Source organism: Salvia hispanica, chromosome 3 (genome assembly GCF_029641045.1).
Source record: "Salvia hispanica isolate PSC_SH4W2 chromosome 3, Shi_PSC_v1, whole genome shotgun sequence".
NCBI lineage: Eukaryota > Viridiplantae > Streptophyta > Magnoliopsida > Lamiales > Lamiaceae > Salvia > Salvia hispanica.
In genome coordinates, this window is record NC_142694.1 from 15,900,776 (window position 1) to 15,971,025 (window position 70,250).

At 35.2% G+C, this 70,250-nt stretch overlaps 9 protein-coding genes, 1 long non-coding RNA gene and 1 other non-coding gene across 12 annotated transcripts in view; 8 read left to right on the plus strand and 3 right to left on the minus strand.

Moving 5' to 3' along the window:
* The first annotated feature begins 1,162 nt into the window (after positions 1-1,162).
* Positions 1,163-2,429, plus strand: LOC125209330 (uncharacterized). The gene is made up of 3 exons (XM_048108932.1): positions 1,163-1,268; positions 1,372-1,811; positions 2,340-2,429. The coding sequence occupies exons 1-3, from the start codon at positions 1,163-1,165 to the stop codon at positions 2,427-2,429; spliced, it is 636 nt and encodes a 211-aa protein (XP_047964889.1).
* Positions 2,430-4,812: 2,383 nt separating this feature from the next.
* On the plus strand, positions 4,813-6,043 carry LOC125209937 (uncharacterized). Its single transcript, XR_016136218.1, has 2 exons — positions 4,813-5,175; positions 5,251-6,043. It is a non-coding gene; the product is annotated as an uncharacterized LOC125209937 (long non-coding RNA).
* Positions 6,044-11,599: 5,556 nt separating this feature from the next.
* LOC125213487 (SAP domain-containing protein) lies at positions 11,600-15,745 on the plus strand. Its single transcript, XM_048114059.2, has 5 exons — positions 11,600-11,808; positions 12,368-13,637; positions 14,321-14,506; positions 14,597-14,748; positions 14,989-15,745. The coding sequence occupies exons 2-5, from the start codon at positions 12,401-12,403 to the stop codon at positions 15,493-15,495; spliced, it is 2,082 nt and encodes a 693-aa protein (XP_047970016.1). The 5' UTR covers positions 11,600-11,808; positions 12,368-12,400; the 3' UTR covers positions 15,496-15,745.
* A 1,167-nt stretch (positions 15,746-16,912) lies between these two features.
* Positions 16,913-20,396, plus strand: LOC125211309 (large ribosomal subunit protein eL30-like). Its single transcript, XM_048111042.2, has 6 exons — positions 16,913-17,051; positions 18,778-18,973; positions 19,099-19,204; positions 19,328-19,429; positions 19,996-20,064; positions 20,158-20,396. Exons 2-6 carry the CDS (start codon positions 18,953-18,955, stop codon positions 20,196-20,198), a joined length of 339 nt encoding a protein of 112 aa, XP_047966999.1. The 5' UTR covers positions 16,913-17,051; positions 18,778-18,952; the 3' UTR covers positions 20,199-20,396.
* A 1,156-nt stretch (positions 20,397-21,552) lies between these two features.
* On the plus strand, positions 21,553-25,204 carry LOC125213426 (uncharacterized). Its single transcript, XM_048113975.2, has 7 exons — positions 21,553-22,129; positions 23,025-23,272; positions 23,471-23,626; positions 23,743-23,899; positions 23,991-24,133; positions 24,226-24,261; positions 24,352-25,204. Exons 1-7 carry the CDS (start codon positions 22,054-22,056, stop codon positions 25,072-25,074), a joined length of 1,539 nt encoding a protein of 512 aa, XP_047969932.1. The 5' UTR covers positions 21,553-22,053; the 3' UTR covers positions 25,075-25,204.
* A 124-nt stretch (positions 25,205-25,328) lies between these two features.
* Positions 25,329-27,179, minus strand: LOC125213428 (NAD(P)-binding Rossmann-fold superfamily protein). Its single transcript, XM_048113976.2, has 3 exons — positions 26,812-27,179; positions 25,817-25,976; positions 25,329-25,744 (listed from the first exon to the last, which is right to left on the minus strand). Exons 1-3 carry the CDS (start codon positions 27,146-27,148, stop codon positions 25,405-25,407), a joined length of 837 nt encoding a protein of 278 aa, XP_047969933.2. The 5' UTR covers positions 27,149-27,179; the 3' UTR covers positions 25,329-25,404.
* Positions 27,180-32,834: 5,655 nt separating this feature from the next.
* LOC125209003 (protein FAR1-RELATED SEQUENCE 6-like) lies at positions 32,835-36,633 on the plus strand. Its single transcript, XM_048108571.2, has 2 exons — positions 32,835-33,071; positions 34,462-36,633. The coding sequence occupies exon 2, from the start codon at positions 34,512-34,514 to the stop codon at positions 36,519-36,521; it is 2,010 nt and encodes a 669-aa protein (XP_047964528.1). The 5' UTR covers positions 32,835-33,071; positions 34,462-34,511; the 3' UTR covers positions 36,522-36,633.
* A 14,096-nt stretch (positions 36,634-50,729) lies between these two features.
* Positions 50,730-53,939, minus strand: LOC125213529 (glucan endo-1,3-beta-glucosidase 6-like). Its single transcript, XM_048114127.2, has 6 exons — positions 53,840-53,939; positions 53,678-53,744; positions 52,869-52,944; positions 52,393-52,452; positions 52,036-52,306; positions 50,730-51,945 (listed from the first exon to the last, which is right to left on the minus strand). Exons 2-6 carry the CDS (start codon positions 53,711-53,713, stop codon positions 50,838-50,840), a joined length of 1,551 nt encoding a protein of 516 aa, XP_047970084.1. The 5' UTR covers positions 53,714-53,744; positions 53,840-53,939; the 3' UTR covers positions 50,730-50,837.
* A 7,451-nt stretch (positions 53,940-61,390) lies between these two features.
* On the minus strand, positions 61,391-61,464 carry TRNAV-CAC (transfer RNA valine (anticodon CAC)). The gene has a single exon. It is a non-coding gene; the product is annotated as a tRNA-Val (tRNA).
* Positions 61,465-61,553: 89 nt separating this feature from the next.
* Positions 61,554-63,841, plus strand: LOC125209331 (uncharacterized). Its single transcript, XM_048108933.2, has 2 exons — positions 61,554-63,019; positions 63,592-63,841. Coding segments are annotated over exons 1-2 (1,446 nt in total). The 5' UTR covers positions 61,554-61,574; the 3' UTR covers positions 63,593-63,841.
* A 142-nt stretch (positions 63,842-63,983) lies between these two features.
* Positions 63,984-70,250, plus strand: part of LOC125209481 (uncharacterized) — a 6,295-nt gene continuing 28 nt past the window's right edge. Inside the window, exons 1-6 of one of the 2 annotated variants that reach the window (XM_089068455.1) lie at positions 63,984-66,125; positions 66,203-66,561; positions 66,713-67,205; positions 67,285-67,506; positions 67,647-69,653; positions 69,746-70,250. The exon at positions 69,746-70,250 is cut by the window's right edge and continues 28 nt beyond it. In XM_089068455.1, coding sequence (XP_088924581.1) covers positions 66,053-66,125; positions 66,203-66,561; positions 66,713-67,205; positions 67,285-67,506; positions 67,647-69,653; positions 69,746-70,086 — 3,495 coding nt within the window. In that variant the 5' untranslated portion in view covers positions 63,984-66,052 and the 3' untranslated portion in view covers positions 70,087-70,250. The remainder of the gene's footprint in view (positions 66,126-66,202; positions 66,562-66,712; positions 67,206-67,284; positions 67,507-67,646; positions 69,654-69,745) is intronic. The other variant, XM_089068456.1, reaches the window with a different exon arrangement.

Consider the following 70,250-nt stretch of genomic DNA (forward strand, 5'->3'; position numbering starts at 1 on the left):
ATACCTCTACTTGATCCATGCTTGAACTAGCAATTGATGGAAATCCCATGCTTGAACTAGCAATTGATGGATTCAAGCAACCAAAATCTAGGAATTGGATAGAAACCCTCTCCAAGAGGAAACAAAACTCTCAAGCATCTAATTTCATCAAAGTCTAAGGAAAAGAAATGACATCAAGAGGTATTTATACTATGGGTCCAAAAATAGAAAGTTGGCCCACAAAATCTTAAAAATCGGCATAATCGTCCGGTCGAACGTTTTTCACATGTCAAAATGCCCGGCCCGGGCGTTTTCCCTGTCCCCGGGCGATTTTCACAAGCAAAACGCCCGGTCGGGCGTTTTTCCCGAAGCTCTCGGCCTTCTCTGCGCGACTTCCGTAAAACTGCTATAACTCCCTCATTCGGACTCCGATTGGGATGTGCAAGATACCCACGCGAAGATGTTTCCAAGACGAAGACAATGATGGTAGTTTCATAGCTTTTGGATGTCATCTCAATAGGACGATTTCCAGTTGAATCCAACTCTAGTTGAAATCCTTGACGCACGGCTTCCATGATTGTATCATAAGATACCGGCATAGGTGAAACATATAAGCAGACTCACTGAAGTCAGTGACATCGACTGATTTGTGAACCTTAGAATGGACAGGAACGCCTTTAGGCATCTATGTATTTTTCTGAGAGACGTAGGGGGATTGCGCTGTGGTAGGTAAGTGTTGTTGGAGGAGCAAGTTGCTATGTTCCTAGGCATTTTAGCCCATCACAATAAAAATCGTATAGTTGGGTTCAACTTTAGGAGGTCCGACAAAACCATATCGCATTATGTTCATTCTGTTTTGAGAGCAACCCTGAAACTGCACACCGTTTTGCTACGATAACCAAAACCCATAACTAATGACTACACAGACTCTCGTTGGAAATATTTTAAGGTAATCCACTTTTCTATATGAGCTAGTTTCAAGCTAGTAGCTTCTTGTGTATCTATTTTGTAATAACAAGTACCCATTTTTTGGTTCATTTCATTTTTGTCTTAAACCTAAGGATGTCTTGGGGCATTGGGCGGGACTTATATCAACGTGCTTGTGCGTCACGTTGACAAGCCCCGCTATCGAACTCGGAAGAGGCAAATCTCAACGAACACTCTCGCAGCGTGTGATTGGAATATGAGGTTTTTATATTTTCTACCGGGATGGGAGGGCTCTGCTGGTGATGCTCATGTTCTTCGTGATGTCGTCACTCGAGAAGAAGGGGCTTTGATGGTCCCAAAAGGTTTACAGCAGCACTTCCTAGAAAACTAACCGCATCTTTGTTTAACTAATTCTAATTCATTTGGTTAATAACATCAAAGTTTGTCAATCTGTCTTTATGATAGGAAATTACTACTTATGTGACAATGGGTATGCTAATTCCGAAGGTTTCTTAACGCCTTACAAAGGCGTTCGATACCATTTGAAAGAATGGAGAATTGACACACAAAGGCCTCAAAATGCACAGGAGTTGTTTAACTCAAGGCACACTAAAGCAAGGAACGTAATCGAGCGGGCATTTGCTGTTTTAAAAATGCGATGGGGTATTTTACGAAGTGCGAGTTTCTATTCGATGATCAGGCTGCTGATAATGGCTTGCTTTCTCCTCCACAATTTCATTCGTGGTGAAATGATGAACGATCCAATTGAAAAACAACTTGATGGTGGTCATAACAATTTCATCGTTGATGAAGACCATGATGAGGTTGAGTACGTGGATCAGATCGACCCAACCACAGAATGGATTGCAATGCGAGATGACTTGGAGAATTCCATGTGGATTCATGTGGGATACATTACCAGCTTCATATTATATTGTTTCTTCTTGCTTTATTCTTTAATACTTGCTTCCCTGTTACTTTCATTTGGATATCTAATTTTTGCTTCTCATTTTTTGTTATCTCTTGCAACAAGGTCATGTCAACAACAACTAAAATATGCGACATGACACCCGAGTGTCTCTGTGGGGCTGGCCGGATGAGGTTGTTATGTGCAGGTAAGGTTGCGGCACATAGTAGTCGATATTTTTTACAAATGTCCAGCAGACGCAAAACACACGAGTGATTTCTTGTGGTGTGATGAGTACCATAGTAGTCGAGGTGGAGAGATACCAGATTACGTTTTGAACCAACCATATCGGGCTGAGAAAGTTGTATCCCAGGTAAAAGGTGCTAACAAAAACACTGTCGGAGACAGTGGCGGACATAGTAAGGGGCGGACACAGTAAGGGCCATGGAAGGGCTTAAGCCTTTCCCAAAACTTGTTTTATCCTTTTATCCTACTACTATAATTTTCTGAAATTTTCAAATAACAGTCTTCAGCCCTTCCTAAATCAATGGCGTTGAACACTAAATCGCGTGATATTAATTATTACAAGGTGCTGAAGCTACTAAACTGGATCTGAGATTTAAAATCTGCAGATGCTAATTGACATACAAATGGTTGTTTTGGGGAAGAAGATGGCCCAAATCCCCAAAAATAAGTAGTGATAATTTTAATTCTTAATGCGGCTCTGACTGAATAAAATAGTTCGACTCTATAAAATAGCGATTACATCTTAAAATTGAATTTATTATTTAATTTAATAAGTGGATAGAAGGTTTCTATGCGTTTAATATTATAAATTCAAATTTTCAATATTTTTAATTCCTTTTCTTTTCTATTTTTTCTTTACAATTCAGTTATGCAAATATTTGTTTTTTATAACTTTTAATATTTACTTTATTCTGAATATTAAGAATGAAATATGAAAAACATGTCTGGACGTGTAGTTTAAATTATACAGTATAAATGATTGGTTTTTATTTGTTTTAAGTGTAAGGTGTTGGTTTAGAGTTTTTATCTTAGAATTAGAATTTGAGGTACTTATAATTGAAATTAGTCTCTTTTTAACTACTTAGGACAATATTTTGAGTTATTTAATTGGATTAGTATTTTGTTTAATAGTAATATTTTTTCATATATATTACTAATATATTCTTCATCCGTAATTAATCGTCTTACCTTGACTCAATCCGGATTTTAAGAATGTATGATGAAAAGTGAATGAAAAAAGTTAGTGGAATATAAATTATACTTTTATAGTAGTAATAAATTGTGATTGAGACGAGTTAGTGGAATGTAAAGTCCATCTATTAAAATAAAAGAGTAAAATGAGATCATTATTTCCGCACGAAGGGAAAAAGGATATGAGATGTAAGGACGAAGGAAGTATGTAATAGTGCAGCCCCTCCCACAATTTTTTTCTGCGTCCGCCACTGGTCGGAGAAGCTACTTCGTGCCGCGTTGTGATCGCTGCCATGCTAAATTAAGGATGAACCTAGTCTTGGCCGTCATGGCGTCATGGGGATGATTTTGTTATTACTCGGGATGTTGATTGGGAGGCTCTACTAGTACGGTGTTTAGCATTTCGGTTCAAATTCTGAACTTATCTACTAAGCTATTTATCATTGTAATTTTGTACTACGGAATTTAAACTTTGGTGGCATATTTTGAACTAATCAGCTAGACAATACAGTTTAGCTTCATTTAAAGATGTGTAATTTGTATTTCACGCCTTTTCTTATGTTATTGTTTTTGGCATACTCCTACAAAAAAGTGTGATTGCTTAAAACACCAATTCTTCGACAACCAACAGATGGAGCAACCTGCAACCGCCCCCGTTGAAATGTGAATATGATCTTAATTCCATTACAGAGGGACAGGAGGAGCATTTAATTCAACTCCACCAAAGAAGACTTGAATTGAATAAAGGGGTAATAGCCATTTAATTTTATATGAACTTGTTGACAATTTTGAAAAAACTACATTATTTTTAATTTTATATGCACTTGTTGAGAATTTTATAACTACTGTGTTTATATTTTTAAAATGATGTCATCACAATTTTTTCTTTTGGATTTGAATAATTATAATATTTAAAATAGTAAAAATTAGATATTTAGATTATTTACCTTAGTATTTATAGAGAAATGATATGCTACATACCATTTGTGAGCACCACTTAACGCATATTTAATGTTGTTCGTTTCGATTTATATACAAATGTTTGATTCTAATGCATTAAAAAAATGTTATTGGAATTTTTAATTTCACAAAATTCATAAAAATCAAAGCTTGATTTGTTAGTTTATTAATTTATTTGAATTTATAGAGAAATCGAGCAAATATAGCTTTGATTTTATATGAAAATATTACTTTTATTATTCGTCAAAATATATGAGTTTGTTTTCTAATTTTATTTAATTTTAATGTAAACTATACAAATTTCTAGGCAACACTTGCTATACGCATTAGTTATTGATTCTATGTTAGAAAATTATTTTGTTCCTTATGGTAATGTCGAGTTGTGATGAATGGAACAAGTTGCATTTACTTTGTCCGTCACTTCTCAACAACAATACACCAAAGATAACTTCAACTTCTGAAAATATCTACCATTTTGCATTTACTTTGCATGTCACTTCTCACCAACATTACTTAATTCCTCTTCTTCATCAATGGCTAATGGCACATCGGATGTGAGTGTGTAGTTAAGTGACAATACTCACCAACATTACTTAATTCCTCTTCTTCATAAATCTTGAGCAAAGATGTAGGATTTGACAAGAAACCACCCTTCATCGCCGACCTATACCTGTGGCTTCTTCATCAATGGCTAATGGCACATCGGATGTGAGTGTGTAGTTGAGTGACAACACTCACTTTGCATTTAAGAAGCCATTATCTTTTTCATATTATAAATAGAGGGCAACATGACTTTACACTACAGCCACAATTTCCTTTCTGTTACTTTTAAAATGATACTCCTAAAAAATGTCTACCGTTCTGCCCAGCCAAAGCTCTTTCCTTTATGAAGCAAACTGGTCACCGGAGATCGACAATTTATTATTAGGGACATTGGTAAGCTTGAAGCGAGCTAAAGACTTCCAAGGAACTGCCTTCCCAAGTAATTTCATTCTTGACGCGGCAGTCGCGATCGAGAATAAGCTGGGAATTTCTTTCGAATGGTTCGAACTGGTTGATCGCATCCACTTCCTTGAAAAACGCTACAAACTTTTATGGAGCTCACTCATGTTGAGGGGACATATTTGGATGCTCGAACCAACCTTGTCATAGTGGTAGCAGACTCATGGGCATCAATGTTCGAGGTTTGTTGTTGTTTAATCTTGTATTAAGTTCAAATTAAGTCACTATATTTATGTGTGCATATACATATTTTGTAGAGAAACCCCCTTGTCGGTGCTTACTACCACCGAGGGGACCATGTTTACCGCCTACTCGATCAACTATTCGGAACTGGTGACGTCAAAGTCGAGAATGAAAAAACTGTCATCTTGCTGTCTGATACAATAGATAATAAGGGCAAGGGGCATGTTTTTAGTGATGAGTCGGTTAACGGACTTCCGGAGGATGAAACTGTCGGCATCGAGTATGTAACTCATGCCCAACGCAAGCTTGTATTTGATGACCAGCTACCATCAGACCACGAGTCTACAAACAATAAGAGTAAGTATTACTATGCTGCAGGTGACGACCGCAAGCTCGAACGTAAACTCGTCGTACCATCACGTAACCCGTTGTGACAACAGCGTCCACCTAAAGTTCCCACCTACTATAGCTCGGAAGTTTCCTCAAGTCCAATTATGTGTTGGAGGATGCCGGGAATGCCCCGGTTTTGATGGACACATGGAATGGTATGTCTTCTGCTTGTATTTTGGAATGTCATGTTATGTAACATCTAGGGAAGTCCTTTTTGTAAAACATGCACACAAAATGGTTAATTAGTGCATGTAGTAGTGGGTATTATGTTAGTGCATTACTACTTTGCTTAGGAGCTAGGGAAGTCCTTTTTGTAAAACATGCACACAAAATGGTTAATTAGGCGCATGTAGTAGCGGGTATTATGTTAGTGCATTACTGCTTTGCTTGGGAATTGGTAATATCTATCACAACTTTGTGATGAACAATGTGGACCTTTTTTGTTATCTATCAATATGAACTTTTGTTATATATCAATATGAATCGTATCGTCACTTCTCATCATATTTTCTGATCTGTAAAATTCGGCAAAGTGCATAAGAATTTTTTTTTAAAAAAAACATACAACATTAGACAAGGATTTTTAAGGACTCTTTACAGGTTGAATGACTATTACCAAAATAATATTATCAAAGTCTTACAAGCCAACAAGGTAGTAGGTCCTAATATAGAAACTTGTTCATCAAACAGTCTAGTCAGAAAAAGGAAGCAGCAAAACATACCAACTTCATTACATCAGGGAATAATCCGGCATTTAGTAGTTTTTAGCCAAAAAACCCTGAGTCAAAAAGGATAATAACCTTGTTTCCCAAAGCACCAGTATTACCAAAAAGCACACCTGCACCAATATTCTGATAAGGCGTTCTTTCTTGAGGATACGCATCACGTACCCTGGCTTCGATGGTTCTGGTAAACCCATGAAGATCTCAAGCCTCGAATTGTCCTTACCCAATATTTCACAGTATCGTAGTTCTTCAGATAGGGAGGGCATGCTACCAAGTTGGTTGAACACATTTTGTCGAGCCTTCCCTAAGTCCATCTCGTAGCCAATGCGCATTGACAGAGTCTCAAGGCGAGAGTTTGTTTCAGCATGAAGCTTCCCAAGTAGCTCGAGCAAGCCATCGTCATCGTCATGTCCCTTGCGTTTACGTTTGCATCTCTTGGAAGGTTCGCCTTTTTTTTTTGCTCTGAGCATTGTCTCCACCATGTTCAGTTCCACATGTTGCTTATACTAGATCCTCAACAAGAATATCATCAAAGCTTGTATTCATATTACTCAGCCCGTCCGTGTCGGCAACATGCTCCTCAGGGATAGAGTTGTTCACTGTCTGCCCAACATATTCTGAAGTACGGCTTGTGTCCCTATCCTTGCCAAAAATCAATTTCCAATCCTCCAGATATGGCCAAGACTTGTTACGCATACAACAGACGTTTTTATCTTGCTGCAGACAATAGCATGAATAAGAATAATCAAGAAAATTTGTTACAGTGCACGAGAGTTTGAATACTTAAAAATGATACAAGAAATAATGGCCAAACCTTGACAATTTGGTCTCATTGGTCATTCGAACAGTCTATTTTAAAATCTCCATGATCGTTGAACCCAACGCCACTTCGTTGAAGGATGTTTGAAGTAATAGATTTTTTTCCACGTTGACAGCTTGGAATAGATGTGAGGCTGCTCTTGCAAGTCAGTTGTTGGAAACTCCTTGCACAGCCAATCCTCAATTTTTAACGAAGGATGTTTGACAAAGAGTAGTAGAATTTTTTCCACGTTGACAGCTTGGAATAGATGTGAGGCTGCTCTTGCAAGTCAGTTGTTGGAAACTCCTTGCGCAGCCAGTCCTCAATTTTCTTAAGAAACCCAGAACGAAATCCGTTGTCACATTTCCACCCCGTAGCGACTAGGTCCTTCAATACAACAATAAGCGCTTCTTCTTCTCTGTCGGACCAAGATCGACGTGACCTATCACACTTATGGTAGTTGTTCCTCCGATATTGACTGCCAACTGTAACACGGACATGATATGGAGGGAGAAACCTCAAAAAATATGCATTATACAATTCGAATGTTAAACTAATTGGTATGAGGTGCACAAACTTGAAGGTCTTACCCGGAGTTCGCTGAGTGGAAGCAACAGGGGGTACGAATCCCTTTGAGAGCGACATAACTTCTGTGGATATCGTGTGAATGGAATTTAGCAAACACAAAATAAAATCAGTGAACTAGTTTTAACAAAGAATTTCAGAAAAACTCGACGAACCCTAACTAGACGACGACCTTACCACATTAATGCACATATTTACAAAAAAATATTAAGCTCAATGACATATGAAAGGGACAAATCATACACAGCATATTGCAAAGATTTCAAATTAATACTGAACCTATGCATAAATGAAGAAAGGTAAATCACATACTTGGAATGGAATTCAACAAACACAAAATAAAATCAGTGAACTAGTTTTAGCAAAGAGTTTCTAAAAACCTGATGAAACCCTAACTAGCAAATGAGGAAACGACAACCTCATCATACTAATTCACATATTTCCGAAAATGTTAAACCATATGCCACATGAAAGAGATAAAGCAAATCATACACATCATATTGCAAAGATTTCAAATTAATATTGAATTTAGGCATAAATGAAGAAAGGTAAATCACATACTTGGAAAAGGAAGAACAATGGTTGGATTTGTGTGACTCGATTCGACTCAGAATTCTGCGCTGTTACATCTCCCGACTGGAATGAAGCCCGCGAAGCTTGAAATGAAATGGCGGTGGAGATGGGAGAAAATAAGGAGTCATTTATATATAAAGCATTATTGGTAATACATCCAAAACCCTAGGGGTAAAGATGTCATTCATTATATATTATCCACAAAAATATTGCTAACCAAACATAAGATATGATAGAAGTATATTGGAAATCCGACAACCAAACATATGCTATGATGAGATAGGCATACGCATACCCATCTAGGAATTTGGGATTTAAACCCATCTGTGCATAACCATCTTCTGAACCAAACGGTGGCATGGAGAACGAAATGGGTAAACTGGTGAGAAGATTGAGGAAGATGTCGGTGGAGCTGAACTAGTATGACCATGCCGCTGATTTCATCCTTCACGGTGGAGAGGGTAATTTAGTCCCATAATATTTTGTTTCCTACACACAATGAATAAACCAAACAATACACACAAGCCCAATCAGCATAAATGGGCTAAACCAAACCTTGGATAACTCTATCAGCCTACTTATGAAAGCCCATTATCAATGAGTTTGTGTTAATTTTTGTTCGGCCAACCAGATGAGCCCTTATAGAATAAAAGTAAAATAAAGGGAGGGTGAAATAGGTGAAACATGGTGGCATTTATGAGTTAAAAATGTTAAAATTAAATGTAAACTAAATAAACATAAAAAAAATAATCAGCCGCAAACCCTGCAATAGCGCCGCTAAATCGGCGGCCACTGCAATAGGGCCGCAAATCCTGGCTGCTCCGACCGTCACAAAATTGGACCCGATTGATAGTGCTCTTATAACAATAAAAAGATACTCCATCTGTCTCATCTCAAATGATTGACTGTTTTTCGGCACGTGTTTGAGGAAAATTATGATAAATAGTTAAAGTGGAGAGAAAGTAAAATAATTAATAGCATAATGTATATACGACTATCTTCTATATTATTCTATCCCTTACTTTATTTTCTTTCCACTTTAACTATTTATTATTATCTTTGCAAAATAACTGTAAAAAAGAAATCAATCACTTGAGTTGAGACGGAGGAAGTACATTTTAGTTCGGTAGAGACTTAAGAGCATCCGCAACGCTGCGCGATGCGGTCTCGGTCTCGTCTCGACGAGACGAGACGGCATCGAGACAGCGTTGCGGCTCCCGTCTCGTCTCGACGAGACGAGATGTCTCGACGCCCGACGCGTCCCGGCGAGGCCGGCCTCGAGCCGGCGAGACACGCGCCCAGCGCCACGTGGTGCGCACGGGCGGCTGGCGTGACGCCCACTCGCCAACCCGCGAGTGGGCGTCGGATTTATGACGTCATAACTCAATTTTTTTTTTTAAATCAGATTTTTCGAAAAAATTTAAAAAAAATTAATAAAAAAACGGTAATATGACCATTCAACAGTCATATTTTTAAATTTTTTTTTTATATTCTATATATACTCTTCTTCATTCTCCATTTTACACACAAACACACATCTATTTTCTCATCTCTCTTTTTTCCTCTCCAATCACTTCTATAAAATCATTCCTTTATTTTTTTCTTCTCCCAAATTTAATCAATTATGGATCCATTTGAGCAAATGCGTCGAATAATGGAAGAATCGGTAGAAGAAGATCGACGTAGGGAGGAGGAAGCCGCCGCAAGGTTGGAACGTGATTACTTCAGTCCGAACCCAGTGTGGGGAGATATCTACTTCCATCGCCGTTTCCGTATGTCACGGGCGCTATTTTTGCATATCGCGAGTACATTGGCGGCACGGGAAGAGTTCTTCAGAGAAGGGTTCGAAGTTGTTGGTCGTACTAGCCACACGACGCTCCAGAAATGTACTGTGACGATCCGTCAGCTTGCTACTGGACAAACGGCGGATGCGTTTGACGAATACCTGCACGTCGGAGAATCCACTGGGAGACTTTGTTTGTTGAACTTCTGCAAAGGCATCCGGGCAGCCTTCACCGCCGAATTTCTGAAGAAGCCAACCACCGCAGATTGTCAGTTTCTGCTCCGTCTTCACGAACAAGTGCACGGATTCCCCGGGATGCTCGGGAGTGTCGATTGCAGGCATTGGCAATGGAATAATTGCCCTGTGGCGTTGAGGGGGTCATACACGAGCGGCCACAAAGGCACCCACCCCACCGTTATACTCGAGGTCGTCGCCGACTACCGGCTATGGATTTGGCATGCGTATTTCGGGGTCCCCAGCTCGAACAACGATGTCAACGTGCTCAACAACTCCGACCTCTTCGCTGAAGTTCTGAATGGTAAAGCGTTGGCCATCAACTTCATCGCTAACAATCGCCAGTATAAAATGTGGTACTATCTTGCCGACGACATCTATCCGAAGTGGCCAACCTTTGTGGAGACGTTCAACAGGCCTGCGGACGAAAAGCAGTCTCTTTTTGCGCAGAAGCAAGAGTCTGCTCGCAAGGATGTGGAGAGAGCGTTCAGGGTTCTCCAAGCTCGATGGAACATTATCAAAGCCCCGGGCTCGACAGTGGTTTATGGAGAATATGGTCGACATCATGTATACGTGCATAATCTTGCACAACATGATTGTCGCTGACGAAGGACCTGAGGCGGGAAATTGGTTCGACCCTGAAACCCCGGGAAGCTCAACCGCAAGTAGTCCGCCTCGAACGGGAGTGCATCCGTCTTTGCAAGAGCGGTTGTCTATTCGGGCAAGGACACGTGATTCTACCGCCCACGCCCAACTCCAGGAGGATCTAATGGAGCACATTTGGGCAAAATTTGGCAACCATTAGATGATCGTCACTAGAGAACTCCTTCTTCTGCTTCTTTACCTCCATTTTTTTTATTTGAGTTTAAGTGTGCAATTTGTAATTTCTAGTTTTTTAATTATGTTTTTTTTATTTTTTTAGGTATTTAAATTGTAATTTTATTTTATTTATAATGAAGTGTGTTTTTTATTAATTGAATTTGTTGAAATTAAAAATAAAAAATGAAATTGAATGAATAGTTAAGAGATGGTTAAGAGATGGAGGGATGCAGGTGTTGTCTCTTAGTTAAGAGATGAGCTGAAAAATACAGTGGGGCCCATAAATAGTGAAGAGATAAGACGATTAAGAGACGGATAAGATACAGCGTTGCGGATGGCTAAGCATCTACTTGGCCTCGTAATAGGAGTTGTAATGATCTAAAGTTGGATAAGTTTTCACAAATCTAATGCAGCAACTCCTGCTTTAATCAAAAAGCCCAAATTATTAAAAAGGCCCGTTATTACAAAAGCCCAATAACTCAATCGGTTCATCTTCTTAATCTCTCTCTCTCCATTTCTCGCTCCTATGTTCTCTCTAGGAGAAAACGGGAAGTCTCTCTCTTTCCTCTATCTCTGGCTATAACCTTGCTCTCTCGCCTCCTCCCCTCATTTCCTAAAATCGGGCGTCTATTCGCTCGCACCACCACCGTCGCTCCCCGCCGCTGCCGTCGTGGACCTCTTGTCGCAACAAAATCAAGAAACCCTAATTCTATTTGATCATCAGGTTATTTTCTTCTGCAGCCTTTTCTCCCACATTTCCGCTTCTTCTTCACATCTATATCTCCTTTTTTGCTGCTGGGTTGTCGTTTTTTTGGTCAAGAGATCTGCAAGCTTATTTTTCTGAATTGGAATTCGTGGATCTAAAAATTGGAGTTTAAAGCTTTTCCGGATGTTTAATTTTGATGTCAGGATGTTTAATTTTCTGGTTATGTAATGGATGTTGCGTGTTACTGAACTTGACTGGGTATTTTACATTATCTTTAGACGTATTTATATAAGATAAAGATGGCCAAATGCATACTTTATTGACTACTCGTCTCTCTAAATTAGCTGTTATAGATGAATGTGGAATTATATCCTTACATCTTTTAAACTTTTTTCTAAAAAAAAAAACAATTTTTTGCCTAAAAAATAGGAGTACAATTTTTAATGACAACTTTGAGCACATTTGTACATCCTCTTCAAGAAGCTGGAAGTGAATATTTTCCTTTTGAATGTACATATGTGTATTTATGTTATCTCCAAAAACAGTGTCCTATTAATGATTATATTTGTTGTTGCAGGTCTTGTAGAAGTGAAAGTTGGTGTAAGGAAAGATGTCTTCGCCATATGTTAAAATTGGCAATCGAACGGTTGATCAGTTGAAGGTCACTGAGCTTAAGGAAGAGCTCAAGAGGCGTAGATTGACTAGTAGTGGGTTGAAACAAGATCTGGTGAAACGTCTGGATGAAGCACTACGTATTGAAATGCAAAGTTTGGAGGAAGCACAGGACGACCATTCACAGCCTGAGGTTCATATTCAAAAAGAAAATGCAGTGACTGATGTTAATGATAGTGCTAAGGCTTTTACCGGGACAGATATTGACATTGTCGGAAAGATAGATGACTCCAGAGGGTCATCAGGTGAAGGCAAAGTCATTGAAACAGGCTTGGTGCAGGGAACCGAGTTTGCTGGGCTGGAAGGTGGACAGGCTCCTGAACCCTCTTTTGTGGAAACTACAGAAGTTGAAAACATAACTGAACCTGTGAAGATTTTGGAAGAATCAAACTCACAAGATCATGGAACAAATGAGGACGGAGATGCTACTCTATTGCTTAATGTTGATGGATCCCTGCAGGAGGATGCGAAGGTTGAACTCTCAGCTCCTAATACGAATGAAGGTATTCACTCAACGGAGCAGAGGGAAAACGATGATTCCAGTACACTCGAACCAGGTTCCAGTGTCCAGACACTGAAGTATCAGGTATCTGCGGTTGACCCTAATTTAGGGTTTCAAGTAACATCTGATTCTGTTTCTACTGAATCTGTCTCCATTATTGAGAAAAATGAACTAAAGATTGATGTAATTAATGATAATGTCAAATTAGAACTAGATGTTAAGCCTGGGATGGTGCAGCAGTCTCCCAACGTCGCTGTCCCTGATGGTGGTGAATCACATCCAATGGATGTTGAAGAGCCACTTGACAAAAATAATGTGAAAGATGATCTTGACATAAAAGATGTTAAAGAGCCACTTGACAAAAATGATGACAAAGTTGACCTTGACATAAAAGATGTTGAAGAACTTCATGATGTCAAGAGCATTGATAGTGGGGATGTAGATCCCCCTGAAAAATTAAGTTTAGATCGGAGTTCTGGCGATGATTCCATGGAAGAGGATATAATGGAGAGTAAACAGATGGATGGCAAGTCTGATTCATTTACTGAAAATGTGGAGAACTCTGGAACACCTAGTGTGAAAGAGGAGGATCATGTGGACGTGGTTGGTCATGATAATCCCGTTGAAATGGAGACAGCTTCTGGCCCGACCTCTGTGAAAAGAAAATTTCAAGGTAAGTACATTATGATGGTTTGCATGAAAAGACACACTATAATGTCAATATTGTACTATGAATTAACTATATCAAAGCTCCCTGCCTTCTTTGGGTAATAAAGCTCTAGAGATGCAGGAACCCTTGGTTTTATATTGTTTGCACCTTATTTGTTATATTTTTCAGATGGCTTTCTTGCTTATATCCGCAGGGCCTTTTTTGAATGATTAATGCATGCTATAAATTGATGCCAACATGATGTTGCATATATAGTAAAGACTCTGGATTCTTAAAATAAATACTTTTGCAATTTAATATCTGGATTATGATATATATGGTGGGAAATGATCCAGTTTGTTATTATGAACATTTTTTGTATGACAACTCTCTTTGCACACAATTAACAAGCCTTTGGACCATACTAGCTAAGTACGCTTGTGAATACTAACATATGTGGCTTATAATTGTGAAGTTTGTGGTTAATCTGGGCATGCTTCCTTTTTTGTTGAAGGTTATGAGTGATTCCAGATCTAAAGTTGTCCCCCTTTTGTGCCTGTAATAGTTCAATCTCAACCAAATTCTGAATCCAGGCTAAAACAGATATATGTATAATAGCCCCTGGCTGAAATTTATGCTAAATTTATGTCTAGCTACTTATTTTCTATTAAGGCCTTAACAACAAACTCATACTTTGAACATTCCAGACAAAGAAGCCGTTGGCAATAATGATGCTGGGAAGAAGGTGCGCAGGTGGAACACTGAAAGCTTAAAGAGTTCTGAGCCACAGAGTGGTTCTATAACACCAAAAGGTTCATCTGAACCTAGTTTTAAGCCCATAACAGGTGCCAACTCCTTAGCTAATGTAGAGGAGGCTCCCAAGGAGCGTGTGGGTATGTTCCAGAGTTTGTCACTGCTCTAGTGATTTGTTTCTAATATCATTTGTTATCTCAAAACTGAATTGTTTTATATGTTGTGTGCAGTTCCACCATCATCAAAGCCACCTACTAATTCTCTCAGAATTGATCGTTTTCTGCGCCCTTTTACTTTGAAAGCTGTCCAAGAACTTCTAGGAAAGACTGGAACTGTTACCAGTTTCTGGATGGATCACATCAAAACCCACTGTTTTGTCTCAGTACGTTTTGTCTTCACTCCCATAACTACATCCCTCGTTTTATCTATTTTGTGCAAAACAAATAGTATAACATGTGTTGGTAACTATGACAAATACTTGTGCATTGTGTAGCTCATATATCTACTTGTGTGTGTGCGCGTGTTCACATTAATTCATGAATGTGCTCATTATTTTTTATATGGGGAAGCTGGCCCACCTTGATATATATGGGTAGTTATTAGAATAACTTTGTCTATGCAGTACTCATCTGTTGAAGAGGCTTTAGAAACCCGTAATGCTGTATACAATCTCCAGTGGCCTACAAACGGGGGGCGCCTCTTGGTTGCAGAGTTTGTTGATCCTCAAGAAGTCAAATCACGCGTGGAGGCTCCACTTGCATCTCCTGCAGCTCCCTCACCAACTACAGCAACTCAATCCCCATCTGTCGCACAACCTTCCCCACGACAGCAATTAATGAAGCAGCAGATACCACCTCCTCTTCCTCCACCACCACTTTCCAATCCACCACCCCAAGTCAGGGACCGGCTGCATCCACCAAGGGAACAGCCTCTCCTGGCAAGGGACAGGCTGAACCTCCCACCTCCACCTCCGCTTCCAGCTGCGGAGAAGGTTGTTGATCCACCAATTGTCACTCTGGATGACCTATTTCGGAAAACCAAGGCCCCACCACGCATCTACTACCTGCCGTTGTCTGATGAAGAAGTTGCATCAAAGCTGAAGACACAGGGGAAGAATGTTACTCAGTAGATTTCTGATAAGATTGGTTAGAGTGAAAGGTATGTTATAACTATATCTTTGCAGGTCTGCAGGTAGGATGTTCCGGTGCTGGTTCAGTCATGGATCTCATCTGAGGCTGAGTTAGGAATTTGTTTTCTTTTAGTTGATGAGAGTTTTGGACATCCATCTGTTTCTAAAGGAGGATTGTATGTTACTAACATTGCTACAACATTTGGATCCTTTTTATTCTCAGCATGCATTTTTACTCTGCTTTTTTCAACCTTAGCATATTATACTCACTCTGTCGGATAAGTGATGTGTTTCATTTTTAAGAAAGTGAAGCATTGAAGGCTCCTGCCAAAAATTTTTCGATTCAAATATACTAGTGATTCTGTATGGAAAAGAGAGGTATAGTATGAATTTATTTATTGGTAAATATCGATTGGAATGTCAAATTGGAAATATCTCAAATTTATTGGTAAATATCGATTTGAATTTCAATGTTCTAACAAATATGCATCGGAATCATATTTCAGCGGTTTCAAGCCCGATATAAAATAATAATGAATTGAAAACTCTATATGATCATTGATACTTGTACTTTGTACTTTTTCCGAAAATTTGTCACTTATTTTTTTTTTCGTCCGTCCCTAAAAATTTATTACCTTTCATTTTTACCATTTTTGGTAATGGACTCTACATTCCATTAACTCATTCACACTCACATTTTATTATAAAACTAATATATAAAAATAGGACTCACATGTCACCAACTTTTTCAACCAACTTTCTATTACATTTCTTAAAACACGTGTCGGGTCAAATGGTGACGAATTATTAGGGACGGAGAGAGTATTAATATGGTGTCGAATTTAACTAATGAATAATGTGATATACTGTGGCGGTGTGGCCCGTCTCTTATTAAAACCGAGACCTAATACCCAAGCACGTTCCCAATTGAGAGGATTAGCTGCTCCAACCCGAGACTTGCCCCGATGGGGCTCCACGGCTTTCTTACTCAAATTGGGAGACAAATCGACCTTAGACTATTTCATCGGTAACATTGGAAGTAAGGTCACATATAAAAAGACAAAATAGCAATAAATAAAAATAATTCCTCCCCCCCCCCTCTCCCCCTGTTTGGTGTTATCCTGTCGACCCATAGAAAAAGTTGGGGTCAAGTCCACATGTCTTATTTTTTTAGTGGTTGAACATTAAAATGTTTTATTACTTTTAAATTGTTTTATTCAATGATTATTATTCTTCCAAAAAATTCATGTGAATTATTCTTCCAAAAAAAATTCCTTTCGTTATTGTTTTGATAAATTTGATTTTGTGGATCCAAATCATCCAAATTATCGCACTTGTTTCCCACCTATCAAAATTCCCAAAATTATCAACAATCATCTAAATATCCAAGTTCACAAAAAAATTTTCAAATCCAGAGTATTCACATAACCATGAATTATCTCCAAATCTAAGCCAAATTTCTACCTCTACTGAAATTCCCACATCCGAAAATATCACTTGCAACTTGTTCAGAGATGCCCAACAAGCTAACAAAAAGAAGAGGAACTCAAAAAAATGTAAGTTGGGTTGTTAAAGAAGATTTAGCACTTATGTCTTCATGGGTCTATGCAAGCACAGACCGTAGTTTGTAGTTTGGTTTATTTATTCTCTATTATTGTACCGATATCGTATTTTTTTATTTGTGTATTTTTATTATGTTGCACTTCAATTATATATGAATGTGTAATAATTTTTATTAAAAAATTGAATTGCAAAATTTATATAATTTTTATATGAGTTGTTTTTAATATATTTGAATAAAATTGTTTTTTTTAATATATTTGAATAAAATTATAAAATTTATATTGATTAAAAGTATATGAAAAAGAAAATATGTATTGGGGTTGAGCTGGGGTCATTGATGGCCGTAAAAGTTTTAAATACGTTGGAGGTTGTATATGTGGATGAAAGAGAAATGAGTATTTTATTAAAAAGTTGATTGAGGTTGGATTGGTTGAGGGTCATTGACGAGGATAGTCTTATAAGGTCAAATTCGTTCATTGTGCTCATTCCATGAATTGGATACCCTTTATCTCTTTTTGGGCTGGAATTTTCTTTTCCATTATTTCTCTCTATATCTCGTCTAAGCTCTTTCTTTGTGACGAGAGATTTTCACTGTCTTTGTGACTGGTGTGGGTGACTCTTAGCAATGGTAACCTCTAGTTTCCTTTCACCATGCATACAGTTGTTGTCTGAACTCTTTGGAGTTATGACATTGATAAGTTGATGAGTATGTATTGTTCTTTGAGAGAATCGAGTGTTTCCCACTGATTAATCAGTGTTCCTTCGTGGTGTGAGTGAGATTATTATAGTGGCTTTTGGTTTGTGGCCACATCTAGGGTTTCAAGTATTGTGTTGGCCTTTTGGTAATTCTATTACTAGTCTCCCCTTGATTCATACTCCCCCTTCCCTTAAATATTATCATAGTTTGACCGGGCACAATTTCACAGTTTGAAATATAATTGAAAGTGGGTTGAAAAAGTTGGTAGGATGTAGGTCATACTTTTAAAGTATTAGTTTTATATTAAAATGTGAGTGGGAATAATTTAGTGGAATGTGAGGACCATTACCAAAAATAGTAAAAAGTGAAATGTGACAAATTTTGTGGAACGGGCGAAAATGAAAAAATGTGACAAAATTTCAGGGACGGAGGGAGTATGGTAAAAATGTACTATTGCCAAGGACAATGTATGTGCTGGACGGAGCCTACTGATGTTCATCGTTTACTCATAATTATTTCTTAATTTCACAGATCTTGTGTTATGAGACTTATATCCATATATATCGATGTTGATGTGACAATCTCACGATGTCGATAAATACACGTGAATCTTGCGGTACATCTGATCCTTATGGAGTAATAAAATAAAATTAATGCCAATTTTATTTTATTTTTTCATCTTAAGGTTTATCGTGATTTTGATCTCAGTTTACTCTAAACAAATAATGAATCATCAAAAATCCAAAATGAAATTGAAACACCTTAGTAAGAAATTGATAATGGCAAATGGCATGTTAAATCGTCAAACGTTTTTCTTTTAGTCAATAGATGGGAGCCTCGGTCCTCTTGTAAGCATGAAGTCACATGCATGTTTGAATGCTATTTGAAATTGGTAAAATTAAATCGAACAGCCAAATTTAACTAATACTACTAGTAATTTAGAATGCTACTAAAATATTTATACAGTTTATCTAACTTTGGACAATTTTCAAACTAACCCTTCATTATTTCGAATATTGCAGTTCCGACCAAGAAATTGGGTGGCTTTGGTAATTTCCAAAACATTCAGGGACCAATTTGAAGATACCCTAACATTTATACCCTATTAAAAACCCGTCGCTCAGTGCTGCATCTGTTAGCCGAATTAGGGTTTCACATTCTTCTCCGCCGCTCGCTCTCCAGCAGACTCCAGCAACAATGGTGGCCGCCAAGAAGACCGTACGATTCTCCTCTATTTTCTGATCATCGTTCCCTAATTTAACACTTCTGTTCATGTTAATTCCTGAAATTCATCTGAAATCAATAGCTAATTCGCTTTTGCGCTGATTCATTTCCGGTTTCAGAAGAAGACTCATGAGAGCATCAACAACAGGCTCGCGCTCGTGATGAAGAGCGGGAAGTACACGCTCGGATACAAGACGGTGCTCAAAACCCTACGCAACTCCAAAGGTAAATTTTCCCCCTTTTCGTTTTTCGCAATGTTCGTTAGATTTATCTCAGTGCGAATGCGCTTTAGCTAAATCTGTATTGTGTAGAGGGGTTTGAGGTTGTTGATTGGCTGAATTTTTGTAGGTAAGTTGATCTTGATCTCGAACAATTGCCCGCCGTTAAGGAAATCCGAGATTGAGTACTATGCTATGCTCGCGAAGATTGGTGTTCACCATTACAACGGAAGTAAGTGCTGATTTTGAGAATTATTTGGGATGAATCGTGTTTATGCTTATTTCTGAGGCCTCTTGTTGTATTTGCTTGTTTATTTGAAGGATTTATACATTAGGTATGCTTACAAATTCCAAATTTTTAATTTTGGTTATGCAAATGGAAGACATAAGACATGGTTTGGAGCTGTGTTAATGTTTGTCATTTGATTAAACTTTTACTGTGAACATATAGTATCATATTTGGAAGATACAACAAATGATAAGCACCAATGAATGAATCAATAGGAAATTCCACCAATGAGATGCAGCATAAAGCTTGTGAATTAGTTTACAATTCGTAATGTATTGGGTGTTTATTAGCATTATATACTGATTCATTTGAAATAGAGCGAATGTATTTTTCTAATTATGTGCCGCCAAAGGCTATGGATTTAATCAAGTTTGAATCAGTATACTTTCTAAGGTAACAAACATGGAGTATTTTCTACATAGATAAATGTTTGGGGCAATATATAGCAAAGTTTGAGAAATCAGTCATGAGTTTAGTCTAACGCTTTAAATTATGTTGTGAATTTCCAGACAATGTTGATTTGGGGACTGCATGCGGGAAGTACTTCCGTGTTTCATGCCTCAGCATTGTTGATCCTGGTATGGGAGTTGTCTTCTTGTTGCTTCTTACTTTACATCACTTGGACATTGGAGTGATTACTGATACATTTCAATTGTTCTCTGATTATACAGGTGATTCGGACATCATCAAGTCACTGCCCAGCGATCACTGAGGAAAGAATAAATAGTTTAAATGATTTACTTCAATATTCTGGATCCTCTGTATCATTTTCTATATTTTATATGTAAGACATTTTATCGTAGTCTTGGAATTGTCATCTCGAATATCCTTTGCTATGTGTTATGGTTCAGCTTGGTAATGTCCTTGCTGGTTTTTGACAGTCAATGCACTTCCATTAATCTTGTTTGCAGTTTGGTAGAGCATATGAGATTTGATTATCCCTATTCTTGATCTTCTACTTCCTTTTCTCTCTTTGGATGCAATGATCTTGAGCCTGGAATTGACATTATCATCATCCTTAATTTAAATTACTATAGTTCCCTTTACTTGTAACTTTAATTTTCTATTTAAATAGGTCAAACGAATCCTCATTTTTTAATTTTCAGATTTCATCACTTTTGTTTTTCTCCTGAACTTTTAATAATTACATGTGAAAAAATATTTTTATCCAATAATTGAAAGTTTTATTTTTCATTTTGCTTAATATGTGCAAAAAGTGAACTATTAATTATTTAAGAAAAAATGTTTCATGATTATTTTTGTTTATAAAAAAATATAAAATACTCTAAAGATTTTTAAAGGTGAATCAAATCGTGCCTAATAACATGAAGTTAAATTGTTAAAAAGCATGTTAACATACATAAAAATAATTATTATAACATACATAAAAATAATTATTATAATTATAATCCTAACAAATATTTACTGTGTTGAACAATTCCAATTGTATTTTGCATTAGATTTTCGGATTTTGGTATTAGATTTTCAAAATTGTCAAATTTGGTATTGAAATTTCAGATTTTATACATTTTTACTCAATCCTAGATTTTCCAGATCAAACTAGATTCATTTTTCATAATTTTCGAAGTTTTGAATTGGATCGGATTGTGCAATGATTCGATCTGAAATCTGTACTCACCCCTAATACTTTATCAGTTTAAAAAATGTTAATTCAATTATATATTTTCCTTACCCCACAAGAATGTGTTCTAGCAATTTATGTAGAATTTACTGATTTTATGTTATACTCTTCTTTTTTATCTTTATCTTGTTTATACATGACCTAAAAAAATAACCACTCTCATTGAGTAACAACAAATAATAACTTTTCTCACTAACCTACTAATCTCTACAATAAAAAGTGACACTTTTATCGACTAAAAATCAATACTAAAAAACTGCATATACTCAAAAACACAAAAAATGAAAATTCAAAATCACACCTTTGCCCAACTATATAATAAAATAACAAGAAATTAGAGGTGCACGTGACATACTCAATTTAATAAAATTGCGTTTTACTACACATCTCTAAAATTCATAAAATTTTAACACACTAGACGCAGCCGTAGCTCAAATTTTTTGTTACCAAAAAAAGGCAAATCCCCTCTCATTTTTATGCGTTTCTTTCTGTATGATTCCCTCCCCATCACTCCCGCTTCCAAAATCCTAACAAAATCACAACTTTTCATTAGGGTTTGTGATTTAACCGAAATCAAATTTCGTTTAAATTTTGTACAAGCTACCTGTTTTTCAAATTTTCTTTCCGCCCAACTTCTTTTTTTTGCTTTGGTTCGGAAAAACTCTCCCCCTTTCTCTCCGTTTTCGATTTTGTAGCAATGCAAATCAGCTGATTTGTTGAAAGTTTTTTCTCCCGCTGAGCCCTTTCGATTAATTGGGTTTAAGTTATTCTATTTTCTCAGTTCTCGTTCATACATAAATTAGGGTTTCACTCCTGGATTCAATTGAATTTCGGATTTTGCCGCGCTTCTATTCAATTGAATACATTCGCCACACACACACACACATAGTTGTTCGGCGGAGCTGAAAGTGGCGGTGGCGGTGGGATGAATAGTGTGTTCAGTGAACAGATTCTTGCTGACAAGCTTTCGAAGCTCAATAGCACTCAGCAATGCATTGAGAGTATCCTCCTCAGCTGAATTTTTGTTTGTTATTTTCTCTGATTCTTTCTGTTTCCTTGTATTGCTAGCAAGTTTAGTGTGATTTGCAGTTTCTTAATTTGCTTTGTGTTTTCTGAGTGGATTGGGAGATCTATGCTGCTAACCTTTTTGTGATTGATTGTGTAATTGTACAATGTGTTTCATGTGTTCCAACAGTGTGAATTGGTGCTCCAGTTTCATTGTATATACTTAGAGGAAACGACGAATGTATTGTGAAGTCACCGTTCTGCCAGTTGCAGTTGATCTTTTGTTCCGTTTGCTTTGATACTAGGATTTTGTTTATCGTTTAATTTTGATAGGATTGCTGATACATTTTGTTTTTTGAAGTTATTACACCTAGGCTTATCATTCAAATTGAAGGATAACATAGTTCTGTTTGTCTTTGATAAATTTCTACTTGAGTTGGCACTTTATAGAGTCGTAGAGTCACAATTATGTTTGAACGATATCTTTGCCTTTTGCGTTCTATGTTTTGTTTTGTTTTCCTAATGTTCTGAATTATATTCTTTGTAATGACTAGACGAGCATTTCAAGTTCTTGTGTGGATGCTTTTTTTGAGTTGGCATACGTATATAACCGTAATCTTTTATATTCACTATTCACAAATATCTAACATTATGGAGTATTCTTTTGTCATTTTGTGAATATTTTCTTTCAATGTAAGCGAATCTTAACATTTAATTGAGTAAGTGTCCATTTCTGGAGAATGGAAATGCATAAATTTCAAAATTGATATAGTTTATGCTTATGGTGTTTATAAACTTGCTTTAGAGGTGAACTTGTTAGGATATTTCTCTGACACCCTCTACTAATATTTGCAAATACGTTCTCTGGTTTTCCCTTAACTTGGGATATAGCTTTATCGCACTGGTGTATATTTCACCGAAGCAAAGCAGAGCTAGTGGTTACAACATGGGACAGACAATTCCGCAGTTCAGAAATAGCCCAGAAAGTACCTCTTTTATATCTTGCAAATGACATCTTACAGAACAGCAAGCGTAAAGGCAATGAATTCGTTACCGAGTTCTGGAAAGTTCTTCCTTCAGCACTCAAAGAGTTAGAGAGTAAAGGCGATGATCGTGGAAAGAATGTGGTGTCTAGATTGGTGAGCAATTTCACATAATTTAAGAACACTGCCACTCTATCACTCCTTTCCTAAACTCCAAAGTTAGGGTTTGTCATTTCATATAAATGCTTTGTAGATGTCTCAGTTGTTTAGTCTTGTGATTCTTCAAATATGAGCGCTAGATAATCAATTTTATTTTTGACTGGCGGAGATGCTTGACTATAATGTACCCTTTAGGTTGGGATATGGGAAGAAAGAAGAGTTTTTGGTTCTCAAGCTAAAAGCCTTAGAGATGCGATGCTTGGAGAAGAATTACCTCCACCTTTAGAGCTCAGGAAGAAACGGTCTCGCTCTGTCAGAATAGTTAAAAAGGACTCACGTTCTATAAAGACGGTAGGATTTACCATTTCATTGTTTTCTGCGTGGCTCTTATCTTCCTTTTCTTTCATTGTACGTCATCAGCTTTGTTAGATTACATTTCTAAAAAAATCTTCTTTTAATGAAACCAGAAACTGAGCATTGGTGGTACAGCAGAGAAAATTGTTTCAGCATTTCACTCGGTGTTCAGTGAACACAACAGTGAAGACGAAGAATTGAGTAAATGCAAGTCTGCTGTTCATCGTGTGAAAAAGATGGAGAAAGATGTTGATGTGGCCTTAACAAAAGGTAGGCCGACTGTTGAATGAAGCAACATTACTGGTGCCGCAGTGTTTTATTGATTCCTACTATTTATTCTAGGATTTGCTACTTTTTTCAGCCAAAGATCCATCGCGCAAGACCCTAGCCAAAGAGTTGGAGGAGGAAGAAAGTACATTGAAGCAATGCATTGAAAAACTTAAAGAAGTTGAAAACAATAGAGCCGCACTCGTTGCTCAGTTGAGGGATGCACTTCACGAGCAGGTAGTCAGTCGCTCAATACCTGAATAATTCCATTTTATTATCTATCAACTTGCCTACTGAATCGTTGATGGTATAATTTTCCTCTATTTCAGGAATCTGAACTGGAGAATGTTCGGACACAGATGCAGGTTTGTCGTTGAGACCCATTCACGAAACTTTATTTCAAGAATCATTTTAAGACACCGTTCTAACATCTAAGGCATCGTATCAAATTTCAGGTTGCACAGGCACAAGTAGAAGAAGCCACACACATGCGAAAACAATTGAATGAAGATCGCGTATTCGACTCAAAACCATCAACAACGCCAACAGACGCCAATCCCAACTCGGAGCAATCATCAAAAAAATCCGCTGCTGCAATTGCAGCTGAAGTTGCAGATAGGCTAGCAGCCTCGACATCCTCCCAGTATATCATGACATCGGTTCTCTCCTCATTTGCTGCCGAAGCAGCTAAAGGTGCTGGGCTGACGCCATCATCAACCTCAACGACTTCTTTCTCATCAACACAGAGCAATCCCATGTCAAAATCCGAAAACCCGCCTGTTTCAGATCCTAAAGCTTACATGGCTGCGCAGATAAACCCTTCACAAAACCCTTATCAAACCGTCATGGCTCAGCCCTCGATGCAAGTTCCCAACTCTCAAGCCCTCTATCACTCAGTACCTAACCAGCCTTCTATGCAGTATATGCAGCCTGGTTCGTATGATTATAGTGGCTTGAGTCCTATGCCGCCTGGGCCTCCTCCACCGGCCCCTCCATCATACATGGTTAACCCGATGGTGCAAATGCTGCCAATGGGGCATCAGCCATCAACAGTACCTCAGCAGCAACCCATGTCGGTATCTCAACAGCAACCGCCTCCGCCTGCAGGCTTTCGCCCTCTAGCTCCTATTCAGGCACCCGGAATGGTATATTTTTCACACCCTTACCGATTGCAGTGATGTGCTGACATTTGTAGTCGTCAAAAGGCTTCTTGTAAACTTGAAATTTTGTTGTGAGATTTAGTAGACATCAATAGCAGTGTATCATTTTGCTTTGGACAATAATAGGCTTTTCAGTTTTATACTTTAAGATCATGACTCTCTTGCTATTGTGACATTCTAAATCTCACCGAAGAGGAAAACATACAATATGATGTCGTTTTGGTTGGTGCGGACGGAAAACCTTCAAACGGAAGCTGTTTAAGACTCGTATCTAAAAACAGAGAAAATATGAACACTCTTATTACATGATCCATCCATATAAATGATACAAGAATATACCAAAATATATCATGAACACTTGAACATTTTCCTAAAGATAAAATCTCTAATAAAAAGGGGCACATAATACAATATTGCCATAAGTGTGGACTGATGGCCAAAGCTGAACCAAGCGCGCGGCTTCTCTTTCAGTACTGCGTCGACTGTCTTCTTTGCAAACACTTCCGCAGGAGTAGATTTCGGTGTCTGTGAGACGACTGCTCTAGCACGAATTGCTTTTTCAAATGGCTTGTACAGTTTCCATTCTGGCATTCTGCTGTAGATTGCCAAAGCAGTCTCTCCTATGTTGGACCTAATAGCCCCGGGTACAACTGTGATCACGTCGATCCCAAAGGGTCGTAGTTCCAATCTGCATTTTGGTATTGAACTCATTGTGAGACGGATCAAAAACTTGAGCACTGGAAGGACATTTTCTACTTACCTTAGATTATCAGAGATGGAATGTATAGCAGATTTGGTTGCAGTGTAGACGCCTCCCCATGGCACTGGGGCCAATGCTGTCACACTTCCAAAGTTTACGATCTTGCCCTTCTTCCGAGATGCCATGTGAGGAACTACGGCTTGAATCAACCTCAACGATCCTATCAAGCAGGAAAACACATAATCATCCATTAAATAACTTCTGCATTAAGAAAAATGGTTTATGTTGATGGCAACAACCATATGGAAACAGAGCACACAGATCATAAGATTGATTAGGTTATTCAAAATTCAATGAGAAGACCACAAATACTCAAACTTTGAAATGATGCAATCTTCTTTGGTAATGAATGCTAAGGAAAAGCATATGATAAATGAGAAGAAGATGGTTACCTAACTTACTTATTGTACACAAAATAAACAACTCTTAGTTCCACTAATCAAAACTCAATTTGAACAGAAGGAGACATTGACATTTGTGGTTTCAATGATACGAGAAGAGGGACACCCGTCACCAGCAAATACTATTCGTACAATAGTAGATCAGAGTATGCAACGAGCAGAAGTCACGACGTCCTATAATATTATTCGGGATACATCATTTCTTTTACCAGTATTTACATATGACACCATTGCAGATTCACTTCCCTGCTCCTTGTGAGGTTTACATTAGCATCAATAATCTTAACCTTGCCATGAACCAATCAGTAATCCCAATCTCAGAAATGAAATACACAACTTTCAATCAAACAAACAGCAGCAGCAAATTCTCCTCAAACAACAAAATCTTATCAAAATTGAGCATCACTACGAAGTTCTAATAAGTAATAACAACCAAATCCAAATCCAACTCCAAAACATCGATAAGATGAGATCTGATCCACAATCCAACTCAATTTCTACCAGAATTAATCAATCCTACATCACATACTGTGTTAAATTATACTATGCAAATAGATGCAGTACAAAAAATGGAATTAACAAAATCAATTTTACCAAAAAAATTAGTGTTGAAGGTGTTTTGGATCATATCCATGGGGACCTCGGCGGCGGGGCCGACGCACTGGACTCCGGCATTATTGACGACGATGTCGATGCGGCCGAAGTTCTCAAGGACCGTGGAGAGCGCGTGGCGCACGCTGTCGTCGTCGGAGACGTCGAGCTCTTGCAGGAAGAAGTTGGGATTGTCCTGCAAATCGGAGACGGATGAGAGCGAGCGAGCCGTGGCCACGACGAGGCAGCCGCGGGAGGCGAATTCGAGGGCGAGCGCGTGGCCTATGCCGCCGGCGGAGCAGCCGGTTATCACCACCACCTGCTTCTCGTAAGCTGCCATTATTGACTCTGCACACTTTTCAACATTTCGATTTTCCATCAATATATATAAGCCACAATATCAAATTTATAAATTTAAATTATCTGACAATTTTTTGTATATTCTTAGAAACAATTTATGAAATTTTGACAACTTATAAAAATATCAATTAATTCTGTTTGTGTCATTCATCCCATCATCTCTAAATAATTAAGTTGTTATCTTTCTTCTTTTGGAGAAATTTATTTTGAGAGTTTTTGAGTTTGTTTAGAATATGCTATGACAAGAAAATAAACATTGGATGAGATTCACGGAATATTAAATGTTTCTCCAACTTCATTCTTCGATTTTAATTTTTAAATAATATTCCCTTCATCGTATATTCTTATTACAAGTAATCAACACTCCCTCCGTTCTCAAATAGTATGAACATTTAATTCAGTACGAGTTTTAATGTAACTGGAACAGTAAAAGAGGGATAGAAAGAAAAAAGATTTTAAAGCATTGTTAGTTGAGAATAAGTCTCATCTTATTAGAAAGTTTTTTTTTGTATAAATTAGAAAGTTCAGATTTTTCAAGGACAAACTTAAAAGTAAATAGTTCTAGGAACGGAGAGTCGGAGGGAATATAATCTTTTAGCATATAAAAATAATTTATTTATTCTCTTTTACGACCTCCAATCTTCCATAGTAAACATGACCCAACATATTCGTTAACTTTAATTTTATAAATCAAACAATACAAATACAGACTATAATTGTTTCCAAATATAGTAATTTTATATAATTAATTTTTTTAAACTCCAAAACATTGGTTCATGACATGTACCATAATTTATCCACTCCTAAATGATTGTTCTAAATTTGCATTATTACTAGCTTGCAAAAATATACTCCTACTATCATGTTCAACCGTGTCTATGAAAAAAACAGTATCGTATTTATTAGTCCTACTGTATTTAATATCATGTTCAACATTTATTTAATTAAAAGGCCCACTCCTGTTTATTTATAGCGCAATTATGTGTGATTATAGTGCATATTTATATTTATTAAATGTGATTCCTATGTGTAATGCACACACACTTGTATTTAGGTTGGACATCGCTGTCAACAAAATTTTTCATCCTTTTAAAAACTCAGTTGTTCCAATTCACGTTTTATTATATTTATAGCACGTATAAGTTATAGTAGTATCTATTTAGGAAAATTTTAATATTGGAAAAAAAAGTTTGAGAATAATAGTACTACATCTCCAAACTCTATATGAAGCTCTTAATTAGTTTGTTTCAATACTTTAAAAGTAATAAGTTGAATGATTTTAGTTTTATTTTTGGAATGATTAATAAAATGAGTTTAACATTAATATAAAATGAGTTTAACATTAATACAAAAAGAGTTTAATGAGATGGACCACGTGATACACGTTTGACCGAATCCGTGCAGCATCATTGTTCATTTTATTTAATCAAAAAATTAATCATTTTAATTTACAATGATTTTTAAATTAACCTATAAAAACAAAATACTAACGTAAGACAATAATTTATAATCGTAATAGTGGGAATAATCACTATCAAGTATCAACCAAATTAGATATTCTCTATTTTCATTGGTCCTTTGTCATTGTTGTTAGACACTCATTTCATTTTAGAGCGAAATTCAAAAATGGTCTCTGGATTATAAGTTTATCTCGCTTATAGTCCCTTTACTTTAAAAATACCGCCAGTAGTTCCTGGATTAAGGATTTATCTTGAAATTGGTCCTTTTAGCTTTTTTTGTACGAAAATGCCCTTTTGGGGAGTTTTGAGGGTTTTGGGCAATTTGATCTTTTTACACTTTTAACATTTTAAATCTGATATTATTTCAGTTATATATTAAATTTGATATTATTTCAAAATTATCATTTTTCTTCTATTTTGTCATCCTTCACTTTGTTTTTTTATTTTAATATTATATTTAATTTTATAAAATTAAATTTTAAATTTTAATTTTTAAATATCAATAAATTTTTTTATTAAACTATTAATTCATGGACACTATAAATATTGATTAAAACTATTAATTTTTATTATTTAATATAATATTCAGCTGAATTGAAGAAGTACACACAAATAATATTAATCATGATGGAAAAATAAGAGCTATTCTATTTAGCCTTCGTTCGGTTGTTATAATTGCTTGTGATTGAATATTATGAAGTTGACTAAAAATTTGATCCTACTAAAAATTTAATATAGGAGTATTTTTGTTGAAAATTACTAGTAAATTTTTTTTTTGTTTTCAAATTAATAAACAAAAATTATATTAGTCTTACATTAGATGCATATTTATTTCAGAATAAATCGTGTTATATGATATATTTATGATTAAAGCTATTAAATATTGATTAAAACTAAGTCGTTGTCATATTGATTAAATATTATACACTTTCAAATATTGATTATGACTATTAATTTTTTTTATTTAATAATTTTTGTAATTAAAAAAATTTATTGATATTTAAAAATTAAAATTTAAAATTTTGTAAAATTAAATCTAATATTGAAATAAAGAAACAAAGTGAAGGATGACAAAAGGGAAGAAGAATGATGATTTTAAAATATATCAGAGTTAGTACATAACTGAAATAATATCATGTTTAAAATGTTAAAAGTGTAAAAAGACCAAATTGCCCAAACCCCCCAAAATCCCCTCAAAAGGGCATTTTCGTACCAAAAAAAGCCAAAAGGACCAATTTCGAGATAAACCCTTAGTCCATGGACTACTGGCGATATTTTTAAAGTCCAGGAACTATGGGTAAGATAAACCCATAATTCAGGGACCATTTTTGTAGTTCACCCCTCTTACATTAAACTTTATTTTAATGATATTTGACTTTGACGTTCGTCTGAAATAAAAAAAAAAAAAAAAAAAACACATAAATATGAATATCAAATACTACTACTATAATTTCTAGGCTTCTAGCAAATATCGACATTGATAATTGTTTCTCATGCTGGCTATCTTTGAATGCCATTTTCTCTTTAAAAAAAAAACATACTGTATTTAAATCTCGTAGTGTTAAATAATAGTAATAAAAAATGCCATTACAATATTAACTTGACTTAAGTAGCTTAAGAAGATTATTAGGTTATTTAATTTTTCGGATGAGAGTTTTTTTTTTAATTATTGCTAGAGAAAAGCAAAATACAATTTGATGGCGTTCGGTTGCCATGACTAATTATCATGAGATTATCTATCTAGGATTAAGTTGGAGGATTATTTAAGTTGGAGGGAGGAGACTATGACTAATTATCATGAGACTATCCATTTAGGATTTAAGTTGTGGTGATCAATCTTATGAACCAAACATGATACATATTTAATCATAAGAGTTAGTCTTGCCAACCGAATAGGCGAATACCCCAAAAATGAAGTATCGAACTCTTATTTTCTCCTCGTGGCACTAAATGGTGCGACTCTCTATCGTGTACTAATAGAGAGGTCTAGTGATCAAAGGCAACCGTTCCTCAAATCCCAAGGAAAACAAAAGCATTGTATTTAATGTCAAGTTGTTGAAGATGAATCCATCAATTATGAAAATGAGACTATGGGTCAATTTGGTCCTAGTGACGGTGAGTACTAGCAACCCGAAACACGAAAATCGTTAGAGCCCTTCAAAGGAACACCGATGGAGATGCTGATAGATTTAATGCTAGTTGAAAGCATATAAGTAAAGAGTATGAACAATGATAGAAGATGAAGAGATTGCGTCCAAGTATCAATTATTGGATATTGTTGTTGACCTAGTCACGTCATATTCATTCAGAATTGAAGAGACCATAAAATGATTACCAACAAATTCGAACTTTATATAAACTAGTAGAAATTTTTAAAAGAGAGAACATCTTTTTTAGTGCATGAACTTTGTCAAAGTATCATTTTAGATCCGTAAACTTTAAAAATATCATTTGAGGTCTGCCAACTATGGGTTAATATCAATTAAAGTACTTTTTTACTATTTCCAAGATTTTCTGGACGAAAATACCTTCAATATTTTTAAGGGTGTATATTTTTAATAAACTTATGTTATACTCATATTTTTTATAAATATCTTTACTATATGTTTTTGATGAATTTTCTAAATATAATTTGACCTTCAATATTATCACTTAATTTTATGACATGCAAGAAAAGATCCTTATTCAATTTTCTATTATTAAAAAAAAATTCTTTATTCAATTAAAATTCTTTAATATAAAAAATTGAAGAAGCAATTTTACTTTCATGTCACAAAATTAAGTGATAATATTGAAAGTCAAATTATATTTAGAAAATTCGTCAAAATTATATCGTAGAGATATTTATAAAAAATATAATAAGTTTATTAAAAATATATACCCTTTAAGGTATTGAGGGTATTTTCGTCCAGAAAAACTTGAAAATAGTAAAAAAGTACTTCAAATGATATAATCCATAGTTGATAGACCTCAAATGATATTTTCAAAGTTCACGGACCTAAAATGATACTTTGGCAAAGTTCGTGGACCAAAAAAGATGTTCCCTCTTTTTAAAATTATAGAAATAACTAAAGAGTTGAACTACATAAATGGTGTCTGATCTTTCACTTTCGCACATAAATGGTACATGATCTTTATTTTATATCGTTTTTGGTACCAAGTAACAAAAATAACCCTAGGTACAAATATGTGATTTTTTTTCATGGAGGATATTTTTGGAAATTTTAATTAAAAAGTACCAAATATGTGATTATTTTTTCTTCCTTATTTTTCTTTTTCTTCTTTAGTTTCTTCTTCTTTTTTTCTCTTCATTTTCTTCTTTCTTTTTAGTATTTTATATTTCTTTCTTTTTTCTTTTTACTTTTTTCTCCGTAGTTTATGTTTCTTCTTCTTCTTCTTTTTTTCTTTTTTCTTCTTTTTCTTCTTTCTTTTTATTGTTTTATAAATACATCTAATTGCATTTATAATATAAATAAAAAACAAAATATCTAGTTAAATTAATTAAATAAAGTAACTAAATCATTTGAATATTTTTTATTAAATTATTTTATAGGTCGAAACATCTAACTAAAAATATTCAACTTTTTATTTCATTATGAATACAATTCACAATGTTAAATTTTTATTAAGGCTATATTGATTATAGTTATTAATTTAATATAAATTATTATCATTATTATTATTATTACATAATATTATGTGATTCATAATTTATCTAATTATACTATAATTATTTATTAATTTAGTATTATAACAATAATATTATTATAATAATTAAATATATTATAATTATATTTATATAAGTATATTTGAATGATATTAAAAATGAATTAATTATTAATTTATAATATTAAAATAATAATATTAATATTGATTATAATAATAGTAACAAGAATGAGAAGAATGAGAGAAGATATTATAATATCACTTTTGGTACTAATTTTATGTATGTCTAAAATACCCTCTATGACATAAATGAGAAAATATATTTGTTCAAAGAGCATTTTGGAAAGAAAATTGCATCAAGTATAAAAAATGTGATTTATAAGTAAAAAAAATGATATAAAATAAAGATTAGATATCATTTACTTGCAAAAATGAAATATCAGAAACCATTTATGTAGTTCACTCGTACCTAAAATATGACTATGCTTACTAGAATTTTTCAAACTAAATTTGCCAAAATCCTTCACTTAATGAGGGGAGAAAATGAAGACAAAATCCCATCTAATCCCATTCCCTTTTGCAATCTTCACTAATCTCATTCCCTTTTGCAATCTTCACTGTAAACTAGCTCAATTCTATGAGTAACAAAGCTCTGCTTTTCTTGATTCATTACTAATTTTTATTTAATACTCCTAAGGAGGAAGGGCTCGGATCATCGCTGATTTATCTTCGGTTTCGCTTCCGCATTTTCCCGCGATTTTCCGAACCCTAACTGCGGTAGTCTCTAACCCCAATTTCTCCGCTTCTGCTTTTTTCAATTTTCAATTCTTATCAATGCTGCAGTCACCAACCCCATTTTATGCGTATTAATCGATTGCTGTTTGGTTTCTTTTGTTGTGGGCTGCAGAAAATTTTCATTCTTTTTGCCATGAAATTTTCATTTTACCGTTGAATGCAGATTGTGAATAATTGTTTTTTATGATCAATATGAAGATATATGCGCATATTATTTTCATGGGATGTGAATAATTCTTTCCTATTGAGAAATGCGATGTTTTTAGTTTGGAAGCAGAAAGTTGAATACTAGATTGCCTAAATAACTGAACATATATGTCAATCACCGAATAATATTTTGGTTGGTTTAAGAAAAAGTTAAAATTTTTCAGCTTCGAGCAACTAATTTTATGCAATTGGGAAAAATCATGCTTAAGTAAATCCCCATTTAACTGAGAATCTGTGTTGATGGTTGACCATTGAGGTTTTTAAGGACTAAAACTGCTGAGTTAGTGATGGAAGTTTCTTTTTTATGCAAATTACTCGAAGATTTGATCTTTAGGCCAACTTTTCAGTTTCTTTATTAGGACCAATTTGCAGCCTTCTAATTTTGACATTTTTATGTTGGTTTCACCTTTCGCGTCTGTGATTGATTTGTGAATTTTATTTTTCATGGCAAGCCATTTTCTTATAGATGCTTCCAGTTCCTCCTTCTCTTTGAATTTATGAGTTCTCTTCTAATTTGGCTGTGAACTAAATATATCTGATGTTCTGCAAATGTTAATGGTTATCATATCATGTTAGAAGTTGCAACATTGAGCGATTATATATACACTTATTTGTGCTAAGAAGTTCACAGAGTTTTGGAGTGGTTGCTTAGCTTCTCGGAGAAGAGAGGAATAATAAAGGGGGCTCAACTGTGTGTGGATAATAAAGGGAGTGCATTGCAAAATTGAAGTTTATGTCTGTAGTTGTAGACATGATTCTGTCTAATTACACGGGAACCATATTCACATAATTTGCCGATTGAATGGTTTTCTATTTTTGAAAATTTAAGAAAACGTAGATTTTTGTTGCAATTTATTGGTTGGAGATAATTCTCTGAAGAGATCATCATATCACAATAGACTGAAATCTTGGAGGAATTTAACTGTCATATTATTCAGAGTTTAAATCTAATAAGTTCAAATTGTGTGTCTATGGTAATGTGTGTTGGCTGTAAGACAAATATCACATTGTTGACGTGATTTTCTCTGCTTTGCTTCTCATCGATAATCTACTTTGCAATATTTAATCAAGAATACAAGCTCATGTTGCTGTTCCAAACTCATGAAAGGAATAAATGCTTAAGATGTCATTTTATTTCAATAATGTGCATACTTCTTTCTGGCAGCTATCTATGTTGTACCTTTAGCGTGTACTTATGCTCAGAGATCATTTCTGATGAGTATGGAAGAAATGTCTCTTCATACTGAGGGAATCATAGAAGAAGTAAGCTCTGCTTCTCTTCTAGCCAATGGTCAAAATGATGTTCTTGAGGACAATACTTGTGAAGGTGGAAACGAATTTGTCGCTCCTGCAATTGGAATGGAGTTTGAGTCCTATGACGATGCATACAACTACTACAATTGCTATGCCACAGAGGTAGGGTTTACTGTGAGAGTGAAAAACTCTTGGTTCAAAAGAAATACCAGAGAGAAGTATGGTGCTGTCTTATGCTGCAGTTGCCAGGGTTTCAAAAGACTCAAAGATGGGAACCACCTGCGGAAGGAAACAAGAACTGGTTGCCGTGCTATGGTGAGGATGAGGATAGTCGATTCTAAAAGGTGGCGAGTACTTGATGTTAACCTCAAGCACAACCATCTATTAGGAGCGGAAACTCACCAGACTAATAAGAAGACTAGTTGTGGACACAAGAGAAAGTTGCTGTCGAACTCTGACGTTGAAATGCAACCAGTCAAACTCTATCGTGCTCTTGTAATAGATGCGGGCAGTGATGGGAATTCCAACTTCAGCCAGAAGCTTGCTAAAACTCCCTCCGATCAGCCCAATAAATTGAACTTGAGAAAGGGTGACACACAGGCCATGTATAATTACCTTTGTCGTGTACAGTTGACGAACCCGAATTTTTTTTACTTGGTTGACTTAAATGATGAAGGGGGTGTGAGAAATGTGTTCTGGGCAGATGCTAGGTCTAGAGCTGCGAATGTATACTTCGGTGACGTGATTTTCTTCGACACAAACTGTTTGTCCTGCAAATATGAGGTTCCCCTTGTTTCGTTTGTTGGCATGAATCACCATGGTCAGTCGGTTTTACTTGGTTGTGGCCTGCTTGCTAGTGAGACTATTGAGTCATATACATGGGTATTGAAATCATGGCTGTGTTGTACGTCTGGGCCTTCCCCACAAACCATCATTACTGACAGGTGCAAGGTTTTGCAGAGTGCTGTTGCTGATGTGTTTCCGAAGTCTCAACACCGGTTTTGCTTGTCACACATCATGAGAAAAGTTCCGGAGAATCTGGGAGGTTTGCGTAGCTATGATGCTATAAGGAAGGCCCTTTTGAAAGGAGTTTACGAGGCATTAAAGCCATATGATTTTGAAGCAGCATGGGGATTTATGGTTCAGCATTTTGGAGTTTCGGATAATGAGTGGCTTAGATCATTATATGAGGATCGAGCACAATGGGCTCCTGTTTACCTGAAGGACACTTTCTTCGTGGGTTTGGCTGCTGCGCGGCTTGGTGAGACGATAAATCCCTTTTTCGGCAAGTACCTGCACAAGCAGACCCCGCTGAAGGAATTCCTCGACAAGTATGAACTAGCATTGCTGAAAAAACACAAGGAAGAAGTGATTGCAGACACGGAGTCGAGAAACTCAATCCCTGAGCTGAAAACACGATGCTCGTTTGAACTGCAGCTGTCAAAGGTCTACACTCGAGCAATCTTCAAAAGATTTCAGTTGGAGGTGGAGGAGATGTATTCTTGCTTCAGTACGACACAGATACACGTTGAGGGACCGATCACAATCTTCTCGGTCAAGGAAAGGGTTCTGCTCGAAGTAAACAGGAGAGAGATCAGAGATTTTGAAGTTCTTTACAACCCAGCTGCATCTGAAGTTCGTTGCATCTGCAGCTGCTTTAACTTCTACGGTTATCTATGCCGGCATGCACTGAGCGTGCTGAATTTCAACGGAGTAGAGGAGATCCCTGAGAGATACATCTTGTCGAGATGGAGAAAGGATTACAAACGGTTATACACTCACGACCACGAGGCTGAGAGCTCGGATACTAGTGAGCAGGCGCAGTGGTTCAACCAGTTGTACAGAAGTGCATTGCAAGTCGTGGAGGAAGGAGCGATCTCCCTCGACCATTACAAGATTGCGCTGCGTGCACTTGAAGAGTCGCTCGATAGAGTTCATGGTATTGAAGATAAAGTGGCTAGCCTTGAGTGATGCTAGTCATGTATGTATTGTCAAAGCCAATTTCTGTAACATAGTAATTTTTCTTTTCCTTTCAGCTTTATTTAACAGATTAGAAGAAGAATTGATATGAAATTTTGATGAAGCTCTGTCTCCCAACTTTCACTTTTTTGATAGGCAAAAATGAACATAAAAGAATGTGTTACGGTGGACTTGAATTCAAGACCTTTTTTTGGCCTCGAGCATTAACCACTTTCTCAGTTTTCTTTGATTGATAATTAACCACATGTTTCATGTATGTGTGTATTATATTAATGGCATGTCTAATGCCATTTTTTGGTTTGTGTTTATTATATTAATAATTGTTTGGCAAGGTCATTTGGCTTCATTTTGTGAGGGGCGTAATTAGAAGTGTCCCTATCTATATAATTTTTTTAACAATTAAAGTGTGCTCTCATTGTGTGGTTACACTAGTATGAAGTTATTATTAAATTTCAAAATTTTATCCAACTATAACAACGAAAACGATTATGGTCGGCCTAGTAATTAATTTTCTAATTAAGGATTCCTCCTCGTGAGGGTGACAATTAGGTGATATTTTAATGCCTAATTTGGACGTCCATTAACATGCAACTTAGTAGCAACCACTGTCGCCAACTATAAAACGGTCGTTAATTAATTAATTAATATAGAAATAGTCAACTTATAATTATGAATGGTGTTTAGATAGAAATGGAACACCATCTTGTGAAATGTTTACGTTTTTCTAATTGTGTGGTTGTTAACATTCATAATCGTCAATAGTACCTATTATATGTATATAATTGATGTGTAAATGTATATATGGGTGTGTTAAAACGACAACACCTCTTAAAACAACATCATACCATGATTCTTAGCCAATCATTTGTACGCGTGGATGAATGATAAGCTGCCATGTGGCAATAAAAAAAACGCTCAAGTGCAAAAATCTCGTCCAGCAATATATAACACTGTACACAGCAATTTTTTCTCGGCCAGCAATATCTAACACTCTATACAACAATCTATAGACTGTTGTGTAGCGTTTATAATATTGATATGTAGTGTTTATAATATTGTTGGATATGTGGTGTCACGGTATCACTTTAGAAGGTATTGTCATTTTAACACAGACCATTGTATATATATACTTTTAGTTAATTAAAGAGAATTAATGCATGTTGCATTAAATATCTATCTATGCATTCATATATGATATATGCATTTATAATATTGTCCACGTCCATACTAACAAGATGTGATATTCTCTCATTTATACTCCTATGAATCCAAAATCAAAAGAAGAGTACTTAGCCTGTGAATTAGGATTGAATTTTGATTAAGTTTTTATTTGATACTAAGATCATTTTACCCTCAAATAATTTTAAGAATATAGTATATTCTTTTTTGGGAAATTTTATACCATTATATTTAAGTTTTGGTTTTGGCTTTAGTTTTACCATGTTAGCTTTAATCAGCTAAGTATAATAATTAATCTCGAAAGATGTTATAATGATTAATTTCGATAAAAATATTTTTGTTGTGTGCAAAACTAATTAAATCAATATTTGAAACATGCAATGTCACAAGATACTCACTAATCCGATAGTTATTACAAGATGAAAAGGGAAAGAACTTTAAACGTAAACTAACAAAAGCACACACGCAATCTTAATCATAATTTACACATGGGAAACTAGGCAAGAAAAATAGATGAAAGGAAGTTGCATGGAGAAGTAGAGTATGATGATCAATTTCTTGTGTCTCCATTAAAATGAGGTGAGATGAAATTGCCAGGGTAAACCCTAGTGTTGCTACTATTACTCTTCCCTTCATCAACGTTGTTCGAAACCCCATTCTTCGCTCTCTCCTCCTCCATTCTCTTCGCTCTCTCCTTCTGTGCCTTCTTCTGTTGCACGTAGAGGTGCGCGTAGCTAGCTCCCGTTGAAGACATTCTACAACAAAATGATGAATGATTTCAATCTATGAATGCAATGGAAGATGTTGGTGTGTTAGACACTACGCGGCGAGGACGAATTTATAGGGAGGGAAAGAGGTGTTGGATGGTTTCTGAGGAAGAAAATCACTAAGTGAGTGGTGTGGTTTAATTATGGAAGGCATGTTTAATGGTTATCTTTAAAGGAATTATTATCTTCAATAATATTGTGGTTATGGATGGTTTGTGCATTAGTTGGTCATTAGGCTGTCAGCAGCTTTTGATTTCTATGCTTAATTGGTTTATCGACTATTTGGAAACCACTACGTTTTGTGAGGTTTTTTATTTGCAAGATTTGGGCCCTAATTAAAGCATTGGTCAATGTAGTCATCACTAATTCAATACTTGTTATTGCTATCTAGCTAATTATCCACCCCAGTTTGAAGTCTTTATGCTAATCTTTTTATTATGTATAATATGTATCATGTTGGCATTGTTAAACTTCATTAAACTTCATTCCTAAATACTTATAAAAAATATAGTAGTAAGTACAATAGTGTAGTACTACTTCATATACTAATAATCTGATCATTTACTGATATAATACAAAATGAGTTATGTTAGGAATTAATGTAATCATCAAATGATACGTACTGAAAACTACAAACGTAAATATAGATCTAGATTCATAACAATCACAGATATTATGTGTTGGGTTATTGATTTGAAGTGTTTGATTGAATCCTAGAGGTGAATCTACTACTTTCGCTATCAACATGCAAAACAATATAATCAATAATTCAAAAACAATTCTCAATATATTAATAAGAGAAAGCTTCTACTATTACTAGTTTATAGTCTATTTTTACGTTCTACTATATATTTTGAACTCTTATACTATATTTTGTTTCAAGGTTAATAATTAGTAATACTTAACGAGTTAAATATAAAATCTTAAGTTATTCTATATATCTTTCATGGAGTACTAAATAGTAAATTCTTTGCAGAATGATGCGGTTGAGTTCTTTTGATCACATGATTGAGTTAAATTTATTAATTTTATCTTTAATTATATCCAAGTTAAGTAATTATTAAATCATAATTGAAAGTTAATAAGTTTAGCAATTAATAATAATCCAAAACAGGAATCAATAATCACGTTGTAATTATCCAAGTGTTATATATTTAATTTGCATGTGGAACCGCCGGCGAAAGAATATGTTAACAATGTTATTTTTTTCCCGTTATATAGTTTATATAGTAATAGCTTTAATTTGTTTTCATTATTGCATTTTTGGAACACAAATATATGTACTAATGAGGCCTTTCTGTAAATTTTTCTACACTTAATTAACATTTAGTTTTTGGTTATACATCAATGTCACATAGTCGAGAACAGCTAACATCTTATCTTAATTTAAACAAAAATTTAAAATGCGTTTTACCTCCATGTAATAATACTAAAAAAACATTGCTAATGAGTGGTCTGGCTAAGCCAAGTTATATATATTTTAAAGGTCATAATTATTATCAAGTCTACTTATCTCCCACCAACTTATCTCACACTACTATATTTATAGGAAATATTATCCACATTGTCGAGTGGTCATTAGAATTAACAGGGATTTTCTAATTCAAATAATATTTTATTTACTACTTTAAATTGTTGGGGCAAGTATTATATTTTCTTAAATTAATATGAACCACACTTGGGTATAATCAATAAATATTATATGGGGTTGACATAACCTAATTTGATGCAAAGTTAAACTCAAAAAGAAAAGCCAATCAGTGGAAACCCAACTTTGGTTCAAAAATGATAGCCACGCATTTAAGCCAATAGTAAGTGAGACCAAAAGCTGATTGCGACAAATAAATTATGAAGTATTTAGTTGGTTCGACCTAAATTAAGTTGGCTTATTACCAGAATTAGAAACAACAAAAATGTACATGTAGTAGTAATACATTTCTGCCTTAAGGTTCCTCCGACGAATGTCGGAATCATGAAATCACCCAATTAATGAAGTTTTTCGCTAGTACTTATGCGCAAACAATGGGGTTGAGTGGTGTCGTTTTTCGATAACACTCATGCGTAGATGATGCGTTCGGTCAAATATTAGCTTTTAGCTCGACTAACCAATTTGGTTAGCTAGCCTAAAACCCAAGATTCAAGGTTAAGTCTGGAAATATCTAACTCGATAAAATTTTAATTTAATTAGCCTGCAATCTGAGTAGGATTGATCCGAAACCCGATGAATGAGCTTGATTGATATTCCTAATTATATGTGCTCCATATTTGTGATTAAAAAAAATCAGATATCAAAATATTTGTAAACATAAAATGTGCATATTTTCAAACAAAAACTAGCATATTTTCAAATAAAAACATGTATACATAGAAACCACTTTGCAAATTGAAACATACTCCACATACTAATATACTTGAACACAAATATATTTTCAAGCAACATATACATAGTATAAATATGAAACTAGCATATTTACAAACAAATTTATGCATACTGCCATACAAAAATATAGTACATATTTATATATTATATGCGCATAACATAAATCAGAAACATAAAAATGTAAGAACTACATAAACGTTCACAGCTATTTCTGATGAAAGACTTTTGAGTGGTTTCCAATATTTGGATATCCATACAAATTAACTACCGCCAACAAAAGAAGATAGTAATATATATACTTCTTTCGTCCAAAAAAATAGTCTCATTTATACACGATATATGGGTTTTAATAATAAATTGATAAATGTAAGAGAAAGTGAGAGAGTATGAGAGAAATAATAAAAAGTAATACAGAGAAGGAAAATAGGAGAGAAGAAAAAAAGGGTAAAGTATGATAAAAAAGTTTTATTTTAAAATGAGACTATTATATATGAATATCCTAAAATAGCAAAATGAGATTATATTTTAGAAGGAAAAGAGGGAGTATATATTTTTTCTAAAATAGCTACATCGTGTGCATGTATTATAGTATTATTGTATGCCCAAGGCCATTTTAGTTTGTTTTTACTATATTAATTATTGTTTGCCAAGGTCATTTGGCTTCATTCTCTTAGGGGCGCAATTACAAAAGTCCCTTTTTTACATATGAATCTTTAACAATTAAAACAGGGCCCTCAACTCATTGTGTGGTTAAGCAAGTATGAAGTTATTATTATTATTCAATCTTCAAGTGACAAATTTATCCAACTGTAACAACGAAAAGGATTATGGTCGGCCATGTAAGTCATATTCTAATTAAGGTTTCCTCCTCACGAGGTGACACATAACTAGGTGATATTTAATTTTTAAATGCCTAATTTGGACATCCATTAACATGAAACTTATTCTATTTTTATGATCAAAGTTATTGATATTCTTTCGGAAAATATATAAATAATTAGTGTCACACATGCAACGCACTTCCTTTTGGCAACGCTTCAAATATAAAATAGCTCATTAATTAATTAATATAGAGATTGTCAACTTGTAATTATGAACATTATTCAGATAGAGATGGAATATAACTGAAACATGGAATTGAGAAAACGAGAAAATACATGTAACAAGAAACTCACTAATCCAATATTTATTACAAGATGAAAAAGGACAGAACTTCAAACCCAAAAACTAAAAACATTAACACAAAATATTCCAAGAACATCATAATTTACACATGGGAAATTAATTCATATGATGTTGATGATGATGATGAAGCTCTAGCTAGTCTCTCCATTAAAATGAGGTGAGATGAAATTGCCAGGGTAAACCCTAGTGTTGCTCCTATTACTCTTGCCTTCATCAACACTGTTCGAAACCCCATTCTTCGCTCTCTCCTCCTCCATTCTCTTCGTTCTCTCCTTTTGCGCCTTCTTTTGTTGCACGTAGAGGTGCGCATAGCTAGCTCCCGTTGAAGACATTCTACAACAAAATTATGGAATGATTTGTATCTATGAAAGCAATGGAAGAAGTTGGTGTGCTTAGAAACTACAAGGCTAGGATGAATTTATAGGGAGAGAGGAGAGGAGTGATCAAAGGGGTGTTGGATGCTTTCTGAGGAAGAAAATCACTAAGTAAGTAGTGTGATTTAATTATGAAAGGCATGTTCAATGGTTATCTTTAGGCATTATTATCTTCAATAATATTGTGGTTATGATGGTTTGTGCATTAGTTGGTGATTAATATGGGAATTAGGCTGTCAGCTGCTTTTGATTTCTCTGCTTAATTGTTTTATAACCTACTTTGGTAACCACTAACCACTAGCTAGTGTTGTGCGGTTTATTACTAATTGAATACTCTCGTTATTGCTATCTTAATCATTCTAGTTTTAAAGTCTTTATGTGCTAATCTTTAATAAACTTATCAAGAATGAGTTCATCACCACATACCATTTTTATAAGATCAAGATGGGGAAGAGTGTAGTTGTGGAATAAATTATATATATGGTAATTGTTCTCTGTGATGGCTTATTTTATGTGTAAATTTTGAACTTCAATTCATTCTAACTTCTTTCCTAAATATAATCCCTTTGTAGTTGTATCATTGTGATTTTACTGAATGTTGTTTTAGTATGTTAGGTCATAAAAAAAAATTAAAAAAAATAGAGGGTGATGTTTCCATGTATAGAACTACTATAATTTTGAGTGAGCCAGCAATTGTACTCATTCTGATTAAACATAGTAGTACATAGTATTTGTTTTAAAAAGAGAGAAATTCTAAATATATCTTTACGTTCTAAATGTTCTGAACTCTTGTATCAGAAGTTCTAAAACTTCTCTTTTCTATTTCGCTGCAACAAAGAAATATGTATAATTAAACTGCTTAATTGAAATCTGATTTTAATTAGTTAAAACTCAAAAATTAATCTAGTTCATATATATTTAATGTCAGATTATAGAATGATTCGGGTGAGTTCTTTTGGTGACATGATTGTGTTTAATTTGAAGTTAAATTTATTAATTTATCTTTAATTATATCCAAGTAGAGTTTATAAAGCCACCATCTCTTTAGTGTATAACTATTAACTAGAGAGAGAATACATTTCAACCAATAGATTATAAAATAGAAGGATGAAATTGAGTTTTAAAAATTGAAATATAATTACGTAGTTCACTGTAAGGGTGTTTTAGTTTATATAAAACATCCATTGTAATGAACCAAACACCCATAAAATGAACTTCTCTTGTGGTCAAAATCCATCCAATGTCCTTTACTCCTTATTTCATTTTTTGATTAGTCTCTAGTTATACATTGAAATGTGATTAGGCATAATGCATTGGTCAGTACTCCCATGCATTGATCACTTGCCTAATAATTAAATCTTGGTTCAAAGTAAATAGATTTAGTAATTCATCTTAATTTGCATGGGGAACCGCCGAAAGAATGTGTTAAAAATGGTATTTTCCGTTATAGCTAGTTTAATAGATTTTATTTGTATTTTTGGAACACAAATTAGGTGCATGTTGCCTGGTAAATGTTACCCTTAATTATAATGTTGTTTTTCGAATTTGGTCAGAAATCAATGTCATTTAGTTGAGAATAGCTAACATCTTATCTTAATTTAAACGAAAAAAAAGGATGCATTTTGCTTCCATGCACCAATATTATTTGAATAAAGATATAAAGCATTCTCTTTTTTTTTTTGTTTATGATAATTATGTTTATGAGTGGTCTGCCAAAGCCAGTTAGTTTTTAAAAGGTCATAATATTTATCGAGTCTCTACTTATCTCCCACCAAATTATCTCATAGTAAATGCTATCCATTTGTGGTCATTAGAACATGAATTGTCTAATTCAAATCATATTTTATTTCCTACTTTAAATTGTTGGTGCATAATACATACTCCCTCCGTCCTATGTTACTTGTACTGTTGCTTTTCGGCTCGTCACAAACTCCTTATACTATTTATGGTTTAATTTAGAATTAATTCATTTAATTAATATGTTAGTTTAAGTTAAGAGCTCCTTTATTAAGTGATGTCTCATTACACTTAAAATTTTAATTTAATTACACTAAAAAATTAATCTAAAATTTACTGCCTAAAATGAAAAATGAAAGAGGAGTAACCACAAATGGGTATTATCAATGTATACCATAAGGTGATATTTTAAAATTAATTATACTTATTTGGGGTTGACATAACCTAACTTGATGCAAAGTTAAACTCAAAAGAAGAGCCAATCAATGGAGGCCCAAGTTTGGTTCTTGGTTCAAAATGATAGCCACGCATTTAAACCAATATTAAAAGTGAGACCAAAAGCTGATTACGACAAATTAATTATAAAGTATTTAGTTGGTTCGACCTAAATTAGAAAAGAACGTTGGTAAGCTATTTTAAGCACTTTAGAAGTGTTTAATTTAATAAATTATATAAATTTGTGGTACAATTTCAATATCTTGATTTGAAATATATAATGGGATTTCTCCTATCTATATGTGTAGCTTGCGAACAATATTGAAGCTTGGGCTGATGTGATAATTTCATTGAGTATTGACTCTTGATATATATATCCATATCAAGATTTGACTACTTACCGATCAAATTATTCCATATATGGAAAATATAGCCATATAGTATGTTTCTAGTAATAGAGTTTATATTATTCAATCTTAGATTAAATGAAAATAAACAAAGATTTGTTTTTTATTTTTGGAAAAGAAAAACCAGTGCCATAGTGAAGGTACACAGATTTTTTTTATTTTCTAGTCCAAGAAATCGGCCTTTTAAATACTTGGGCCTAATTTACTAGTGGGCCAACCTAATAATCGAGCCTTGCTCACACATTAATCCATACACAAAAATTAATAATGTAGGTAAATTCATATTGGGTATCAATTGAGATTATTTAGGCTAATTGAGAAATGAGATGCAATATCAGCCACTCATTTTTATTAAATGAGTGATCCAGATTATGCCATACAATAAATATTTTTAGATTAATTTAATATGAAAGGACATAATAGTAATTTTATGCTTATTTGCCAATCTCTCACGCAAGGCGGCGGAGTTCTAAATCCAGATCCAATTTCGTCGGAGCAGGTCGCGATTCGCCTTCGCCGTTGTAGTGAAATCGTCTCCATCGGTAAGTTTGCGCGGTCGCTGCTCGGCGCGTGCGGCAACGGCGGCGATAATCGCGGCATCGAGGTCGGGTGAGAGGTCTGCGAGGGATCGGCTGATTTTGTGCAGAAAATTCGACTGAATCCGGCGGGATCGTCGATTGCGGGTGAGAGGTCTGCGAGGGAGCTGGTCGAGATCCGGCCGAATTTGGGGAATTCGTCGTTCCCGATGAAATTGAGGAGAAAGGGAACGAATTGAGGATTTACAACCACTGCGACGGGAGATGGAAGTCGGTTATGTTCAATCACCCCGCCGATTTCGACGTAATTGTTCTCGATCCGGATCTGAAGGTGAAAATCCGGCACGATTTGGAGAATTTTTTGAAATTGAAACAGTACTACCACAAGCTCGGCTGCATTTGGAAGCGGAGCTATCTCCTCTACGGCCAATCCGGCACCGGAAAATCTAGCTTCATCGCCGCCGCGCCGAATGAAGAAGGCGCCGACTCCGTTGCCGGCGTCGAGGCTGAGCTCTACAGAGTCCCGGAGACCTTGACCAACGATGTCCTCGCCAAAATGCAGGCCCCGCCCAAGGACGATTCGATCCCCGAGATCGGATCGCCCGCCGATTTTGCAGCCGCCGATAGATTTTTGTTCGGTTTCCCCACGAGATATGGCTCAATTGCAGCGCAGATGAAGGCGTTCTTCGATTCGACTGCTCAATTGTGGAAGGAGCAGAAGCTGGCTGGGAAGCCTGCCGGATTCTTTGTCAGCACCGGGACTCAAGGGGGCGGACAAGAGACCACTGCGTAAGCTTCAATTTTACTCTTGTATTCATTTATTATGATAATGTGGCTTGCTTCAATGATGTTGAAACATGAATTGGAAGATAGTTTGTTGGAGATGAATCGAATTGTTTGTGTGATGCTTTGGATTTTTCAGATTGATGTGGAAATGCGTTGCAATTGTTTGTTTTACTTATGTATACTGCAATTTTGAAAATGTTGCCTTGCTCTATAAAATGCAGATTAATGTGGTGTTTGATTCATTAGAATCTTTGTTAACTTGTAGTTACCGAATTATTGGATGGAACTTTTGGAATGACTTCTTGTATCTGTGTTTGTGAAATTTTGGAACAATAGTACTCACTAGCATCTGACTGAAAATCGACTGAGATATTCCTCTGATTTTGTTGGAATAGATTTTGTTAGAATAGATTTTGTTGTTGATGCTAGAATAGATTTTGTTGCTTCCACAAACGATGGAAAGTCTGGGATCTTGTAAGACACTATATCTGTAGATGCAGCAGTTTTGAAGTTGCAACTGACTAAATTGATGAAAATGTTTATTTTTTACATGAATTATATAGCTCGTTGACATAATAACGTTTGTTGTTGACATGAATTTTATAGGCCGTTGGCATAAATTTTATGAAAAATGTTGTTGACATAAATTATATGTAAAACATTATTGTTGACATGAATTATATGTAAAACGTTGTTATTGACATAAATAATATACGTCGTTGACATGAAAATATTTGTTGTTGACATTAATTATTTGTAAAATGTTATTGTTGACATAATAGTTGACATAAATAAAGTTTGTTGTTGACATTTTGATATTCTGACTATTGATGTGTGAATTATAAGTGTTATTTTTTAGTTGTTGACATTTTAATACGAGTTGTTGACATTTGATATTCTCGGTATTGATATGTGAATTATAAGTGTTATTTTGTAGTTGTTGACATTTTAATATGAGTTGTTGACATTCGATATTCTCGGTATTGATATGTAAATTATAAGTGTTATTTTTTAGTTGTTGACATTCAATATTCTCGGTATTGGTATGTGAAATATATGGATGTAGTTTTTAATTCGATTGTGTTGCTGGAATTTTTGAGTTGTGTAGATAAGGTGTTTGTGATATTGCCTATAATATTATTATTGACATAAATTATATAAGTTGTTGACATGAAAATGTTTATTTTTGACATGAATTATATAGCTCGTTGACATAATAACTTTTGTTATTGACATGAATTATATAAGTCATTGGCATAAATTTTATGAAAAATGTTGTTGACATAAATTATATGTAAAACATTGTTGTTGACATGAATTATATGTAAAACGTTATTGTTGACATAAATAATATACGTCGTTGACATGGAAATATTTGTCGTTGACATTAATTATTTGTGAAATGTTATTGTTGACATAATAGTTGACATAAATAAAGTTTGTTGTTGACATCGTAGTTGACATTAATTATAAGTATTATTTTTTAGTTGTTGACATTTTAATATGAGTTGTTGACATCCGATATTCTCGGTATTGATATGTAAATTATAAGTGTTATTTGTTCGTTGTTGACATTTTAATACGAGTTGTTGACATTCGATATTCTCGATATTGATATGTGAATTATAAGTGTTATTTTTTAGTTGTTGACATTTTAATACAAGTTGTTGACATTCGATATTCTCGGTATTGATATGTGAATTATAAATGTTATTTGTTAGTTGTTGACATTTTAATACGAGTTGTTGACATTCGATACTCTCGGAATTGATGATATGTAAATTATAAGTGTTGTTTTATTGAATGTTGAAGATTTGAAGATTTGAATGTAGAAGATTTGAATGTTGAAGATTTGAAAATTTGAAGATTTGAATGTTGAAGAGTTCTGAAGATTTGAAGATTTGAATGTTGAAGAGATTTGAAGACTTTGCAGCTAGAGTTTTACAGAGAATTTTAGAAAATGATTTCAAATACAATTTAATGAAAAGACAATTATACCTCCTTGTTAACATAATGTGATAGTTGTTGACATTATGTTAATCTTGTGAATTAGTAGCTGAGATTGCATCTCATTTTTTAATTATGCCCAAAAATCTCACTCTAATAAGACCCAATTCATATTTATCTTTTAAGACAGGGTTAAATTTTACCTTTCCCAAACTTTAAAAATCGATTGTTTAAACAATGAACTTTTAAGCTTTCTCAATTTTTCCATGATGAAATATTACATTGCATTGTAGTTAGTACTCCGTATATTATTATATGTTGTTAACGTGACACATACACATCTATGATAAACGACGCAGATGAGTTGTAGTCTCCCAATTAGGATATCCGCAAGTTAAATTGGAATGTATAATTTCATACAAATCAGATACAATGAGCAAAATTAAACAAATATAAAATTCATAATTTTATCAATTGATTCAAAGTGGTGAGAGGGAACAGAATTTAGTTGAAATTCACAATTGTTCTGGCAATTTTCCCTTTAATGCATATGAACATTTTTTTTGGCAAAAATATTAATATAAAATTTAAATTATGGAGTATTTACCTTTCCTTTTAATGATTATACTCCTAAAAACTGGAGTAAAAAGTAATGGAGAATACTCAAATTTTAAAGTTATTAAATCTTAAAAATCTCAAATACTACTGTTTTTACTACTCCATCTTAAAATTCTACTTGCATAATTTACGTATTTATATGCATTATTCATCAGAATACAAATCACCTACTGTATAAAAGTATTAAAAACTTGAACCAGAAAATAAAATGAAAAAGAAATAATATGTAGTAATATAGTTTCCCTTCAACATTGGCTAGAATTACAATTACAATATGAGGAGAAGCATGACATAACTAGACGCTAATGAAAAAGATAAACCCTAATCGTGGATGGTTTCGTTCAGCACAAACTCAATTCCACTTACATTCAAAATCAAATCAAGGAAGGCGCAGGGTGAATTTTGCCCTTCGCGCTGCAAATTTGTGCAGCAGCCTTCCCATCTGATGCCTGCTTTTCCACACTCACTCTCTCCCCACCTTTCTCCATTTTCCTCGCTAATTTCTCCTTCTGCCGCTTCTGCGCCACGTGCAACGCCGCGTAGCTCGCCCCTGTCGAATACATTTTGCTGCGTTTTAGTGTGTGTGTGTGTGTTTTGTGTGTGTGAATGCAGAGGCGAAAATGAGTGAATTTAAAGGAGAGGATGAGCGTCGATTGTGGCGATGGAAGGGGCGGTTTAGATTGGGAAGGATGAAATTGGGGCTTTGCATCGTAGCCGCACGATTTGGGGGAACGGTAGATCGCTCGCACGCGTAATACCGTTGGATTAATCTATCAATTTACGCGCAGTTGCCGCGCTATAGATTTACATTGGATTAATTAATGTTAATTATTGCCTCGCTTATGGATTTACATTGGATTAATTAATAATTATTTGACTATCGGGACTTCAGCAAATGGAGTGCGCACGAGGGGTGAACAAGACCCGATTTCACCGTCGGCCATGAGTGTTATCGTAAAATTTCATTAATCAGTTTGATCATGTTTCTCTAGTTTTGAAACCATCCCAATATTAACCCAATCATGATATTCACGAGGAGTAGACAACAATTGTGGGGTCATCGTCGAAGAATGATCCTTAAGAGTTCAAGTAAGTTTGGCGTGCTTTTACATGCTATGAGGAAGTTATAGCCAATAAAACAATACATCATGCAGAAAGCATTAGTCCAAATACAAAAATAGAGAAAAATTACGATAAAATAAAGTTCAATATTATAAAAGTTTCAACATTCAATAATTCAATAGTCAAATTAGAAAGTAATTTTTAATATTTATTCTTATCCCAAATCCTATGATGTCTATGACATCTATGGTCTTTCCACCACAATCCAATAGCCCCACACATACAATAATTGAAATATTTTGTTAGTTTGGGGCGGTGATACCACAATTTTTTGTTGATTTTAAATGATCATCACATTTTAATGGTTCTTCATGCTTTTCCACTCTTCACAAACTCGAGTGCCTTAGTCATTTCATTAAAAGTATGTAATCCTAAATTCATTTATTTTCGAACCATGGACTTTTGAAAATATGAATTATTTAACGAGATAGCGACTATGTCACCTCCTATGGCGCACAAAATATCAAATTTTAAGTTAATTACTTACTAGTGTGGAACAGAGGGAGCACAGTTCTTTTATGAAAATTCAGTGGCTTGGACATATTGTCACATGATATATTCAATCAATCGTAATTATTGTAAGAAGGAGAAAAGGCAAGCAATTTCTACGATTATAATTGATTTGACACTGGACGTCGCAATATGCTGCTTGACCTGCTTAATTTTATTTTAATACTTCAAAAATAAAATAAAATAACAAAAAAAGTGAATATGATCAAGCTTAAATGAAATAAAGTTAAGAACGTGATTGATAATTGAATCAATGCTAGAATAATTCCAGTTTTCCTCTACATTAACCAAAAATTAAAATGAAGACAAATTCTTGCTCAAAACTCACAAACCATTCAAGAAACCAAGGGTCACAACCAACACTGTTTTGATGAAAGATCCTGCAAGTGTAGCTGCACCACCATAGTATGGCTTGATCATCACATTAAACCTGCAGTTTCCGATCGTGGGATCGGCCCTCGTCACCGTTGCCAGCCCGTTGAAGTCGCAAGCCTCATCCATCTGATTGTATATCTGGTAATAGCTGTTGAAGGCGTACGATATATTCGCCCGTGCATCCAGGCTCCCACACGACGTCTGGTATCCGAGGCTCGTGCAGTCGCCTAGGCTGCACGCGTAGCTCACGCTCCCCGCCACCTTAGGATCGTCAAGCCTCACATTCGGCTTCATGATGCACCATTTCGTATCCAAGTAGGTCACGTTTCTCACCGGGATGAGAGTGGCCGAGTTTGTGGTCCCGAGGTTAAGAGGGTACTTGGGCTGCCCGTCGTATCGGAGGATCCCCCAGTGGCGCTCGAAGTTTCCCGGCTGAATGCTCTTCAAGTCCTCGTCGATCAAGCTGAAGAGGTAAGCGTCGATCGGGCCGGGCCTCATCGGGGTTCCTTTCCCGGCCGACATACGAGTCATGAAGCCTTGGTTGAATCGTTGTGCGTATTGTAGGTTGGCGTTCCGGTCGCCGTCTGTGGGCCAGCCGATCTCGCCGAGTATGATAGGCATGTTGGGAAAGCCGTTCTTCTGCAGCGCCCATACGAGCGTGTCGTGGTTGGCGTCGAACATGTTGGTGTAGGTCATCCCCTGGTCGGTGAGTGGCGTCGCGTCCCCGTCGAAGAACGCATATTCGACGGGGAACGTGGGCTCAACGTAGAGGCTTATGAACGGGTATATGTTGACGGTGAATGGGGCTCCGTTGTCGTTGAGCAGCTTCACGATCTGCACCATGTAGTCGCGGATATCGGCTCGGAAGTCCCCTCCTGATGGCAAGCCACTGTCGCTCGAGTAGACATCAGCGTTGTTTGGGCAGGTGATCTTTACTTGGTCGTGGAGGCCGGCCTTCGTGAGGGCGTCTTGGATGTTTTTGAGAGCCGGGTACGTCGTTTTGAGAAAGGAACCGTTGTACGTCTCCAAGAAAGGTTCATTCCCAACGGCCACATACCTGTTACCACCACCACCACCGCTCGTGTCATCAATCCATAGCCAGGCTCGGAAAAAAAAAGACACGAATACGTTGAACAGAGCGACCGACCTGATCATGACGTTGTTGGAGATATGATGGGTGACGTTCTCCGCTACCCATTTCTGAGCAGCCTTCGAGCTACTGGCGAAATTCGCAAGCATGTCATTCGGAATGCCAACCATGACCTGAATCCCGGACTTTCCCAAGGCTCGTAGCGTGTCGTAATCAGAATCGAAGAGCTTTACCTTTTGAATCCCGTTCTCCCTTAGCATCCTCACGACTAAGTCGGGTTTTATCTTGTGCGATGCTTGTGAGCCCCAGTTCGCACCGATCCCTCCCACTGAGCAACAACGACACACGTCAACACACTATATAAACCACGCTAGATAAAGATCCATATGACATATGAAACAAGTGTAAAAATACCTGCAACGTCGTGCCTTACGGTACTCATTTTGACTGGCTTAGACGATACGTCCCCATCATCTGCAAAATAACGCGACAATTGTGTTTAGTTATAAGCATCCAAATTGGCTCCAAATTGTACTTTCGATATCTCACGATAACGACAACTGATAGATAACAAAAGGGCAGTGTCGTCTCGCTTATGTGGTGATCGAACGAGTTTATTAAGAGTTGAATGTAATGGTGGTGAATCAGAACCGAACTCAACAAACCACGAGACTCTTTAGACAGACATATAGTTAGCCTAGCACGTTCCACAGCAACGAAAACAGAATCATAACAATGCTTTTCTTTTCCCTACATATAAAGCTGTCCATGAAACTGAACAACTAGTATCAAAAACAGAATCGGGTTTGTGCCCGATGATCTTGACACAAGGCCAAGTATTCAAGCTCGATTACGTGGAGCAATAGGCAGCACAGAAAAGCAAGCTATACCTGTATGAGCAGCAGATTCTGGAGTCAAAATCCTTTGAGTATTTGCTCCATTCGACCCTAACCCTAACCCTAACAGCTGAGACAGGAATCACAGTAGCAAGCATCAGATTCTGGAATTCATCACCAATTAAAAGCTCAAATTTGCAACTAAAAATGGAAATTTTAGAATCACAACCAGAAACTAGAAAACAAAAATTAGCCTTATCAGCTACACAATTATACTCCCTGCAAATATCTCAAATGGAAATCTTGAAGAATGTAACAAATGATTTGAAACTCACAACTAAGAAATGGCATGAACACTAACATACTACCTTCATTACAGCATAATTTGTTCTTGCATTTCTAAATAGCATAGTTGCAATAAAACCAAAAGTGTTTCCTTTCTTTTTTAGAGCCTAAAGCTAAAGCTTGTCCCAATTTTTCCCAATTAGTACAACTGAATACTCTGCCATAAATCCAATTCCTAATATGAACATTTCAACCAAAAAAAGCTCAGTTCTTCAGCTCACACTTCCTTCTACCAAAAAAGGGTAAATGCTATTATCAACATACAAAAAAGAAAGCTGTATCCTTTCTTTGCCTGAGTTAACCCAATTGCTATTTCCAGCTACATTTACCCCTAAAATCAACTCAAGAAAAACACCACCTATAAAAAATGAGATAACAATACGATCTTTGAGTGATGAATTTGGTCATTCAAAATTTGTGAGAACAATTCAAGAAAAGGAAGCATCTTTCACTTGCCCACCAACAAAATTTGCATAGAACAAGCTAGAGAGAGAGAAAGAGAGGGAGAGAGAGATTACCAAGATGACAAAGAAGAAGAACAGAAGGCGAAACATATCCAGTAGATAGATCTCTACTTTGAGCTCTCTTTTGAAGTGAACAAAATAAGTAACTGAGATAAAAATTAGATCTTGAAACTAAAAAGTTGAAGTGAATTTCAAAACAGGTGAGGAAGTTGAAACCTGCTTATCTATGGCTGATTTTAAGTTGCGGAGCAGAGACAGAGGTAGAGAGAGAAGAGTGAGAGGGAGAGGGCATAGGGACCAGAGACTGTGAAGTGGAACTTTTGCTGTCAAAGTTATATGAAATCGATAAAGTAGAATTTTTATTTTCCAGATCATTAAAAGATCTTCATCAGACAAAATTTATGTCGAAATTTTGCGAACATCAACATCGTAATTTTTTCATGTAAACATCTAATCAGTTTTTTAATTGTATTAACTCCAATTATCAAAATTTTAACTCTCAAAAAATTTTAGATAGAAAATTAAATAGAGAGTTAATTTTTTTTTTATGATTATAGTTAATTAGGAAAGTATGTCACTATTATTTTATTTGGTTGATTAAGAATTTAAGATTAGAGTAAATGATCAAGTGTTTACTGGAAAAATTTTTATCGTTCAGTTAATTATCATCTAAGTATTGATCGTTTACTTTTTTTAGAATAAAATCTGCCGCAAATGATATTTGGTTGATTAAGAATTTAAGATTAGGGTAAAGGATCAAGTGTTTAGTGGAAAAAATTTTATCGTTTAGTTAATTATCATCTAGTACTGAACGTTTCATTTTTTTAGAATAAAATCTACCGCAAATGAAATTATGACGGTTGAAATATTGATCTGAGAGACTAACTAACAATAAAGTATGAGGTGTAAATTGCAAAACTTTTAGCTTACTCGATTTTGTTATGTCTTTTAACTTGATTTGTCTTTTTATGTGGATATTTATTCGATTTTATATATTTAATTAATTAGTTTAAGGATTTTATAACAAATAGAAGATGTGATTGAAATGTCCTATTGATTGAGATATTTTCTTTACCATTAATAAAAAAAACTTTCAAGATTTGATACAAATAATTGTATGGAAAATATATTAAATCAGACTTGAAAAGGATTTGCACTTGCTTTTTGGTTTGATTCTTTTTTTTTCTATTAAATCTACTAGTAGCTTTTATAGAGGAGAAAAGGAAAAAAGGTAAATGAAGATAGAGTTCATGTGTGGCTGTAAAGTGGGACCAAGTATTCATATCCTACATGGAATCCTACCTGTTTCATGCCTATTCAGTTATGTCATTCACTACATTTAATGCAATTTTCCTTCTAGAGTTAGTAGTATACTAGTATTATTTAAAATTAAACAAAACTTTATGAAACGTGACGTATCTAATAAATACTCCATTCATTTTCCATAGTTGAGATATTTCGTTTTGGTATCATATTTAAGAAAAAAATATGTTGAATGACATATTGTGTTTTAGGAGGTTTTGAATAACTATTTTGTATAAGGGATGTAAATGCAATAATTAAAAATAAATTTTGTTGTGGAAAATTTTAATGTAGCTGTTATAATGATTATTCCCATTAATTACTTTAATTAATTCATTTCATTTGGTAGTAAAACAATTTTTTTTTTGGAATTGGACCAAATGATGTAACCCCCTACTAGAGTGTGGTAATTATGCATCATTTTCAAATACATATTAAAAAAATAATTTCAATTATTTGCTCACAATTTAGTGAATGGCTCTATACTATAATCCATATCTTTGACGTTTTTTAAACTGCCAAATTAAGCAATTTAGAGTATGAATTGAATATGATTATACGAATGATTTAGTAACTTTTTTTATTTATATCATATATTAATTTTTGTTTAAATTACTATTTATTAGCTAGATAAATGTTCTTTTATTTTTGTTATGTATAGTTGCATTTGAAAGGTTTTAGAAAATGTTGGTGATCTTTGTTTATAAATATATGTTCTATCATTGTGAAAACTGTAAATGAGACGGAGTAGGTGTCATGTGAGAGAGTGAAAGAGCGAAGAGCCGAAGATGTGAATCAAAGGTACTGGAGAGAGAGTTGTGCAAAAGATGGTAAAAGGCAAATAACACTTTTAAATCCTATTTTGAAGATCATTCAATTTTAGTGATATTAGTTCTATTTTAGTGATATTAGTTCATATTCAAGTATTTTCTTCATGTTAATTTTTTTTATTTTTCCGTCTAGGCTACAATATTTTCCGTCTAGGCTACAATATTAACACTTTTAAACAATATTTTGTTTTGTTACAAATAAAGAAATCACATTTGTTACACATTCGTCGTCAACTTCGTCCCTTCCATAACGTTTATGCAAAGAAAAACACCTAAAGTCAACGAAATGGCAAAAGGATGCATAGAAGACAAAAACCATAACATATCACATTTGTATTTGCGCATATACATACAACACAAATCATCAATTTAGAGATTAAGGAGAAAAATAAGGCTGAAGAGGAGTCGGCGGTAGATGTGGTTTGTGTTTTACTATATCTCTTTTCTCTATTTTTCATGACTTACTAACTTTTATTTTATTGTTTAAATGTTTATATATGTGTGTTTTTTATTTGTTTTGTTGTTCATTATTTTATCTGTTATGGCAATATCATTGTCCTAATTATATTTTTTAGTTGTATATTAAATATTTATATTAATTAAATAATGGTAGTATTTTAATATTAAAGTGTATGTGTTAAGGATAGTAATTTTCTTTGTTGTAAAGACGAATATATATTGTAGTTAACAAATATTTCCATGTTAATTTAATTCACAACGTATTTAATTTTATATTTATAAGTGGAGTAACATATTGTGACTATAACGTATTATATTATATTTTTAATATTATGTAATAATGTAATTTTTTATTTTATTTGAATTATTCACTATGTCTAATTAATAAAATAAAAATATTTTATGTCGCATATAGCGCGTGGGCTAACACTAGTTAATTGAAAGCCCAGTTTATTTTCAGTTTTCACATATATTTTGGGATTATAATATAAGTTCAGGTATTAAATCTAAGTGTTCAAAATAGAAGCAATTGAAGTTGAACGAAAACTTTTGTATAAATTTCAGCATTAATATTGATGATCTTTTACTTTTTCTATAAGCCGAATACGAGTATTATTTTTAACTTGGTATTGCTAACCAATAATTGGTATATTCCCTGTTTTTTTTCCTCTTATTTATAAAATCATTTTTATCCTAATTTAAGTGAACATAGTAATTACATTTGCTTTTGGTTATTAATTTTATTTTGATGAGTAAGGTTTAAATAGTGCTATAGTATATCTTAAAAGATTAATAGTTAGAATATATTTTTAACTTTTACTAATTTTATTAAAGTGGGTAAAGTAAGTGAAAAAGAGAAAAAAAATAGATGAAATAGTGTTAATAATTTGAAAGCAACTTTCCATTTTTGAATGCGGTTATTTTTGTGGATATCCTGAAATAGAAAACTCGGACTATTTTTTATGGTCGGAGAGAATAAAATTATTTAGATATTAGTTAATTATCTCGTTTGTTCCTACCCAACTATTATAAATTCCTAGATACATTCCAAATGACACTCATAATATTGTAGTTACATTATCAATTCCTAGATCAACCAGCATCCCAAATCACAATAATATTAGTAGTAATTATATATGGACGTTGAGTCATTGAGTGATACAATGACAGTAATTAAAATAAATAAATCGATAGCCATATTCTGCCAAGGGTCTGGCATTACATTATTTCACAATAAAGAAGACTCTCCTTGAGTAAAAATAAAAGGATGGATTTGAATATTGTATGTTAATTAATTAAAGTTAAACTAGCATTCCCAACAGTTTCCCTAAAACCTCCTTTATTTCTCCCTAATTCCTGTCAAATCAGCGCTACATCAGCACCATAATTTATCCCTAGTTTTTAGCCAACTTTTAGCCAACTGCTCCAATGGTTTCTCCCTTATTTCTCCCTAACTCAACATTTCATTTTACATCATCACTAATTTAATTGCTTTATTTTTTTATATAATAAAGCTAGCTAATTTAATTTATAAGACAAAACAAATAATAGTAATAAAGTTCGTTGTATTAAACACGGGTAAACAATACAACGACGAAAATTAATAAAAAAAAATAGTACAGGAATGGAAAAAAAAATTCAAAGTAAAAAAATTCAAGGGCGGTGGCCGGTGGGCGCGGTTTCTATTTGCCCACAATTCTTCGATCATATCGTGTTTGTAGTGCTTCGATCATATTCATTAAATATAGATGGGGAGAGAGAAAATAAATGAAGAGAGAAAAGGGATGAGGATGAGGAGAGAATGAAGAGAGAAAAGGGATGAGGGTGGGGAGAGAATGAAGAGAAGGTGTGTATTTATAGGGGGGAAATTAAAAAAAAATAAAAAATATATTTATTGCCGAATTATTGCCCACGGTGGTCGGCGATAATCCGGCGATTTTTCGCCGGTTGGCGATAAAACGGGAGGAAAAATCGCCGAATTATCGCCGACCTCTCCCATTGGTAGGCGATAACCCGACGATAGACAGCGAAAAAACGCCGACTTTTAGCCGGTACCATTGGGAGTGCTCATTCTCCCTTTTTTCTCAATGGTTATGATATATTAGTACTTAAATAGATTCCCTTCCATTTCATCAATACTTATCTATATTAATAATTTTCTCATAAAAAAGAAAGAAATAATATAGCATTAGTACAAGCATAAGTCCTATGATTAGTGACAAAGTTACACCAAATTAAAACAGCAAAATATACAATACTTAGCAAAAAACAATACTTATGATCAAGCAGAAAAAAGACCAGTAGTAGCAGCAAGAGTGATCTGTGATTTGGGCTCCAAAATCTTCACCACTCTCTCTCTCTCCAACCTCAATTTCTCTCTCATCCAAGAAGAGGAGCCGTTGAATTTGTCTATGAAAACTCCCACACAAGACAGCAGCTCAATTTCTTCACCTTTCTCTTTTGAATTCTTGACTCTCCTCTCATATTCTTCTGCAACTAACATAGCTATATCCGACATTTCAACAAGCAAAAGCAAACACTAGAAAGAAATTTGTTCCTTACAATTTGAGATATTTTGTTTTACAATGATGATGAAATTGTGGTTTTTATGTGTGGGTTTTTATAGTGTTTTTGAGATAAAGTTGTAGATAGATAGCACAACGTTTTTCATGCCTGTTGGTTTTCGACCATAGATATTTTAGAGTATTTATGAGTTTGCCCCTGATTTTTTTGGCCAACAGTATACATCCCACTAGCATAATCAATGTGCCTTTCGTAGCGTGCTGCACCGTCTTTGTCTTTCGATACTAACGACTTTTCCTTCCGGAATACAAGAGTTTCGTTTCCTTAATACCTTATAAATTTGAAGTACTCCTAATACAAAATCAAGAGTCTTAGTTTTTTCAGTCATTTATTTTAATTATTCATTTTCTATTTTTAGTTAATTTATTGAAATCATTTTTCATTAGTATTACTCTGTTTATTTTTATTAATTTAATATTAAAACGTATGTTATCGATTATCAAGATTATTGATACTGGACGGAGAAGTAAAATTGATAGTATAAATTTATTTGTGGTTCACATCATAAAATTGATGAGTTATGTCGACCTACTTGTATAGGAGCATATTGAACCTTATTTTTAGATGATAGTACTTATAATAAAAGATTTTTTTTTACTAAATTCATGTAGTTGGTGCTGTTATAAGTTGGGTTGTAGTATGAAATTGTGTGTTTTACATATACTTTACTTGAATTAATAACTTATACATAATCAACATAGCACAATCCCGTGTGAAGATTTTGAAAGCGAAATATTAACACATGATTATTATGTAAGGAAATGAAAGAAAGGTCAGTTTTTATCCCATCATAATTTGGAAAATGACAGTAAAAGTGGTGTAAATATTAAGGACAAATATGTCACCAGCTGAATTTATTTGTGGCAAAAGCAACAAAACGTGGTATCACTTTATCAGCTTATGGGCGCCCACAATTTATTTTTAAAGAATCTGGAGTACAAAACGTGGTAATTTTAGGATTTTTTTTTTTCAAGTACTCGCTCCGTCTCACAATAATTGTCATTCTTTGCTATTTCAATTCGTCCCATAATAATTGTCACACTTCACTTTTATCATAAATGGTAAGTAGATCTCACATTCCACTAACTCACTTCACTCATATTTTATTATAAAACCAACATTTCACTAACTTTTCTTTATATTTCTTAAAACTCGTACTCACTATAAGAGTGACAATTATTATGGAACGGGGTGAGTGACTTATTAAAAATGATATCATTAAATTTATTGGTCAAAGTGACTTTTTCATGATTAATTAATAGTAACTTAAATGCTATAGTTAAATACTTAAAGGCATTAGCATTAAAGTTCATTTTGATTTTGAACAACATTTTAGGATTTTAATCAGCTAGACGTAAACAATGTGTGAATTGGGATGATTCCAATCAAGATTAAACTGATATCGATGATGAATTTGGGCAAAATCTTAGGTGTTATAAAGTTCATCATCCAATCTTCAAAATCCTTTTAATGCACAACCATGAACTTGTACATCAGCAACACACTTTAAAGGCGAAGCTAATGTCTGAATTCGTGCGACAATGTCGTTTCTTCTCAAAATATACAACACTATTAATTAACGCTTAAACATATGCATTAATTTTTTGTATTATAATAAAATTGAAATTTTAAAATTTCCAATTTGGATTTCAGACCCCCCTAACTCTACAATTGAACTGTGACCGCCTTCGATGGCTTCGGCCACTAGCTTCGTCTCGGTCAATTGCATACATTCACCAACTGGAGGCATCAACTTGACCGTCTAAATTTGCTAATGATATAAGATTTCATGTCCATGCAACAATGATACTGTTGTTGGTACTATTGGAGTTGTCGTAGGCAACAATGGTATTGTCGATGTGTAGAAAAATATTCTTAGAAATTAAACAAATATTGTAATGAGACAACATCGTTTACTTTAGATTGTCATATGTTTTATCCATTCTAGCTTATCTTTTAGATTGTCATATGTTTTATCCATTCTAGGTTATCTTTATTTGACTGCGCTTAGCAGCAATGAAAATAAAAAACAAACAAACTTTGTGGATCATCTTTTGATTGTATTTAGTTACTTAGTATATTTTTAATAGAAGACGATGCTTAGTTGTTAAACAAAAAGGAGTAAAAGAATAAAATTTTGCCATTTCATAGTGACGCACAACTGTAATAAATAAAAGAAAAGTCTAGGACTTTCTTAGGATGACAATCTATTGATTGGATATCCAGGTGAAACATGTCTCTTAATTTTTTTGACTAAATAAGAAGTTATCCATCCCTATTAGGATTTAGGATTGAGCATCTGGATTTTAGATGAGATTTTTTGTCGATAGATCCAATCTAAAAATTCAAAGTTCTATTGAATTCGATCCAATCTGAAAAATTTGAAATCTAAATTATAAATTTCAATCTGCAAAATCTAAAATCGCAAAAATACTACTACTATAAAAATCCAATACAAAAAATCTAAAAACCAAAAAAAAAAAAAATCTTATATAGTACTAACAAATATTATAAAAGTTTTAAAGGATTTCAGATTTGGTGAATAAATATTATTGACTAGAGCAAAAACATAAATTGTAAGAAAAGATATATATGTCTGAGCCCGGGTTCGAACCGGGGACCTCTAGTGTGTGAGACTAGCGTGATAACCGACTACACCACCCAGACCGTGTTAGTATTCATCATAACAATATTAACTTTATTCCAATACTTCCTTCTAATGAGTTGTCTATAAATATCTAAGGTTTTGTCGAGCAGTTTCATTCGCGATAGCAGTAATGACGAGAACCAAGCAGTCTAAACGAAAACCCTCAAATCAGGAGCCGCCTGCAACTCCCAAAATCCACAAAAAAATCAAGAAGCAGAAGAAATCCAAGCCCCCTAAACCCGTGGTCCATGTTTCTGAATCTGGTTCTGATTCAGATTCAGTCCCACCTTCCGATCCCAGCACCGAAATCCAAACCCTACTAGAACCTTTCTCCAAGGAGCAGCTCATCTCTCTCGTAATCGAGCTTTCCTCTTCCGACGAACACATCTTCTCCCTCGTCAAAGCCGCCGCCGACCAGGACATCGGCCACCGCAAAATCTTCATCCACGGCCTCGGCTGGGACGCTACCCGCGAGTTAGTCGAGTCAATTTTTGGGGCTTACGGCGAAATTGAGGATCTCAATGTGGTTGCTGATAGGGAAACCGGAAAATGCAAGGGTTACGCTTTCCTCACCTACAAATCATTCGAATCCGTGAAAAAATTGTTGAAAAACCCTAGGGTTCAGGTGGGGAACCGTTTGACCTCGTGCCAGCTGGCGTCGGAGGGCCCACCGGGCCCTGCCGCCGCCGGGATTGTTTCGCAGAAGCAATTCTCCGCGTCGGATTACCCGCAGCGGAAGATTTATGTGAGTAACGTGCCGCTGAATGCGAGCCCGGAGAGGCTGTTGGCTTTTTTTGAGAAATTTGGGGAAATTGAGAGCGGGCCGAAGGGGATGGATCCGGAGACGGGGAGATTCAAAGGCTATGCGATTTTCGTGTTTAAGACGCTGGAGGGGGCTAAGAAGGTGTTGGAGGAGCCGGTTAAGTTTTTCGAAGGGGGTCAGCTGCATTGCAAGAAGGCGGCGGAGGGGAAGGGTCAGGTGGCTAGTGGCGCAGCGTCGATAACGACTGCTCTGCAGCCGGTGCAGCCGCAGATGCTGGCTGCGGTGGCGGCGGCTCAGCAGGTGCAGAATATGGCTTTGCTGGGGCAGCAGGCGGGGCTTGTGAATCCTTTGTATGGTGGTGGATTGATTGGTAATGCGAACCTGGGTGGGTATTATGGGATGCTAGGGGGTGGTCAGGGCTTGGGGTTAGGGGCCTATGGTGTTTCTGGTGGTGGAAATAGTGTTCCGGGATTAGGTTCCTATGGAGTTTCTAGTGGTGGCAATAGTGTGCCGGGATTAGGTGCCTATGGCGTTTCTAGTAGTGGCAATAGTGTGCCGGGATTAGGCGCATACGGTGTATCTGGTGGTAGCAATAGTGTTCCGGGATTAGGTGCCTATGGTGTGTCTGGTGGTGGCAATAGTGTTCTGGGATTAGGCGCTTATGGTGTATCTGGTGGTGGCAATAGTGTGACGAGTGGGGCGATGCTTCAGGGATTGCAATTTGCTTATCCAGGTTTGCAGAATGGACAATCTTCTTCTACCTTGCCTAAGACTCCGGGGGCTGGTGGAAGCAGTTACTCTCAAAAACAATGGTATGATTCTTCTTCTTTATTCATCTTATCAAGGTGGCATGTAAATGTTTATGTTATATCATGTGCATTTGGTCCATACTGCATACATCATGTTATACTTGATTCATATAATATCCTGCGTGCTTGAGTGATCATCCATGCTGTAAAATAATTTCTTTTAGCACTGTTTTGCTTTGATGTGATAACTTGTTTACTGTTTGGAAGGAAAACTAGTAAAATTTTGGACATGAGATATGAAGAACTCCTTAAACAGAATTGGTATCAATGTTTTTTTGCATATGAGTGGAATAGTTATGACTTTTATAGTAAATTTCTTGTTTCTTTCTATCACTTTAGATTTAAATCGTGCGTCTATCTATCAGAATGGTTCATACTTCTTTCCTAGGGAATAGCTGAAGCCTAATCAGAATGGTTCATACTTCTTTCCTAGGGAATAGCTGAAGCCTAAATCTTTAGGAAATTAACACACATTTAGTACAATATTTCACTTAGTTTGTTCAATCTACACTTGTATATTGTCGTGCTATGTTATTACTATGTTTTCTTTAACCTGCCTCGGTCTTTTCTTGCAGATGTATGATGGCGTAGATGGACAAACAGAAGTTGGTAAATTTCTATACCATTTTTTGGGTCAGGGTTTGACTCATTGAATATGGTATCAGTTTTGTGCTATAACTTTTAATTTTCTCCTATTATCATTTCTCTTTTTATTTTTACCATTTAATGAACCTTTTGGAGAACCTGGTGTGCTACAGTCCAGCATTTCTTCATACTGTATAATTTCTTATGGATTTGTTTACTAGTATATGTGTTCAACTTTAAGTTTGTTCTGTCACTATTGTTTCATTTCATATGTTTCTTTTAATTCTGGTAAGTATATGTGGATGTATATCCTTACATATTTTAGTTTTTTTTTTCTTTTTTCTTTTATCTTACATTTGTTTTCTTCTACATATTTTTGTGTTGCTCCGAGAAAGTTAGTTGCAGAATGTTTTTGGATCTCTATTCCCTTTCACCTTGTATTTTCAAGACCATTCTTTCTTCAATATAATTTTAGCCCTCTGATTAATGACCACAATTTAGTTTATGGGAGAATACATTGTTTTACTCGTTTTTTACTCAACCTTTCATCCAATTCATAATCTTTGAACTTCCAAATCACTTCTAAACATGTATACCTTTTATGAAACAATCCTAACTCTGGCTGCCCAAAGATGGAAAGTTTCAGGATTGTCTTTATTGAAATGTTGGTTTTTTTCCCTTCAGTTAGTAGCTCTTAAAGTGGTTTGTTATATTTTACAATGGTTACATAATTTTGTTTCCGTTTTCTATGCACTTTCTATATATATCTTGTCTATGGACCGAGAATTATTTGAAGTGTTGCTTTAATGACAGATAACTTCAGCTGTTAAAAACTCTTACTTTATTTATGCAACTGTATGTCCATAATCAGTGACAGTGAAGCTCCTGAGGCATTTTCATTGATTAAGTTTTACCTTTTCAATACCTTTGAACATATTTGAAGGATTATTTTACAATTGTTTCTTTACCTGGAATTTCTTATATGGATCTTGCCAGGGGACATTTATTTGACATCAAGTATTGTCTTCCTGGGAAAATACTTTTCTGTTACTAAAACTCCAAGATGTGGATTCAATGATAGACAAACATATCTGCAAACTTTCATTTGCAGTTTTTCATTCAATTTCTTAAGGCAATTTCACATTTACAGTTTCTACTGGATCTACTTTGAACAACATATCATGTTTTTGAGTGACCTTGCTCGATGATTATTTACCGTTGCCCTCTTTTGGGGCTTTCATTTCTTTTCTGTGTTAATGGCATATGTTTACAAATTAACTCTTGCTTCAAATCAGCTGAGCTACACTACAATACTCTGGGACGGATTACTTCTTTGTTTGCTTTGTCTTCGAGATATTTGTTACAGATAGTCTTAAGAGATCCACGAGCCATTCATTTCTTTGCTTTTAAAACAATTTCTTTTTGTGGGGAATTATATATCTTCTTTCTTTTGTATCTTCCATTTGCTTTCATATCATCTTCTTGGTCTGTAGTTCGAGGTATGTGATAACTACTGCTCGGGACTTGGATTTGGGCATTTTTCAGCTCATTTCTGTTTTGCATAATTTTCAATTTTTCACTCATCTCATAGAGGGCAAAAGGTTTAAAATCTTCTCATGGCAATTGGTACTGTATGATGAATTTCTGGTGATCGATTTAATGAATTGCCAGTCACCGTGTGAAGGCTGTGTGAGTCGGTTTACTGGACTTCTTCCTCATGTAAGGTTTGGTTTTTCCTTGATGAATTGAAGTATGCTGGCCTTTTAGTATTACAGTTGTAAGGTATATGTATCAAATTCAGGGTGAAAAGAGGCACAAGTCATGAGCATATATCACAGTTGAAGCAGGGTGATGACTGAAGTGTTTATGAATGTATAAACTTCATGAGCCACGCATACTTGTCGTCGTCGTCATCTTCTTCTTCTTCTTCTTCTTTGCCGACATCTTCTTCCTCGTCGTTATCTTCTCCCACTCCATTAGGGCTGTCGTTTTTGGTAGGACTCTTTCAATCATCATCGTCATCATTTTGGTTTACACCATCGTCATCTCCTCTTAACTGATGATGCCTCATCAATAGCTTCATGTATTCCTTCTCAAGAAGCGGATTGTGTAAGATTTTAAGTTATTACTGACAAACAAGGAGACACGTTAATTTCAAAGCTGATATAGTTCGAATTTTTGTTATGGCAGATAACATCTGAAAATGAAAAAAAATACTTGTGTTACTAATATTTGGAGACACAATCATCAATGAAGAAATGACGAAGAATCACCCATGTCTGTAAACCAAAGAATTCGCAAATTTTTGTGAAAAGCATGTGCAAATATTTTACAATTCCAAAAATTCTATATCGAAATCGAACTGGTTAAATAAATATCTCCTAGTCTTAGGTCAAATACAGCCTAGAAGTTTATACTAATTGTCTTATTTTTATTTTTCAGTGGCGGGAGATGATCAGTTCCTTATCATTATGGGTGATAAAGAAAGGTGGTTTGGAACTAAGCTCTAGGAAAATTCATCAAGGCAACCTTATAATCCTACATTTGTCTATATCTATATTAATTGCAGTTATTCTAGAATAACAGATATCCAATTTGCAGCTATGGAGAAAAAGTTGTGTTGCATTATTGCATATGCATTCCTCACCACCATAATCTTTCATGAACTACCTTGTTTAGCTAAAATAGCTATGAGCCTTTCTACTGATCAAACTGCTCTCCTTTCACTAAAACAACACATCACCTCTGATCCCTTTGCTATAGTTTCAAGAAACTGGACCAATTCGAGCTCTGTCTGCAGCTGGATTGGCGTCACTTGCAGCTCGCGCCACCACAGAGTTGCTGCCTTGAATCTCTCCCACATGAGCCTCTCTGGCACCATTCCACCACAGCTCGGACACCTCTCGTTCCTCGTCTCCCTCGACCTCACCTCCAATCTTTTCAGTGGAGCCATCCCTCAGGTGTTAGAAATCCTTGTCATCATCTAATGAGACTTATCAGAAACATTCCCTTGTTGTGTTATCTGTTTTCTCAGTTTTATCGAATCTTATAAGTGAATCCACTACTTTTAGTAGCCTAATATCCTGATTTAATCTATATATCTTTTGTCAGGAGCTGTCTCTCCTTCATCGCTTGAAGTTAATGATTCTCCGACTCAACAACTTCACCGGTTCCATCCCAAAATCCCTCTCCAACCTAACAAACCTGCAGGTTCTTGAGTTAAGTTTTAATTCTTTGAGTGGAGAACTTCCAAAAGAGTTGGGGAGGCTTCAAAATCTACAAGCTCTGTCGATTCAAGCAAATAATTTATTGGGTGAAATACCATCAAAGATATTCAACATGTCGAAGCTGGGAATATTGGCCTTGACAAGCAACGAACTGAGTGGAAGTCTTCCGACAGACATGTGTAGTAATCTTCCATTTCTTGCAGGGATTTATCTTTCTGAAAATGAACTGAGTGGTGGGATTCCGACAAATATATCCCAGTGTTCACGACTTGGGGTGTTGGATCTCTCTTCCAACTCTTTCAGTGGGCAGATACCTCTGGAAATCGGCTACTTAGCATCTCTTCAGGGTTTACACCTAAGTCGTAATCGTTTGAATGGTATGGAGTAGTGTTGATTGACATTTTAAGTGTATGGTTTGTCTGAACATTGAAGAGTCATAACTACTTGACATGACAGGTACACTACCTCATGAGATTGGCAATCTCCAAAACCTGGCTTATTTTGGTGTTGGATCAAATCAGATTTGGGGTTCATTTCCTTTAAATATTTTCATGAATATGTCTTCTTCACTGCAACACTTACATATATGGCGCAATAAATTCACCGGAAGCCTTTCAAGGGATGTCGGGAATCTTACAATGCTAACCACCTTCGACCTCTCCGAAAACTACTTCACAGGTAACAATACCAACTTACAGTTTTATTAAAGTTGGAGTCTATAAATAGCTAGAGTAAGTGTTGCCATCCTTGAAGTAGTTTATCCTATTATCGTTTTTCATTTATATCTATTATATTATTGCTCTTCATCTGCTTTGCAGGGATTATTCCTTCCGAATTAGGCCAACTTCACCAATTGAAAGACTTGCAATCATCCTTAAACAACTTGATTGGTTCTATTCCACCTGAGCTCTTTAACATTTCAACACTTGAAAATATTTCAATAGTTTTCAATGATCTGTCTGGAGTTCTTCCAACCAACTTATGCCATGCCTCTCCCAATCTTAAAGAACTTTATCTTGGCAGTAATTCCATCTCTGGACCAATACCCAACTCTATATCTAACTGCTCTCAACTCACACTGATCTCACTTTATGAAAACAAACTCAGTGGTCATATACCTACCGTCATCGGCAACTTGAGATTTCTTCAACAACTCCACCTCTTCAGCAACAATTTCACAGATGAACCCTCCTCTTCACCACTGAGCTTCATTACTTCATTATCAAACTGCAAGTCTTTAACTGGTCTATCTATTTCGGATAATCCTCTCTATGGCGTTATCCCACCTTCTATAGGGAATTTATCTCTTTCCCTCCAGTACTTTTATGCTTCGCACTGCCAATCCAGTGGCAGCATTCCGGCTGAAATAGGCAATTTGAGCAGCTTGGTGTTATTGAGTTTGTTCCTCAATAAATTATCTGGTAATATTCCCATCTCTATCAAACATCTGCATAAGCTTCAAGGCTTAAATCTTCAAGCTAACATGTTGCAAGGCCCCATTCCAGAGGCTATATGTGATTTATACAATCTCTATTCTATACTTCTTAGCCACAATAAATTTTCACATCCAATTCCTACATGTTTGGGAAATGTCTCTTCTTTAAGAGAGATTTTTCTCAACTCCAACATGTTGAATGCAACCATACCATCAAGCTTATGGGGATTAAAAGATGTGATTGCTCTAGTGATGTTCTCAAATTCGTTGAGTGGGGTTTTGCCTCAAGAGATAGGTAACTTAGGAGCAGCAGCCTATATAGACCTATCAATGAACAAGTTGTCAGGCTCTATTCCCATCACTATTGGAGAATTGCAAGAATTGGGAGTTCTGTCTTTGGCCAATAACAAACTGGAAGGTTCTATTCCAGTTTCAATTGGTCACATGATAAACTTGGCAGATCTTGACTTGTCACAAAACAATCTCTCCGGTTCGATTCCAAAGTCTTTGGAAGCACTGCGACACCTCGAGTATTTTAATGTCTCTTTCAATACCTTGAGTGGAGAAATTCCTAGTGGTGGTTCTTTCAGAAACTTCACTATGGATTCTTTTGAGGGCAATGCAGCATTGTGTGGACATCCGAGGTTCCATGTCCGAATTTGTCCTGCAGCTTCTACTACTCACAAATCAAAGTGGAAGAGGGTGAAACCAGCTACATTTATTGCTTTTGGAGTTGCGGCTTTCATTTCAATTGTTTCTTTGGCTCTGATAATATTTGTCAGATACAAAAGGAAAGATGAGACTAGTGAAGAAGTTGATGTGGGCATACCCATTATGTCGGAAAGAATCTCTTACTATGAACTGCTGCAAGCAACTGATCAGTTCAGTGAAAGGAACTTGCTTGGCACCGGGAGTTCTTGCTCCGTCTACAAAGGGATTCTTAACAGTGGGAAGGTTGTCGCTGTGAAGGTGTTCAATATGCAATTGGAAGGCATTTCAACCAAATTCAGCGTTGAATGTGAGATACTTGGTGGCATTCGACACAGGTGTCTGACCAGCGTCATAAGTTGTTGTTCCAACGACGAGTTCAAAGCCATAGTACTTGAATATATGCCTAATGGTAGCCTTGAGAAATGGTTACATTCCGACAATCATTGCTTGAACTTCACAGAAAGATTGAATATAATGATCGATGTTGCATCTGCTTTGGAGTATCTTCACCATGGCTATTCGACGCCTATCGTTCACAGCGACTTGAAGCCTAGTAACGTGCTTTTAGATGAAGACATGGTCGCCCACGTGAGCGACTTTGGGATAGCAAAGCTGCTAGGCAATGAAGACAGTATGGTGCTAACCGAAACTCTAGCAACATTAGGTTACATTGCTCCAGGTGAATGTGTACATAATTATATAATGACTATATTTTGTTTCCAAAGTTGCAATACTTGCTTGATGATTCATGGTGTTTTTGTTTGGTTTCAGAGTACGGTTTAGAAGGGCTCGTTTCGACAAGGTGTGACGTGTATAGCTACGGTGTTATGTTGATCGAAACTTTTACTAAAAAGAGGCCTAGTGATGATATGTTTGGAGGTGATTTGAGCTTCAAGAGATGGATAGAACTCTCACTTCCATTCACTCTTGATGAAGTGATAGATGTCAATTTATTGAAGGATTTTCAAGGAGAAATTTACAAGATTGTGCAATGTGTATCAGCCATATTTGAATTGGCTTTGAAATGCTGTGTAGAATCTGCTGGGGATAGAATCAACATGAGAGAAGCACACACAGAATTGCAGAAAATCAAACGTCGATTTTTATTGTGAGAGCAAAGTAATTTCATTAACTTTTTTCCATCAACTTTTCTTAACATTTTCTAAAACTCGTGCTGCCAAGAAATGAGACTCCTAATGGCGGACGAAGGGAGTATTTTATTTCTGTGTTTCCAGTTATGTAAATTTCTAATTCAAATTATATATGCTTTTAGTTC

Excerpts from the sequence above, each read along its gene's own strand:
- LOC125209330 (XM_048108932.1), top strand. The coding sequence starts at position 1,163 with ATGAGGTTTTTATATTTTCTACCGGGATGGGAGGGCTCTGCTGGTGAT. Across the intron at positions 1,269-1,371 it reads GGCTTTGATGGTCCCAAAAG|GAAATTACTACTTATGTGAC; the intron begins GTTTACAGCAGC and ends TCTTTATGATAG. Across the intron at positions 1,812-2,339 it reads AGAATTCCATGTGGATTCAT|TCTTCAGCCCTTCCTAAATC; the intron begins GTGGGATACATT and ends TTCAAATAACAG.
- LOC125213487 (XM_048114059.2), top strand. The coding sequence starts at position 12,401 with ATGTCTTCGCCATATGTTAAAATTGGCAATCGAACGGTTGATCAGTTG. Across the intron at positions 14,507-14,596 it reads GGCTCCCAAGGAGCGTGTGG|TTCCACCATCATCAAAGCCA; the intron begins GTATGTTCCAGA and ends TGTTGTGTGCAG. Across the intron at positions 14,749-14,988 it reads AAACCCACTGTTTTGTCTCA|TACTCATCTGTTGAAGAGGC; the intron begins GTACGTTTTGTC and ends TTGTCTATGCAG.
- LOC125211309 (XM_048111042.2), top strand. The coding sequence starts at position 18,953 with ATGGTGGCCGCCAAGAAGACC. Across the intron at positions 19,205-19,327 it reads AACCCTACGCAACTCCAAAG|GTAAGTTGATCTTGATCTCG; the intron begins GTAAATTTTCCC and ends GAATTTTTGTAG. Across the intron at positions 19,430-19,995 it reads TGTTCACCATTACAACGGAA|ACAATGTTGATTTGGGGACT; the intron begins GTAAGTGCTGAT and ends GTGAATTTCCAG.
- LOC125213426 (XM_048113975.2), top strand. The coding sequence starts at position 22,054 with ATGAATAGTGTGTTCAGTGAACAGATTCTTGCTGACAAGCTTTCGAAG. Across the intron at positions 23,627-23,742 it reads ACTCACGTTCTATAAAGACG|AAACTGAGCATTGGTGGTAC; the intron begins GTAGGATTTACC and ends TAATGAAACCAG. Across the intron at positions 24,134-24,225 it reads GGGATGCACTTCACGAGCAG|GAATCTGAACTGGAGAATGT; the intron begins GTAGTCAGTCGC and ends CCTCTATTTCAG.
- LOC125213428 (XM_048113976.2), bottom strand. The coding sequence starts at position 27,148 with ATGGCAGCTTACGAGAAGCAGGTGGTGGTGATAACCGGCTGCTCCGCC. Across the intron at positions 25,977-26,811 it reads CTTCAACACTAATTTTTTTG|GATCGTTGAGGTTGATTCAA; the intron begins GTAAAATTGATT and ends CCTGCTTGATAG. Across the intron at positions 25,745-25,816 it reads TCCATCTCTGATAATCTAAG|ATTGGAACTACGACCCTTTG; the intron begins GTAAGTAGAAAA and ends ACCAAAATGCAG.
- LOC125209003 (XM_048108571.2), top strand. The coding sequence starts at position 34,512 with ATGAGTATGGAAGAAATGTCTCTTCATACTGAGGGAATCATAGAAGAA.
- LOC125213529 (XM_048114127.2), bottom strand. The coding sequence starts at position 53,713 with ATGTTTCGCCTTCTGTTCTTCTTCTTTGTCATCTTG. Across the intron at positions 52,945-53,677 it reads TCTTCTTCTTTGTCATCTTG|CTGTTAGGGTTAGGGTTAGG; the intron begins GTAATCTCTCTC and ends TTCCTGTCTCAG. Across the intron at positions 51,946-52,035 it reads TCCAACAACGTCATGATCAG|GTATGTGGCCGTTGGGAATG; the intron begins GTCGGTCGCTCT and ends TGGTGGTAACAG.
- LOC125209331 (XM_048108933.2), top strand. The coding sequence starts at position 61,575 with ATGACGAGAACCAAGCAGTCTAAACGAAAACCCTCAAATCAGGAGCCG.